This window comes from Carettochelys insculpta, chromosome 3, assembly GCF_033958435.1.
Source record: "Carettochelys insculpta isolate YL-2023 chromosome 3, ASM3395843v1, whole genome shotgun sequence".
Taxonomy (NCBI): domain Eukaryota; kingdom Metazoa; phylum Chordata; order Testudines; family Carettochelyidae; genus Carettochelys; species Carettochelys insculpta.
The window spans coordinates 8,220,639-8,291,987 of record NC_134139.1 but is presented as its reverse complement, the minus strand read 5'-3'; the positions used below and the strand labels follow the sequence as shown (position 1 = coordinate 8,291,987).

The following is a 71,349-nucleotide window of genomic DNA, read 5'->3' as shown; positions in this document are numbered from 1 at the left end:
TGTTCATATGGCTGCAATACCCACTGCAGTGGAAATTCTGTTGCAAACTAGTTTTAAGACAGCATACTCATAACTTGTGGAAAGTTGTCTTTTGAGCTCGTTTCAGGCTGCGTCTAAACTACGGTGATCTTTTGAAAGATGATCTTCTGGAAGCTTTGCCTTCAAAAGAGCGCCTCCACACACCAAAAAGAGGATCAAAAGAAAGATCTGCTCTTTTGAAAGAGAGCATCCACACAGCCCCTGTTCTTTAGAAAGAATGGGTCAGGGACCGAAAAATGTGGCACCATGAAGACTGCTCTTTCAAAAAAGGGGTCCTGGAGCATCTACACATGTTTTTTCCCAAAAGAATCTTCTGGCAAAAGGCACTCTTCCTCATTTTGAAGAGGAAGAGGCCCTCCAGAAAAAGTGCCGTGTTCTTTCAAAAGGGATTTAAAAGAGCACATTTTCTGTGTGGACGCTCTGCTTGTTCTTTCAGAGGAGGGTCTGATTTTCTGAAAGGACTTGCTACTTGCGTCCTTAGTGACTTGATGGTGATGGTCAGCAAAGGTGTGATCTAAATCCCAGTGAGGGCAATAGATGTCTTATTATTGACTTCTGGGAACACTGGATCAGCCTCCAAGCATCTAGGAATTCAAGATCTAACATAGATTTGCTGCTTAGCAACAGTTGTTAACGTCAATTGAACTGCAACTTCACTTAAAAATAGCACTAACCTAACGAATTACTTGCAAAGGCATACAATTGGTTACCCAGATCAATGTAATTTACACTGGTCTTCTCCCTCTGTCCAAGCCTGGATAGGAGAATTTCCAACGGCACAGATGTGACCAGATTTCAGGACAAAAAGGCAGCAGAGTGATATCCAGAATTGGTCCCTGCAGCTTTAACACTGTTTGGGGTTGAACAGAAATATTTTGACCCAAACTATTTTTTTTCAGTTCTTCAATTAGTTTTTTGTTAAAATTTTGGGTTATTTTTTCACTCTGCAAAATATCTTTTTTTAACAAATGTAGCAAAATTCCTAAAGATCCATTGTTTACAATGGAAAGGTGAAACATTTCATTTCCGAAAATGTCTAGTCAAACTGCTTCGACATTCTTTATAAATTCATCTGAAACTAGTCACTGAGTACAACCTGCATTAGTGAATAGTTCTTTTCAACCAAAATTGCCTTCCTCGGTGAATAAAGTTTTTGCCAAAAAAAAAAAAAAAGAGAGAGAGAGAGAAGAAGAAAATTCACCCAGATAAAGGTCTTATTTCTTTCCATCAGTGACAGGTTTGATCAGGTTAAAAAAAAGTAACAATTTTTATGATCTAACTCTATAAAGCTAACTCAAGCAGACATTTTGAATTCACCTGACAGTCCTTCCACTACAAAATAATTCACTTAAAATATTCACAGCAGAAGATTAAATTTAAAAAGAGACTGACTTGAGCTAATGTAATTGAAGTCAAGACTATATTGACAGATTGCTCTAGCTTTCTTCCAACTTAGAAGTAATTGGACTGCTTCTTAAAGGGCATCATGACATCAATCTTCCAAAGGAGATTGTTTAAAGGCCCAATTCTCAGTTCTTCATAAAGGAAGATTGCAGAACGGACGTAGTTCCCTGCTGCTATCTGCTCTTCTTGGAAAGGAATGTAGGGTTAGGCCCATGGAAAGGAACACACCATGACGTGCAAGTCATTGGCAAGCCAGACTTGAGGAGCCAGAACCTAACATAGCTCCTTTGCAGTCTTTGTGTGTTTAAGTCATCCTAGCGGTGGTGAGAGGTACCACAGAGAGAGAGCCGAGAACAAGGAAACTTGTATTGACCTGTCACAAATCATGGGTAGTTAGCATGAGCGAGCAGTGTGAATAGCTGGCAGTGTGAATTGACAGGAAGTGGCCTGAAAAAAGGCCATCCTGAGCCAGTGCCCCAGTGGATTATGGATTTGCTCATCACTTAGGGTCTAAGACAGTGCCCTGGTGAATTATGGATTTGCTTGTCACTTAGGGTCTAAGCCAATGCCCCAGTGGATTATGGATTTGCTTGTCACTTAGGGTCTAAGCCAGTGCCCCGGTGGATTATGGACTTGTTTACCACTTTGAGAACGAAATTGTGTGTGCCAAGAAAAGCAAAACTTGTGCAAAAGAAGGCTAGTTCTCAGATAAAAAACTTAACAAGGAAGAAACAAACACCAAGGAGACACGTTGCTCATTGCTTGTGGCTGAGGCAAGGAGAATTGGGGTGATGCAAGCAAGAGGTTCCACACTGGCCATGGGCAAGCACCCCACCTGGACTGAAGGGTCTGACCAATGAACTGAACAGCACTCCACCCACAAGACAAATATTACATCAATCTGCCACACAAGTGGGAGTCCATCAGTTCGGCAGAATGGGGTGACGTGCATGTCGGGGTCCCGCCTCCATCAACTAACCAACATTACCTGGGGTCTCGCCAGCTGCAGGGGGTGACTGAGTGTATGTGTGTGAATGGGTTATTACAATGTATGTACTTAATTGGGTTAAGAATTAGGCTGTTAAATTGGGGTAAAAATTAGACCATTAACCATTCAAGTTACTCATTCCTTTTGAATTGCTTTTGAAATGTTAACTTTTCACGTTAAACACCGTTTTTAAACTCCGATTTTAAATGCACGCAATAGAAGTAATTTTTGCTGCAGAAATTACTCATTCTCTGAGTTCTTATCTGGGACCTGCAGCCGGCCTGAACAACTGTGCGGCAGCACCCGTTTTGTGACGGAGCCACAGGGCCTGCTGAGCATGGACAGGAGCTGTGCAAGCCAGGGCTCTTGCCCATGAACCTGCTTTGGAGCAAGCAGCTGAAACTTGCGTGTTACAGCAGAGAGGAGAGGAAGGTCTCAGGGCAAATTCCAGCCTCTGGGATTTGTTTGCTCAGCCTTGGCCCAGGCCTATCGTAGTGAGTCTTCAGGGGTTAGGGTCTAGAGGCAAAGAGAGAATTTGGATCAGGAAATCTATCAGGGAGGTCTACAAAAGCCCTAGGGAACGGCTTACAAAGACACAGCAGTCCTGCCAATCCAGTGACAGACCTCAGGGACTTCTCTGCAGCCCCAGGCAGAAAGGACAGAGGCGTAAGTGACTGCTCAACAAGAAGGAACAGAGCCCAGTTCACTCTCCTGGCTGAACCCACAGAACCCATTACCACAGGCATGGGAAGTAGGGTTGCCTGGGGTGCTGGTCCTGTACCCTTGTAGCCCGGGGGTTCTACTCCTGTCCCTCATGTATCACTCAACCCTGCTGCTAGATCTCCAGCCCCCAGCCCCTCACTCGGCCCTGTTGCCAGTTCCCTGTGCCTCGCTAGGCTGCCAGTCCCCAATGTCCTGCACAGCCTTGGGGTCCCAGCTGGCTGCTGGTCCCATGCCTGGTTGTCCCATGTCTGGACGCCCAATGCAGGGTCCTGGCTGCTGGCCCCAGCTCTAGGGGGCAGTGAGGGGCACAGACAGACAAACAGACAGAAGTAAGGAGTGTGTACAGCCCAGCTCAGCACCCCTTCCCCAAAATCTGTTCTAGCGCCCCTGCCAATTCCCCTTCTCCTGGCTGCCTGCTGCAGGTGCAGATCACAAGGAAGGATCACCCAAGGCTAGGGAGCTAGCCAGAGCAGGTGGATTTCTTTGTTCTACCAGAGACTTCATCGGCGAACTCAAGCAAAGCCTTCAGGTGCCATTTTCTTCATAGTGCTTGAGTGTCTCTCTCCCATCAAAACAAGAAGGAGTTGGGGCCCGTTGTAAACTTTGTTTTCAGCAACTGGAGGTGAAGAAAAGGTTGGTTTGATAGGTTTGGGTTCTTTTTCTACTTTTTTCTCCCTTTAGGATTGAAACCCCAAAACTAAACAGCCAACAATTTCTAACGGTTGGGAGAACTTCAGCCAAATGAAAGTAACGTTAAATGAAAATGTTCATGATTGGTTAATAAGCCATTTCCCTTTGTATTCAAAAAGGTGATGACCTTTTCCAATTGTGAGAAGTATCAGAGAGGGAGCCGTGTTAGTTTGTAGCTTCAAGAACAGCAAGAAGTCTTGGGGCACCTTATAGACTAACAGATATTTTGGAGCATAAGCTTTCGTGGGCAAAGACCCGCTTCATCAGATGCATGAGTGGGGGGCTATGAAGCGGGTCTTTGCCCACGAAAGCTTATGCTCCAAAATATCTGTTAGTCTACAAGGTGCCGCAAGCCTTCTTGTTGTTTTCCAACTGTGGCCCGTATATTGTCAATAGGTTTCTTTTGAACACCCTCCACTGGTCACCTCTCCCCTCACCCTCCTCTTTTTTTTCCAACATGATTTCCCTCTGCTTTTAGCCTGCTGGAGTCCACTTTTGTTTTCCTTGCGTAATATGGTCTCATAGGAGAACAGTTAGTAGAATCCTTTGTAATGAACATTTTCCATCACATTGATAAATTACTCAGCTCTTAGGAGGCCTGCAATGAAAAAGAAGGCTTTATTTTGAAAGTGGTCTTTGTGTCACATCATGTTGTGAAGACTGATTACTTGACACGACTGGATGATCCCTCCATCCCACACGTACCATATTGCAAGCAATGGCGAAAACAAGAAAATAGGATGGCTTTTCTCTATGGGATAAAAAGGCGCCAAAGAACTATCTGAAACAGCAGGAAGTTCTGCTCGCCAGAGATCTGGATTGTGTTCCAGGTTGTTTGGTACATCGCTGCTATAATGGCAGCATGCTGTTTTTGTAACTCATCGGAGAATACTTCATTGTTGCTCTTTCCCTGGACGTGTGTGGCGTGCTGTTATTCTTTGCCCTTAAGTCCACTTCCCTCCCACCTCTTTTTCTGCTTGAGCAGCATGGGTTGTTGCATTATATTTCTCTTGAGATGCATATTAATCATTTCTGCCTAAAACCAGACTTCGCTTAGTTTACAAACCTGGTCCCAGGCCTGTGGCAATCAGCGGGGGAATATGCCCCTTCACTCTGATGGGCTTTAGATGAGTTCACAAATGAAGTGTGTAACCCCCTCGTCAATGTGTGCCAGCATCTGATCCCAATGCAGAGCGGACCTGAGGGTCTCACGTTGAGAGGTTGTTTCTTTATCTGAGGCTGGGTACCCACTTTAGCTCTCAGAATATTAGCCAAAAAGGCAGTCCTCTTGGTAGCAGACACGGTTATCCGGTATTGCTGTGTTCAGTTTTTTTCCATCACTCTTAGTTTTTGCCCCTCCATTTTCACACCATCACTTCTGCACTAAGGATTAACGCTTTGGGCTGGAGTCCCCAGTGCCTTACACCAGTTTGGTACCGATGCAACTTCCCTGAGCTCCACTGAAACTCATCTGCTCCCTAGATACCCCCATTGAGTAGGCCTGTGGGTAAAAATGTAGGGCCCTGGTGCATCAGACCCCCCAGGGCATAGAACCAATCCACGGCTCTTTCTGATTGTGTATACATGATCAAGTACTCCACCAATGAGTATTCTTGACGCAAGTACAGTCCTCTGTGTGCTACAATTTTAGTGGCTGGCATGAAAATTAACTGGAGAGGATTGCTGCTGATTAGCTGAATTGTCTCTCAAGCCAGTGACTCTAGACCTAAGTGCGGACTCAGCTATTCCTAACCAGAACCGAGATTTTAGATATAGCAATTATCAACAACGTCCAGTTACACTCATTTCTTCATCTGTCTCCTATGCATTCATTTCAAATAACTATTTTACTACAAGGAATGTTTGCAGCGTTAATAACAGTCTGTTTCCTACCTTTAAAAAAAAAAAAGGACAGAATGGCAAATTTTCTCCAAGGGTCCCAATTTTATTTAATTAGTTCATTAGTTTATTTAATTAGTTTATTTAATTATTTCAAAATTAACATGTTTCCTTGTAAATTCTCAGAAAATTTAGTCTGTGCTATTAAGACTGAAGTTCTGTAAATCTGGGGAGGATGCACTGTATTATGTCTCTATATATTTTAGAGAGTTTGTGCACCTGTCTGTCTGTCTGTGAGTCCATCCACCTGGGGAGTACACCTATTTGAGAACTCCTCCTAAAGGGTAAGAGCGAAAGGCGGTATGCAGCCTCCACTTAACTTAGAGCAAGTTCAGGGTTCTGATGCTCCAGGAGAAAGGGATGGGCCTGGAATGTGATTATTTTTCATAATGTGGAAAGGGAAAGGTCTGGCAGGAGGGGCAGTTATAATGCAGCGTGACCACTAGTGGGCAGCTGGACTAGGATGAGCATGGCCAACTGGTGCCAGGACTTTCTGTACTGCCAACCACTGGCCCTCCTGCCCCCAAGTCCCTCCCTCACAGCCCTTGGCCACAACACCGGACAAGGAGGGAGGAGCCCCACCAGGCAGCCTAGCCCCCGCCCACCCCATCTGAGGCAGCCCAGCTCAGCCACACATGAGGAGCGGCGGTGCGGGGGCAGGGCAGTGCTGGCTCCACCCCCTATGTGAGGAGGCGCTCGTGGGGAGGCCTGGCGGCCCAGCCCTGCCTGCTTCAGAGGTATTGCCGCAGTCCCCCTGGAGGAGCTGCCATTGGAGCAGTGCCACCCTCACTGCCACGGGTGGCCCTGGTAAGTCCCACCCCCCAGACCTCCCAGTCCCCTGCACTGAGCCTCCCTGTCCTGAGTCCTGCACCCCCTGTCCTGAGCCTCCTGCCGCCTTCCCCGACTCCTATACCCCTACCTCTTGCTCTCAGCCCCCTCAACCTTCCAGCCTCTTGCCCTGACGCCTGCACCCCGCAGCCCCCTGCCCTGAGGGACCAACCAACACCAGGTAAATCTTCTACTTCGTATATAAAGAGGTTTAGTCCCTGCTTTAAATCCCAAACTCAGCTCAAGCTTAACTCTGGACCTGCCACCTGCACTTCCAATAAAGGTGTAAATTTCTTTCGGGTGATTCTCACTGTTCTTCCAGATGGCTACTAAACCTGCTTCCTCTACGCACAGGGATCCCGCGACTGTCCTATCTGGTCAGATCCCACCACCGATCAAACTGGCTCCCAGCTAGACACCTCTCCCCAAGGGAACATGTTGCTGTTTACCCTTAACTTTGCCATCTTTCAGTTGGGTGCGCATACCGAATCTCGTTTCAATTGGAGGTGCCTCAGGCCACCTGCGAAACGGTTGTAAATGCCTTGGAACAATCCAGATACCACAGCTAGGGCCTTCCTTCCCAGAGACCTCGGAAGAGGATCAGCCTGAAAACCTAAAAGGAGGGGGGCGGGTGAAAACGGAAGCAATAGGAAAGAGGCTGCCTCGAGAGCCAAGTGCTCAAGGTCCAATACGGTCGCCACTCGTGGTGACCTGGACGCCACAGTGTGGTGACATGAGGCTCCTCAGAGCCACATCTATGGAGTGTTCTCGCCCACTACGCACACACGCCCCACTTGGTAGGACAAACGTGTGGTAACAGTGGCAGCTCCTCCTACGCCTCTTGCTCCAGCGTGCGTCCTGGGGAGCCGGCGCAGCTTGCCTCACCCAGCCCCAAGTGGTGGCGGCAGCAGCTCTGGTGAGTCGCCAGCAGTTTGCACGGTGGGATGCCTGGCACTGAGTTAGAGCAGGAGGAGGCTGAGGGGGAAGCTGGGGGTCCTTGGCTCTGGGGATTTATTTTGAGGGTGGGGAGAGGCTGTGGCAACTGTGGAAGGCCGAAAACCACAAGTGTGGCGATCCTTGAATTTCTGGTGGACACCACTACTCTAGGAGAATTCAGAGCAGCGAGTGGAGGCAAGTCTGAGGAAAACGAGCAACTCAGGGGATAGCTGAGCACGTCGGTCCTTCTGGAAAATATTCAGGATACACATTCTCTAGAAGTGTTCTGTGTATGTTGGACCCGCTCCACAGCTGGCGTGAATCATCAGAGCTGCCTTGAAGTCAGTAGAGATCTAGGGCTGTGCTGATTTGTACCTGAAGTGTTAGTTGAAACTGTGAGACTTTAGAAATTAATGTCAATTTTATTTAAGGCTCATATAACTGAGACCAAGAGAACCTAAATAAAAGTGTGTTGACTAGTCTGAAAGTTTATTCTCATACAGTGTAGTACTCGTAGGTAAGACCCATCCATTAGCTCGCGTTTATCCCTGGGAGCTCCCACCCAGGACACACGCTAAGTGTTGTCTGCTCCCAATTTACCTGTGAAGGAAAGGAGGGTCATAGCAGTGACCTCAGACATTGCAAGCAGAACTGAGGCTGTCGTTTCTAACTGCCAGCTCTGCTCCTGCTCATCATCCTGGGCTCTGGAGATGAGTTTTTGGCTCACATCATTGGGAGTTGTACCAAAGAATTAAATGCGGCCAAGATTGCACCTTGAGTCAGACACTTCCTTCCACCACATGCACCAAATTAGTTCTTGTGATACCCACTTGCCATCCTATGCTCTTCTGGTCATGGCCTTTATGTCTCTGCTACTCCATCCCCCAATATTAAAGGGCTCATTCCAGGTGTACCTACCTGGAGTTCAGTCGCTAATTATTATTAAGGCTGCCCACAATCAAACGGGATTTGCGTATCTCTCTCCTGCACATCAGGGCTAACAGGAGTGGAAAGCCATAAAACGATCTCGTAGTCACTGAATCATCAGATATGACTCTGGGTACGTGTATATAAGAAAATATTTTTGCGGGCAGTCAGCATGAAAGCATGCTTACTTTGAGTAAATACAAGGCTACTGAGTCCTCTGAGAGCAAGTAATTGTCTGCAGCGCTAGAATAGAAAGGGCAGCTGAGGATGAGTTGAGCTGGAGTCAGGCCCACAATGAGCCGCTCTAACTCCCAGGGATCGACGTTGCTGTAACTGGAGCTTGCTAACCGGGAAGGTGGTTAGCCCATTAGACCTCTTCCTTCCTCTTCCCCCTTCAGGTCTCTTCATGACCCTTCCACCGCGGAGCCCTGTCTCTAGCACACACAGGGGTGGTTACGCCCATGTCCTTCACTGCAGGCCAGCCTCACTGGTCACTAACCCCTTAGAAAAGTTTGGCTGTCCATCGTGATTGCCTGAAGTGATATTCTGCAAAGAGGGCAACTGCGCTGGGGCCTGGACTTTCAAAGGGGCCCCGAGCTTCATCCGCCACCACAACTTCAGCAGCGGTGGCGGCCAGAGCTCCAGGCCTCTCTGAACTCCCTCTGCAGTGTGCTGTGAGGGAAGGTGGAACAGAGCCCCAGCCAGAGCCGTGCTACATGCTAGGTCCCGTCACTTCTGCCCTTGGCTCTGCCCCTTCCAAGGCGTGGAGCCAGGTCCCTTTCACCTCGCCCTTGGGCCTGCGGTGGGTGTCAGCCCTTCTGGCTGGAATTCTGAAACACCTGCTTGCTAGCTGTGCTCTGTTTCATGTAAAACCCCAAAGCAGCATCACACGTCCTGAAATGAAATCCTGCAGCTAGCAAGTTCTTTTCCTGGCAACTTGCTGCCCGCTTTCCAGAGGGAGCCTTCCAGAAGTAAGAAACCTGGCTGTGAAAGCCTGCATCTCACCCAGAGAGTTCCCCCATTGCTGCCGTCACGCAGCACTTCAGGGATGTTCCCAGGATATAACTAAAGCAAAGGCACCAGTTCAGAGAGTGGCGAAAGGGTCGCAAAAAGCTCTCTGGGCTACAGCCCCAAAGGGTGTTTGGTGCTTCACTTCCATTTTAGATGCGTCAGTAAAAGGAGTGACAACAGTTTGGATGATGTCAAAGTTCATCAGGTGATCTCACCCTTGCCATGCACCTAGCTATAAAAACAGGCCATAGTCCTCATGTGCAGTGCTAACCTGATTAAAATCCTATACCAGCAGCCACTAAGTGCTACATCAAAGACCCAGTCCTCTGCAGGAGTAAATGAACATAAAATCAACAGCATGAAACGGCTATGAAAAGAGTACTGTGGAACATTCCAACCCGAGCTACAGAACAGAATGGAGGCACTGCTGGAGGTAGAAGAAGGCAAAACATAGATCATTCCTGAAGAAAAATGGACAGTGTTCCAAGACAATGTGATTTTGCTGTGGTGGTCTGAGCAAGAATTGAATAAACCAAAAGACCTGGCATCAGATTTAGGAAAGAAAAGTACTGAAAGCAGAATTTCTGGCTGCTGAAGACCAAAGAAATAGTGGAATAAACGAAGGAGATGTGCAAGCACATAGACATAGCAGTGAAAAGTTATGCAATGAAAGATCAATGAAGTTATGTTGAAGACCTAGCAGCTGGGAAACTACAGCGTCATTTACCAGATGAATAAACCCATGAATGGAAATTTCAAAACGGGAAATGGACCAATAAAAAGCAAAGATTGAAAAAGTGCTGATGAAGTGGAACAGAACTGGAGATGGGCAGAGAACTTCAAAGATATACTCAGTTGGCTCAGCCCTATGTCAGGACCAGATGTCGATGAAACATATGTGGGCCTGATCAGCTTGACACATCAGCAGTACAGGCTGCAGTCAAGACGCTGAAAATAACATGTTGGGAGGTGATCAGATGTTGTCTCTTTACACAGTCCACCCAGAATCTTGTGTAACCCTCATCACCATAATGTCGGAGTACGCCATAGTTATGCACGGACCATCACAAAATCCCCGTGAGGTGGGGAAATATTATTCCCAGATGAGGGACTAAGTCAAAGGGTAGCCTGTGGCCCAGTTTCTCGAAGCACTGGGGTGCTCAACTCTCGTTGACTTCAGTAGGTGTTAGGGTTTCATCAAGGATCTGGCCCTGAGTAATTTGTCTGTGGACCTTTGGAAGTCTTGTTCCTGAAGCCTTTCAGAGGCCTTATAGAAATAACACCTTTAAACTGAGATAGGATGTTCATACTAGGGACTTGCTCTAATTTTAACTAATTGAAAGCGATTAACTAAATCGGTGCCACATAAACAAGCCTTAATTACTTTTTCTTCCTCAGCAACCTGAGGTGTGAAGTATCAGATAGGTAGCCCAGTTAGTAGAAAACAACAAGAAGTCCTGTGGCACCTCATAGACTAACAGATATTTTGGAGCATAAGCTTTCGTGGGCAAAGACCTGCTTTGGTTAACTGGCCCATGTAGTGGTACCTAGACCACGTCACACAGAAAGAATCAGTATCAAAACAAAAAGTAGTCAAGTAGCACTTTAAAGACTAGCAAAATAGTTTATTAGGTGAGCTTTTGTGGGACAGACCCACTTCTTCAGACCACAGCCAGACCAGAACAGACTCAATATTTAAGACACAGAGAACCAAAAACAGTAAGCAAGGAGGACAAATCCTATAGTGACTCAGAAAGTTCCCATCACGATTTAAACCATGTGTTAATGTGCTGAATTTGAATACAAAAGCCAGCTCGGCTGCTTCTCTTTCCAGAACGGTGCGATAATTCTTCTTCAGTAACACACATACCTTTAGGTCATTTACAGAATGCCCCATTCCATTAAAATGTTGACTAACTGGTTTGCGGATCTGGAGTGTTTTGATGTCTGTTTTGTGCCCATTGACCCTTTGTCGAAGGGAGTCAGAAGTCTGTCCAATATACAAAGCATCTGGGCATTGTTGGCACATGATGGCAGATATGATGTTAGTAGAGGAGCATGAGAAAGTGCGCGTGATTCTGTGAGTAACCTAGTTAGGTTCAGTGATGGTATTTCCAGAGAAGGTATGTGGACAAAGCTGGCAGCGGGCTTTGTTGCAGGGGCTTGTCTGCATACTTGGCTCAATCTAATTCTTGACCTTCCCCCCAACCCCTCCACTCTCTGATTTGCTCACCTTGATTATCTTTTTCTGATTTGTCCTCCTTGCTTACTCTTTAGTCTTTAAAGTGCTACTTGACTGCTTTTTGTTTTGATAGCGTATAGACTAGCACAGCTTCCTCTCTGTTACTATTCAACAAGAAAGAATCAGTGTCTTCTACAGCCTAAGCTGAGAGACAGCTGGCCTTCAGCTCACGCTCTAGAGGCACCTGCCCAGAGGTTCCCGTTTGCCTGTGGGCAGTGACACAAGCCCTGTGTGAACAGCGTTAGACTGTCAAAGCAAAGCAGCAGAAATAAGTTTGATTCCATATTTTAAAATATTTTAAATATTTGCAAATTTGACTCCATTAGCCAAGGATTAAACAGAGACTGGGAGTGGCTCACCCCTTACAAAAGCAGCTTCTCGGCCCTGGGTGTTAATATCTCCCCATTAGACTCTAACAATGGGTCATATCCCCCTGTCTGATCTGACTTGTTTTTTCCCTGTTTGATATGTTCTGTTGATACTGGGCCATTTCCACCTTGCTGAATAGACCTTGTCAGCTCTGGCCCTCCCTCTTACTGGGACCCCACTCTTTAAACACCCCTCTGAAACCACCACCCCTCCCACTCATGCACCTGATGAAGCGGGTCTTTGCCCATGAAAGCTTATGCTCCAAAATACCTGTTAGTCTAAAAGGTGCCACAGGACTTCTTGTTCTCAAAGCTACAGACTAACACAGCTACCTCTCCCATACTACTCAGTGTTAGACTGTGGTGCTCTGCTGCCCCCTACTGTGCTGTTACATGCAGTTAAAAGGCAGCCAGAAATCCAAGGGCCTTGCACCTTACCGTCAATGACACCTGGCTGAAGTAAGTGCTAAAGAGCCTAAATCACAATCTAGCCCTTTTGGTGAAGCGGAGGACACTTCATGGTGGTTCTGCTCCCCCAAGCTACTTATCCGTAGCCATGCTGGCCCTAGGATATAGACAGGCGAGTTAGATGGGGTAAAACCTTCTATTGGACTGACTCCTATTGGTGAGAGAGAGACAAGCTTTTCAGCCACATGGCGTTCTTGGGTCTAGGGAAGGAAATCAGTGACTCTGCGCTAAATACCAGTAGGGAAAGATTTGTTACCCCTCCTGCTTAACAATCTGTCCCAGCTTGTTTTTGGCTCAAACGCTCAGATTTCCTTCCCCAGACGTGAAGACGGACTCTGAGTTATTCGAAAGCTTGTATTTTCCACCTATAAGAAATTACATCACCTTTCTTGTCTTTCACCTATTTACTCAGTCAAACATCAACAGGAGGGTAACAGGCACTTGACTTCAGTACATAGGTTTTACTGTAAACTCTTTCATATCTGGCAGTCCTGGGACTGAGAGGTTGCCAGATAGTCACATATTCTGGATAACAGAGACAGAGAAGGAGCCGTGCGAGTCTATATACTATCAAAACAAAAAAGCACTCAAGTAGCACTTTAACAAAATAATTCATTAGGTGAGCTTTCGTGGGACAGAAGAAGTGGGTCTGTCCCATGAAAGCTCACGTAATACATTAGTTTGTTAGTTTTTAAAGTGCTACTTGACTGCTTTTTTGTTTTGATTGGACAACAGAGGTATACCTAGCAATGAATAGCACTACAGAAAAACAAGACTAAATATTAAGAAACAAACAAAAATGGAGGGAGAGTACCTTATTTACCAGCAACAGTAGCACGGTACACCGTAAACTTATACTGCACTTGCTGTATTTATTTCTATTTACTTTCAGTATATTGTAGTTATGGAAAAGGGAATTAAAATTTACTTATGGTTAAAATGCTGGTTATTTGAGAGTTCTGGATAATATGAAAGAGTTGACTGTAATTGATGTTTTAGGTAAAATACTACCTCGGGCTGGTTGGAATTTTTGATGTGGAAAATTGAGTTTTTTCAACACCATGGACATTTTCACTAAATTCTGTTTTCATACTGAAATTTTGCATTTTTAATCAAATGGATTTTTGTCAAAAACCAGAATTTTTTTCTGACATATTGCTTGGAGGGAGAAAGCATTTGCTGAACAGTTCTCATGCTTACACTGCTGTTTATTGACTGTCAGGTTCAAAACTGTCTTCCAAATTTATTTTAGAGGGCTGCGGACCGTGTTCCCTATAAGCTGAGAGCTTGGGCATCTGCCGAGCAAATTCAGATGCCACCCAGATGATTAGCAGAGGCCCCACAGCTCTCCCAGCCAGCAGCCTGTGTTTCTACCAGTGGTGCACATTCACACATGCCTCGGTGCACATAACAAAATTTATTCCACCCATGGATAGAAAAAGATAGAGAGACCACTGGTGGTGGAGGTGTCAGAGTGGCCTGGATAGAATGAGAAGGGAAGGGAAAATGTGTTGCAAATGATACAATATATACTGTTCTGCTGTACACTACAGCTTTGAGTGGGCGGGTGGAGGGGGGCACAGCTGGCGTAGACCCCTCAGTGGCATATGGGAAATCAATGAACACAAGGTGCCTTGGGCTATGTCTACACTAGAGAGTTTCATCAACAAAACTGCCCTTTTGGCAACAAAACTCGTGGCGCATCCACCCACAAAATGTATTTTGTAAGCAGAACGTCAATAGAACTCAGCACTTTCGTTGACAGCTTTCTTCCTCTGCACCATGAGGCAGAACACTTTTGCCGACAAAAAATAAGTGTGGACGCTCCGGAGGGGTCTTTTGTCAACAGAAGGGTCCTCCATGGTGCCAGCTGCTCTGGCTAGGGGAACACCCTGTCCACAGCAATCACAACTCTATGCTCTCTGGCTCCGGCGGCTCTTAAAGTCGCAGGGAGCCCCAGAAGCCCTGTGGCAGGAAGCTGAGAGCATGCGAGCAGCAGCGTGCTCATTGGCTGTCTCGCAAGCCTCAGACCGACACACAAGGACCCATGGCTGAAAGTCAGGCACCCCAAGACCCCACAGGGCCCTTGAGGGCACAGCCTGAGGGGTCCCAGGACCCACCTTGGGGCAGCAAATGCCGAGCCCCATCCTGACCTGGCCTGGGGCTGCACGACCTGCTGAGTCTGTGAGCCGAGGAGGCCATCCTTCTGGACCCCAGTGCCAACAGGAGCAATGCCCACGGGTGCGCCCACTTTGCTGCAGCCTGGGCCAGCAGTGGACCCTCACATGGGCAAAGGTCAAGGAGCTGCGGCAGGGGGACGTGTAGACCTGGGATGCATGCCCAGATTGGGGACAGGGACAGCCATCTGCCCATTCTACCCCAAAGTGCACCAGCTCCTGGGGGGCGAGGACAGCGCCTCCAGCTGTCGACACAGCTGAGGAGGCCCCCCCACCACAGCCAGAGCCAGAGCAGCTGGAAACCCCACCAGAGCCCCACATGGAGCCAGCATCAGACCCCAAATCCAGGCAGAGGACCCTGGTCATCGCCCTGGACTTGGGCCCCTCGAGCAAGGTGACATCCAGGGAGTCTCCCGGGGACCATGTGGTGAGTACCCCATGGATCACACACCCTGAGGCGTGGGGTGGGGGGCACACAGGGCGTGCTGCAGGCCCTGCCAGGACAGCTCAGACAGGACCCCACGTTGCGGGCCCAGCACATGGAACCATGTGCATGGCGGCGTGTCCCAGCTGGACCCACCATGCAGCCCCTGGGCTCAAGCACCAGCCCTCTGCCAGCCCCACAGGGAGCCACACGGGCCTCAGGGCACTGGGTGGGAGGTCTGCCCCTGCCACAGCTGGGAGTGTGCCAGCCAGGTGGGTGACAGCCCAACTCCGGACACGCCACCATGGAGTGCGCCCCAGCATGCAGGCGCGCCCACAGGCAACAGTCAGCCCCTGCTTGCTGTGGACAGCACTGTGGGCCACAGGCATTTGTGGGGGGAGGCCTGGGGAGGGCCAGGCTGCACCCAGCTCACCTGCCATCCATGTGGGGGTTTCTTTGTGGCCAGACACCCCCTGTGGGCTGCTGACCCGTCAGGCAGGGAGATGAGGGGGGAGGACGCAGCGGTCAGCCTGGTCCCCGATGCCCCACAGGGTCCACAAGGCAGGGGGCACAGACATGTGCACCCAGACATCCACGTGCGGGGGGGGCTGCCGCTCGTGGGGGGTGGGCTGCAGGGCCACGGGGACTGTGTTGCAGGAAGGACTCACCATCTCTCCCTCCCTTTTTACAGCTGCACTGTCCAAGGGCCAGGCCAGCCCCACCACAGCCAGCCAGCCAGCCCCAGCCCGGGTCTGGAGCCAGCCAGCCCTGGAGCAGCAACAACAGGCCGGCACACCACCACCACCACCGCCAGGACAGGCCTGCGGCTGGGGGCCCGTCACCAAGCAGACGACGGTGCCCTGCAGGTGTATACATCCACAGTCCTCCAGCAGACAGGCCTCTGGGGTGGCAGCTGTGGGAGGGCGGGGCGTGGGCGTGTGTTCTAGGACACATCTTAACTTCTCTCCTGTGGCAGATGCTGCAGATTCTCTGAGATGTTTGCGTTCTGGACTTGGCAATGTTCAACTCCTGGGGAAGACTGTCGGGCTGTTGGATTAAATTTTCCTGCTATCTGCTCAATGAAATGGCCAAAAAGGACAAAACAATTTTATTCTAAAATAGCAACAGCAGCACAGCTTTTCACAGCAGTGCTCTGTGGAGTATGACATCAAGAGCAATACATATAATATTCCAGATTCCTTTGCATGCTGGAAACACTGTCTCAAAATTCTTCCTTTCCAGTGTTATCTGGTGTTCTGAAGCCAGAGGGCTGATCCGGAGAGCGCGAATGCGTGTGTTTTATTTTACATGACTGGCCTTTCAAACAGTGAGATGGAAGGTCACCCAAATGCTGTTTCGAAGGGTTCTAGAAGGTGCTAAACGCTTCAGAAAAACAGGCCCCAAAATGACAATTTGTTGTTACAAATGTGTTCCAAACATTGTTGCATAGGGACCCAAGCGAGTCATATTTGTAACACAGCACATTTGACTGGATTTAGATTTTTGGTGTTTTAAATGTATGTTTTTCAAAACCGTCAACTTTGCAGAACACAACGTAGCCACTCTTTCGCCGTTAGGGCCCTAGAGGGTCTCCGGGGGAGAAGGGCAGCTGTGGTTGACTCAGGCCATTGGGCCATGCTGCCCTGAAGGGAAGGACCACTGTGACTGACTAGCAATGAAGGGTCCTGTGGCACCTTATAGACTAACAGAAAAGTTTTGAGCATGAGCTTTCGTGAGCGCAGACTCACTTCATCAGATGCTGGTCTTGGAAATCTGCAGGGCCAGGTATAAATAAGCCAGAGCAAGGGTGGGGATTACATGGTTAGCTCAGTCAGCAAGGGTGAGGCTTACTACCAGCAGTTGATCTGGAGGTGTGAACACCAAGGGAGGGGAAGCTGCTTCTGTATTTAGCCAGCCATTCGCAGTCTTTGTTTAAGCCTGAGCTGAGGGCATCGAATTTGCAGATTGTGATTGTGATTGACTCTGGCCACTAAGCCTCATTTCCCTGAAGGCAAGGGTCGCTGTTACTAACTCTCACCACTAGGTCACGCTGTCCTAAAGGTAGACTGCAGAAACTGTTTAGGCCGTGGTGTCCTGGATATAAGAGCATAAATATCCACACCCCACTCCAAATGGGGACCAGGTGCATCAGCCCTGTGACAAGGAATCTATGAGATTGGAACACAAGTCTCCCACAACCGCTGGACTGAGATGCTTCAGAGCAAAGTGCAAGAAACCTGCAGCCGACAGCTCTGGCAATTCTTCCTAGCCCCAGGCTGTCAGCAGTCAGTTTATGCAATGCTCGCACGTGTTAATTTTTATCCCAACTAAAACTCTTGGCTTTTAAAAATATTCCTCTTTTGGGAAAAGGAATAAATAATTCAACTTTGGGTGTTTGCATCGTTGTTATCTTTGAGGAGAATATGATCTCATCTTTCTCATAACAAAAAATAATATTTACCATCCTCACTAAGCCAAACACTTAGAAGACAACAAGATCCATCCTTTAGAAGCGAGAGAAACTCTACAAAGGAACAAGAACTTCTCTTTCTCCGAGCACGTGTATTCTTAGAAACACTTCGGAACCTGGGAAAATTTTTAAAAACAAATTTCTCCAGACATAACTCATTAGTTTTTCATGACTGGCTGGCGATACCAAAAGCAACAATTAACATGCGTGGAGAAGGTCTTGCTGTTACTAATGAGGAAAAACTCTGATGAGGGACTGCAGGAAGTGTAAAGAGATTAAAATGTCCTTTTGAGTTACAGAAATGTGCTGTGTCCTGTTATCAAATAGTTTCCAACCTGAATGATCCTCCAGGAAATCACACACCCGTCTGTTCTGGAACTAGGTGGCATTTCCTATTATTTCTATTGGCTGGAAAACCCTAAATTCTCTTTAATATGCACCAAACAAGACTCATAACACTTGCCTTCTTTGATGTCTAAATCAATTGAATATTTTCATTAAACTTATGCTCCAGTAAACTCTAAGTCAGCCTGCCCAGCCCTGGACACAAACTGACTTCTTCTCAGGACACTTGGGTGGGTGGATGGACTAGCTTAGTGATTAGAATATTGCTCTGCTAAACCCACAGTTGTGAGTTCAAGCCTCAAGGAGCCCTCTTAGGGAGCAGGGCAAATAGATATCAGGGATGGTGCTTTGTCCTGCCAGGAGGGAGTGGAGGACTGGACTAAATGACCTCCTCCCAAGGTCCTGTCCCAGCCCTAGGAGATGTGTGAGAAAAACAGACTTGAAAGCCCCCTAATGGGTATCAAATGTGACATTAACTACTTCAGGAGAAATGGAAGAGCAGCAGGCAGGCAATAGGTTGCCTTGTAGCATAACAGCCTCCTGAGCAGGCAAAGATTGACATGACTGGAACTAGAAGACAAGAGGGAGCATCTCCTACACTTTTTCTGCTCCACTCAGTGCTTCTGCTGAAGTAAAGTGACCTAAGATTGCTTCCTCCTTACCTCTGTGTTCAGTATCCACAAGACCGAGTTCTGTTCCATTCCATTTCAGTCAGGTTTCTCACCAAGGGCTGCAGGATCAGGCCCAACGTACACAGCACGGTGTTCCTATCCATTTCACATCTGAGATATGACAAAGTTGATGACATGCCCAAATTCTGCTGCACCTCAGTGGAATAGCCAAGAATAAAGCCAGCCACTTGTGATTTTTCCTTCTAGCAATTATCCTTGGCATCAAAGATTCTGGCATGTTGAACGGTGACAGGGAGGTAGCCAGGGTAAATCTGTGTTCGAACAAAAGTCATGCAGCACTTTAAAAACTAACAAAAGGATTTATTAGGTGATGAGTTTTCATGGGGCAGTTTCTGCCCCACGAAAGCTCATCACCTAATGAATAATTGTCTTAGTCTTAATTTAAAATGCTGCGTGACGGCTGGTTTGTTCAGTCAAAGCTTCTCACAGCCATCAGCAAAAGCAGGCCGAGCAAGAGAACACCAAGCACAGCTGCCACTGGCCACCAGGGAGATGATGGAATGGGAGAATCTAGCATGTGGGGAGAGAGTGAAATGAACAGGAGATGAGCAGAGAGAGAGAGAGAGAGAGAGGCCTGACAAATAGAGGTTATGTTAAGTTTATTTGGGTGGCAAGCCGTGTTCCCTGTAATTTTTACATCCATGTGAGGAATAAATTTTTGTGCACCACAACATGTACAGATGTGCACCAATAATAATAATAATGCATACTGCGGGAGGAAGTGGATGCTCTTCTAATCGGCTGGGCGGCATTTGAATCTCTCCTGGGCAGCCACTGAAATGCTCAGCTTATTTTAAATAATTGGAGATGCACAACTCATAGAGCTGGGAAGGGACCTTGGGAGGTTATTGACTCCAGTGCCCTGCCAGCTTGGTAGGACCAAGGACGGTCCCTGACATCTGTTGGCCCCTGTCCCTAAGTGGCCTCCTCAAGGATTGAGCTCACAATCCTTGGTTTAGTAGGCAAATACTCAAACTACTGAGCTATCCCTCCCCCTGATTTATTTGCCCTAGATCCCTAAACAGCCCCCTGAAGGATTGAACTCACAACCCTGGGTTTAGCAGCCCCCTACTCAAACCCTGAGCTATCTCTTTCCCTAAAACACAGGCTTCTCTGTGAGCAGGATTCAAACCTACATGGGGAAACCCTAGGGGAATTTTATGTCCAATGCCTTAACCACTCATCCCCCACAGCTGGGAAGCACTGGTGGGAGACATCACAACTCTAAGGCTATGTCTACACAAGAGCAGTCTGTCAACAGACGTTACAGCCGGAAGAGCTCTTCTGCCAACACTTCTGTCGACACATTGCGGCCAGACTGCAAAGCAGATGGAAAAAAGTGATCGCTCTGTCGACAGAGCGCGGCTGGACTGCCTGGCTGCTCTCTGGACAAAATGGCCAATTGGAAGCACAGCAGACAGGGCTGCCTGGTGCCCGGGAAGCCCTGCCTGTCGACCGAGGGTCCCCCGTAACGTCAAAACCGGCTTTGTCGACCGAGGCGTTGTGCCTCATGGGGGGGAGGGGACGGCAGAATGCTGTCAACAAAAGTGCTGAGTTCTGTCCATTTACTGTCGACCCAACACCTTGGGAATCTGGACGCTCTGTGGGTTTTGGCAGTAAAACTCTCTAGTGTAGACATCGCCTGACTGAAAGAGCCCAGCACCTACTCAGCAGGAAAAAAATGCTCAATGATTGGAAGTTTGACAGGCCCGTTCCTCAGCTGGTGAAAGTGGAGGGCAACTTGGTTATGGCTCCATTTACTCCGGTGGAGCTCTGCCTCCTTGCACGTGCTAGGTCCTAGGGGCACTAAGGAAGATCAAGGCCTGAGCTGAGCTAGGGACTGCAGAGACTTTGCCAAAGGGCTTCGGGCACTGTGGCAGACAAAGGAGGGACAGGAGAGCAAAGGTAAAGTGACTCCGGCTAATGCAATTGAGCAAATCAGGCAAAGCCAAGACTAGAGTCCAGATCTATTGACTCTCAGACCAGTGCCCTACGGACTAGATAAACTCTGCTGCCTTTTGCAGCATCGGCGTTGTTCCCTTCTCGACACAGACTTGATACAGACTTTGGACATGACCGTACCTACTGTTTTGCTTTGCTTTTTTCTCGCTGTCAGGAACAAAGGCACAGGCACTCTGCCGTTGTACAGTTCCCGAAACATAGCCCTGCCTCCTTCCCATGACACACGTGCTGAGTGAAACCCTGGCCTCACTGAAAGCAGAGGGCAATCTCCCAATGGCTTCATTCAGCTGAGCCAGGCTTCACCCACTGAGTTTATTTTTACTGCTGGACTCTAATAGTCTGCTGATCACGCAAACATAGCGATGACCCAGAGATGGCTTCAACAGCGCGAGGTAAGTGTCTCTTTTCTTCCCTGTATGAACCAAATTCTTTTTCTGAATACGTTTGGTAATAATAATTAACAATAACTTCACTAGTATTATAATTTACACTGCAGCGTGTTTTTCATTATTGCAGGACATTATAATTATTAGCCCAAAAATTCCCACAGTGCTAGGAGGCAGATTATGCTCCCATTTTACAGATGGAGAAAATGAGGTACAAATCATCTTACAGCCATAAAGGAAATATAATGGGTAGATGGATTGGAGCTCAAGATTTTCCAGCCCACTTTCCACCACTTATACCACTAAGCTGGGCCTCTCTCGTTCTAATCCACTGAATATATTAACCTCTACCAACATAAGATAATAATCACATATTGGTACCCCTAATTAAATGCATAACAGGCCCAATTCCTAATAGCTCTGATATGTAATTATGGATGTTGTGCACAAGCAGGGGGTATATTACATAACCAGAATAGCCATTCACATAAAACACATGCAAATATCCAGCACACATTCATGCAACAACAGTAAGTGAGCATGTTAATCTTCCCAATGCATCTGAAGGAGTACAAGCGTTCGCATTAGGAAATTAAGTCTTTTGTCTTGCTGTTGTCTGACTAAAGGCTGACTGATTTCATGTGGAATCTTTTTCTTTCTTTTTTTTTAATTTTTATTTTTACCTACGTGGGGATTAATGAGACCTTGGATTTTTTAAAATTGTTTTCAATATGAGACCACATGAACCAGTGGGAATGATCTTTATTATGATTATCAAATGGTGAATACTGCAGCAGAGGAAATTTTGTTTAAATAGTGCAATGAGTACTGTATTTGGCCCTGGTTCTACAAGATCTAAGTGTAGGGAATGTGGCAGAAGGAATGCAGTGCTGCTGAAGGCTGGGAGGAATGAGTCTCCCAGAGGTCATCTACATGACAATGCAAAAGGTGTGCATGTGTGATACCTTTTCAGGCAAAGCCTAACGGGTAGCAAGTAAGCCATGAGATTTGGTCTATTGTAAATATGTAGTTGTAAAATCACAATTTAAGCTGACACTTAAAGCGGGAGTTGTGAGATCTCACCAATGCTCTGGGTTGTTGTGGGGGACAGGGCAGTCGCCTTAGCTGTGTAAGACATTGATTACACAGGGCTCCCTGGTTTAAAGCATTGTGAGGGAGAAGGGGAGGGGTACTGGTTGAGCCAGCTTGCTAAGTGCCATGGCCCTGTCTATGCCTTGGCCATATAGTTATAAGCTTGGCTTGACTAACCCTCTGCACCTGTTGAAAGATAGAGCTGGATACTAGGGTGTTTGTGAAACCCCCCACTAGAGATACTAAGAGCTGAAATCACAGAGTGGCAGCTGAGGCTACACAGAGCTGAAATCCCTGGGTTCTGCCTTAGGGCGGTCCCAAGCAGTGGGGTTAGGACTGGCGAACAACAGCAGGACCAGCGGGTGGCTGGTAGGAGCGGCGGCGGTGGTAGACGACAGTGACTGGCGGGTGGCTGGTAGGAGCGGTGACTGGCAGACGGCGGGTGACAGCAAGGGGAGGCTACAGACAAGTGGACAGCTAGTATTGACCTGAGCTGTGTCTACACGTGCACGCTACTTCGAAGTAGCGGCACTAACTTCGAAATAGCGCCTGTCGCGGCTACACGTGTCGGGCGCTATTTCGAAGTTAACTTCGACGTTAGGCGGCGAGACGTCAAAGTCGCTAACCTCATGAGGGGATCGGAATAGCGCCCTACTTCGACGTTCAACGTCGAAGTAGGGACTGTGTAGACGATCCGCGTCCCGCAATGTCGAAATTGTGGGGTCCTCCATGGCAGCCATCAGCTGGGGGGTTGAGAGACGCTGTCTCTCCAGCCCGTGCGGGGCTCTATGGTCACCGTGTGCAGCAGCCCTTAGCCCAGGGCTTCTGGCTGCTGCTGCTGCAGCGGGGGATTCATGCTGCATGCACAGGGTCTGCAACTCGTTGTCGGCTCTGTGGATCTTGTGCTGTTTAGTGCAAGTGTGTCTGGGAGGGGCCCTTTAAGAGAGCGGCTGGCTGTTGAGTCCGCCCTGTGACCCTGTCTGCAGCTGTGCCTGGCACCCTTATTTCAATGTGTGCTACTGTGGCGTGTAGACGTTCCCTCGCTGCGCCTATTTCGATGTGGTGCTGCGCAACGTCGATGTTGAACATCGACGTTGCCAGCCCTGGAGGACGTGTAGACAATATGCATCGAAATAGGCTACTTCGATGTAGGCTTCACGTGTAGACGTAGCCCTGGTGATGTATCTGTGGGCTTTGAGTTTGGGACTGCACCGCAGAGGGTACACCCTGTAACTGTGTGTGTATGGAAAAGGGCCAAGAGCCCCAGCAAGAGACTGGGTTCTGCTGCATATGGGGATGGTATCTGGGTAAAAGGGGTTTTGTCTCTTCTGTGCTGAGATATACTGCATCTGTCCTGAGCCCAGTCTTATGGACCGCTGCTGCTAGCTGTTCACCACTCCCTGGTGGCCGGGCTGAACCTACAGCACCCCTCAGTTCGTCCACCTGCACCATCAGGTCTTGCACTCTTTGGGCAAGCTCCTCTCCACCGTTCACCATCAATGTTTTGGGGTGTTGCGAGGGGGCCGTGCTGCCATGTTTGGATGGTTGAGTGTCCCCGCTCTCACTGGTGGCCTGCCTTTCTTCCTCTTCTCGGATCTCTTTAATCAATCGCGAAAACTGGGTGGGGCCGCCAGTCGTTCCCTTAACCGAAGGTGGAATAGGATTGGGTGCTGGTATTGCGCTCCCCTCACAATTTGGGACACTCGAGTTCGATCCATTTGCTCCGCTGTGATGGCTCCATGCAAGACAACTCTCAGCAGTAGTTTCTCCAACCTCTGAACATAGGTTGATAACTTTTCGCCTCTCTGTTGTCTGGTGCTCAAGAATTTGCAATAAACTTCCTCCGAATCGTCAGTCCTCCCAAAGGCATGATTGAGAGCTTCTAAGCAGTCATTTGCACTAGCCTCCGGATTACCCAGCTTCAACGTGTGAATGACATCCAGCGCGGGACCCCGGAGACTCTCTGTCAGTCGCCTTCTCTTGTCAGCTTCAGGTACTGCCCACTCTCGGAGCATTTCAGTAGTATGTTCTAACCAGGGTTCAAACACTTCTTCCCCGGGTATTGGGACCACACCACCCGAAAATAAGCGTAACTTACGGTATGAACTAGATTCATGATGAGGTTGCAGGACCTTCTCCAATGCTTGTCCCAAAGCTTTGGCCCATACATCCATAGAAGGGCCAGGGGCCGATGGTTCAGCACTCAGTAGACTTGACACGTCAGCCATAGTCTTTCCTTCCTGTGCCAAAACGGCTGTCATCTTCTCCTCAAATACAGCATGTGAAGCGGGGCCTGTTGCAAAGGCCTTGGCGAGCACAACTTTCAAAGAGCCAGTGGGAATCTTTATCTCACTTGGGATCTGCAAAGAGTCCACAGCTACTGGCAATTCACATAGTACCACAAATGCTTTGTCATCTACTTGAGGTCTACGCCCCCGTATGCGACACCTCGTTAGAGAATCAATGGCTTTTGTTAGAAGGGCCTCAATTGGGCCATCTTCCATACCCTCAGGTATCCCTAAAACTAATAGACAATTTCTAGGGTCAATACCCAACTCCTCACACCACTCTTCTAGCATACGGCCAGCCATGGTATAAACTCTAACTTATCCCGCAACAACAACTGCCTCTTACAATGTTATATATATATATGTGTGCTTGCAAGGGGTACTACCCAGCAAAAGAGATCCCAGACGAGCCCCCACTTATGCAACCCTTCTGTTAACGCCAGATGCCTGCCAGAAGGGCCGGGTTCAACTCTTGTGGGGTTTTCCTATCAAGGATACAACCAACTGGCTCGAGCCCCCACCCAGTGGCCTGGGACAATTTCACCCCCATGCTGGGTGCCTGTAAGGCGGTTCTCCCCCGCCCTCGCAAGCACAGAGTCTGAGATAGAAATGGCTTGTTTAATGACCGTAACCTACCCCAAGGTTACAGTGACAGATGCAGTATATCGCAGCACAGAAGAGACAAAACCCCTTTTACCCAGATACCATCCCCATATGCAGTAGAACCCAGTCTTTTGCTGGGGCTCTTGGCCCTTTTCCACACACACACACAGTTACAGGGTGTACCCTCTGCAGTGCAGTCCCAAACTCAAAGCCCACAGATACATCACCAGGGCAATACTAGCTGTCCACTTGTCTGTAGCCTCTCCTTGCTGTCACCAGCCGTCTGCCAGTCACCATCATCCACCATCATCCACCGCCACCAGTGCTCCTACCAGCCACCCGCTGGTCCTGCTGTTGTCCGCCAGTCCTAACCCCACTGCTTGGGACTGCCCTAAGGCAGAACCCAGTGATTTCAGCTCTGTGTGGCCTCAGCTGCCACTCTGTGATTTCAACTCTTGGTAGCTCTAGTGTGGGGTTTCACAAACACCCTAGTATCCAGCTCTATCTTTCAACAGGTGCAGAGGGTTAGTCAAGCCAGGCTTATAGCTATATGGCCAAGGCATAGGCAGAGCCATAGCACTTAGCCATAGCTACTTCGGAGTAGCCGGCACAACGGCGAAATAGCACGCGTCGCATCTACACACGCCGTGTGCTATTTCGACGTTGAAATCGACATTAGGCGGTGAGACGTCAAAATCGTTATTCCCATCCGAAGATGGGCATAGCGCCCTACTTCAACGTTCAACGTCGAAGTAGGGCGTGTGTAGACGATCCGCGTCCCGCTACTTCGAAACAGCGGGGTCCTCCATGGCGGCCACCAGCTGAGGGGTTGAGAGACGCTCTGTCCAGCCCCTGCGGGGCTCTATGGTCACCGCATGCAGCAGCCCTTAACCCAGGGCTTCTGGCTGCTGCTGCTGCAGCTGGGGGTCCATGCTGCATCCACAGGGTCTGCAACCAGTTGTCGGCTCTGTGAATCTTGTGCTGTGCAGGGCTGTAGCCAGACAGCCAGCCCCCTCTCAGACCAGCATTGCTGGGAACACAAGGGAGCCAAAACAACAGGGCACTTAACATAAATTCCAGCACAGCCTTTGAAGCTGTGAGAAGCACAGGTGTGCTGCTACAATGTGCCTCTGGGAACATATACAACGATTAGGCTCACAGCAGACAGAGAAGCTGTGACAGACATGGCTCTTAGCCCCTACTAAATAACGTGATGCACACACACCCACATCCTAGGTGGGAAAATATTTACCCTAATAAAAGAATGTCCAGTAGTCGAAACTTATTGTTTCTCTCCCTTGCAAGTGTAAACTACTCTTGCGAGAGCTGGCATCGCCCAGACAGACCAGCCCTAATTTGGCATAAGAAAGGAGAAAGAGAATAAAGGAGTCCAGAGGTATAAGTATGGGACCTACAGCACCATGATTTTGAGTGCTTTTCACTATCTATCTGCTAGTCAGATAAGTGACAGCCTCCCAAGGCTTCTGCAGCTAAGAGGGTCCCTGAGCCTTGTCCCTTATTCGTCTTTCCGCGGAATTGAGTGACCGATCCTGGCTTGGCACCGCTGGAATCGAGAGATGCAAGGAGGGTAAGAAGTACCCACACCTGATCTCCTATCTTTAGTGTACACATATTTTGAAATAGAGCTCTATACTTTGTTTTCTTTCTTTGGGATTGTGGCTTCAGTTTTGTAACTTGTTTGTGTGTGTAACATCTATACATTTAAATAAGTAGGCACTAGCAACTTTGTAACCACATGATTAGAATCTAGTTTAATAAATTTTGGTAACCATTTGTGCATAAGCCTGACTTGTTTCCCTGGTTTACTGTAAAGCAGCCAACACAATTAAAGAACCTCAGCCGTTTTGGCTATAAAGCCTGGCCATTAGGTGAGAGTACTAAGAGCCTAGCGTTGAGTTGTGCCGCCTCCATGGGGCAAACTCTTGGGGCGCCTGTCAGTCAATCCTGACTGCCCACTGCGAAGGAGCTCTGAGCTCTAGCAGTTAAAGTCACGGGTGTGGAAAGGCTCTTAGTGCTGCCACTGGGGCACCTGTCAGTCAATGTTGACTGCCCACTGCGAAGGAGCTCTGAGCTCTAGCAGTTAAAGTCACGGGTGGTTAGGACCTTGGGGCATCCGTCAGCCTAGCCCGGGCTGCCCGCCACGAAGGGACAGTGCGTCCTAGCGGTTAAAGTCACGGATGGTATAAAACGGGCATAGCTGGCACCTCACCAAACATCCTTGGCCGTCGGCTAACAGATTTGGCGTAGTCGAGCAGGGTTGTGATATAGGCTGCACTACAGTAACACAATGAAACCAGTCATGATAAACACCACAGAATTCCCTGAGCTAGAGAAAAGTTTGACCCAAGAGGGATGGGGAAATCCTCTGTGGAGCAAAGAACTGCTGGAGAAATATTGGGGAAAACCAGCAGAGATCTGGCAGCATTTCTGTAACTGGAGAACTGCCTGCAAGATGAAGAAAGGGAAAGGAAAAGGTACTTGTATATGGCTGCTTACTAACATTTGGCAAGCTGCCTGTAAGGATTATCATAGTCTGGTAATAGAATTTAATAGGCTACAACAGGAAAGGGACACACTGCGCAAGGAATGCCAGAATTTAGATACCAGAGTAAGAACACTGAATAGGGATATGGAGCATCTTCAGAAGAGATTACTTCCCTTAATTGAGAAAGAAGGGATAGAACGAAGGGAAAAGCTGGAGACTAAAACACGCAAAATCAACCAGGCTAAAGTTGAGACTGCTCTCTGGCTAGACCCCGAGGAATGGGACGGAGACATTTGGGACTCAGCAGATGAGTCCCCCTCCTCTGAGAAGGAAGGTCCCTCTGTAAAATTAATACCAGCTATCACACATCACAAATCAGAAGAACATGAGGGAAATTTGAGTGGGGCAGAGCTGGATGAAGAAGGGGATGACAATGATCCATCCACCTCTTCAAAAATGAAGAAGGGAGGTAAAAAGGGAAAAGGGAGTAAAGCTCCAACACACTTTACCAAAATTACCACCCGCCAATATACTCCGATGGAGTTAAAAACAATCCAGGGGGACTTTGCTAAAAAGCCTGAGGAAGGTATAATAGAGTGGCTGGTCCGCCTCTGGGACACTGGGGGTGGATATATACGCCTGACAGCCCAAGAAACTGAGCGCCTTAACTTAGGTGCAGGAATATTCCTGGAACATTCAGAGGGGAACACTCCTAAAACACTTTGGTCTCTGGCTTGTCAATGGGCAAGAGGAATTTACCCAGCAGACCGAGATGAACCCACAGTAATGCACTGGACCAACATAGATGAGGTAAAAACAGCTCTATTAACTGTGGCTGTCATTAGCATGCTTGGCCAAAACCCTCAAGATTTAGCCTATGAAAGTCCATGGGAGGGTCAGGTATATGTAGATAATCTCAGACCCCTGCTTAAGGGAGCTCCGAGTAACCATAGGGCTATGGCACTGTCCCTCAGATCAGATGCTGCAGCACATAACACAACCTTTCGGACACTGCTAAACTGTCTGGTGTCATACTTTAGAGAATTCGGAGACATCAGAGCACTGACAGGCAAAGCTAAGATGCGTTCCCTTCAGGGAAACAAGGGGGCACCATCTAAAGGACATAAAAACAAGCGAGAGCCAACCCAGGAGGAAAAGGAGCTTAGAGCCAAGTTGTGGAGACAATGTCTGGCTTTAGGTTATCCCAGAGATGTGATAAATGGACTGCCCACAGAGCGGCTAAAGTTATTAACCACCTTTAAAAGAGGTGACTGGGAGAAAACTAATGCTACTCCCAGTGCACCTCCGCAGCTCTCACCTCCTCCCCCACCTGCAGACACCCTGTATACACCATTGCGGCAGCAACTGCAAGAGTTACCAGAGCAGGGAAACTAGCTTGCGGGGGTCAATCTCCTCTCCTAATAAACCAGCTTAAATCCAAAGAGGAGAAAACAACAGCAAAAGACCCCCGGATACATGTAACTGTAAATGACAAACACATTATTCCTTTTTTAATGGATACAGGGGCTCAAATGTCCATGATTAAGCAAGAAAGTTTTCAGGGCCCGCCACCTACTGGCCGAAAGCAGGTACTTGTTACAGGAGTAAATGGCAGTACCATGATTTACCCATTAGTTAAAATAAAACTGGATATCCCATTGCAACCCCACCATCAGCCCCGAAAATATGAGGTGATTTTGGGCAATGCCAACATACTGGGCATGGACGTTTAAGAGGAAAGGAGAGAAGGATTAATGGGGAAAGGTGGGCTTTTGGAGTCAGTTCTGTTCCTCATGCCACCCACCTGGAAGAGGAAAGCCCTCCCCACTATTCTGTAAACTTACTTAGCAGCACGCCTGCTCTCCCGCCCTCAACAGTAACAAACATAAAGCAGTATAATGTCCCAGCTGAGGCCATAAGCCCTGTTACTGACCTGATCAAAGATTTGGAACAGCGAGGAATTTTAATTCATACCCACTCTCGCTTTAATTCTCCTGTGTGGCCCGTCAAGAAACCAAATGGCAAATGGAGACTCACTATAGACTATAGGAAGCTAAACAGTAACACTGGACCATTAACTGCAGCAGTCCCTAGCATAACAGATATTGTAAACACCATACAAACCTGGGATAAACCCTGGCTAGCAGTATTAGATTTAAAGGACATGTTCTTCATGGTCCCTTTGCAACCAGCTGACCAGGAAAGATTTGCTTTTACTTGGAGAGGTGTACAATACACTTTTACCCGAATGCCACAAGGGTTTAAGCACTCACCCACTATTTGCCATGGGGCACTGGCAAAGGTCCTAGATGACCTTATACTGCCACCCAATGTACAAACTGTGCAATACATTGATGACATCTTAATAGGTGGGAAAACCTCAGAAGAGGTACAGGAGGCTATGAATCAAATCAAAGGAGCACTAGAAGCCCTTAATTTAGAGTTACCAGCTGAGAAATGCCAAGGTCCCTCCCAAGAGATAAAATTCTTAGGTACTGTATGGATGGGAGGTAGGAGGTCTGTGCCTAATGACACGGTGCAAGAGCTAAATCAGGCACCCTCCCCTGAAAGTAAAGATCAATTGAGACAGATTTTGGGAACCCTGGGATTTTGGAGAAAACATGTACGTGGCTTTGCCATTGTAGCCAGACCATTGTACAATTTGTTAAAGAAAAGTGCTGCCTGGGAATGGGCTCCTGCCCATGAGGAAGCCCTCAGGCAACTGATAGGGGAGATACACACCTATCAGGCTCTGGGTCCCATACATCCTGAAGCCCCATTCCATTTGTACCTAACTGTGGGAGCCACTGGAATGTCTTATGCTCTCTGGCAAGAAAGTGATACTGCTCCCAGACGACCAATTCAGTTTGGTTCCAAGTCATGGCAAGGGTCACAAGCTAACTACACTCTTTATGAGAAGGTGCTTCCGGCAGCTTACACAGCCTTGAGAGAAACTGAGGAATTAACTCAGGATAAGGACATCACAATTCACACCCCTCTTCCAATCATTAAACCTATATTGGAAGGGAAAGAGTTACCACCTGGTGTAGCACAGAAAATGACTATCCAAAGATGGGCACTTTACATACACCACAGGGTAGGTGGTGCAGACACTGCACAAAACCCCACTATGATTCAGGAATCCCTATGGAAAGTAGGAATGCCTGATGAATACCGCCTACCTCCACAGCAGTCTCCCATTAAGGATGCTGCCCCATTTGATCCTTCTCAGCCTGAGGGAGTATGGTTCACTGATGGCAGTGCCAGGCTGGTTAAAGGAAAATGGAAGGGGAAAGCTGCAGCAGTGCCTGCAGACGCCTCTGCAGCACCCCTAACTGCTGAAATTGATGGGTCAGCACAACTTGCAGAATTGGCTGCAATTAAACTGGCCTGTGAAGCAGGAGCCATCGCAGTATATACGGACTCCTATGCGGTGTGGGCAGGTGCCACTCAGTGGATCACTAACTGGAAAAATAACCACTGGGAAGTAGGAGGTAAACCAGTATGGGGATTGGAATACTGGAAGTGGTTATATCAGCATGCCCTGCAACAACCCCTGTCTATAGGACATGTCTCAGCTCATCAGAGGAACAATACCCCAGCTGCACAGTTAAACAATTTAGCCAATGCAGCTGCCCAGCTCTTTACCACACAAGTAGAATGGGAACGCTTATATTCATGGTTACATGATAATTTAGGACACACAGGAAGTGATGAGTTAGTGCGGCAAGCACATATCAGGGGGTGGCCTATCACCCACAGACAGGCTAGAGACCTGGTGCAAGCCTGCGCTATTTGTGCTGAGACTAGAAAACATATAGCAGAAGGACAAAGGTTTGCCAGGCTAAGAGATGGAAAAACACTATGGGCAACCTGGCAGGTCGACTATGTCGGACCACTGCCCACTACAAGGCAGAGGTGGAAATACATCTTGACTGGGGTAGAAATTGTTTCAGGGATTGGTTTTGCATATCCAACCCGATTGGCAACAGGGTTGTCCACAGTTATGGGACTAAACCGCTTAACAGCAATTGTCCCAGTGCCTCAAGAAATCCAATCAGATAATGGTTCGCATTTTAAGAATAAACTTGTAAGGGAATGGACCCTTAACCATGGAGTCCAATGGACCTTCCACCTTCCATATCAACCTCAATCTAATGGCATGGTCGAGCGCTGGAATGGGTTGCTAAAGAATCACTTGAAGCCTACTGATGGCACATGGGGAGACAGACTGGATGAAGTGGTGCAGAGATTAAACAACAGGCAGACTCCTACAGGAAGTCCAATCAGCAGGGGATTCTTCCCTACAGGGAAAGCTATCTCCCCTGCCAGAACACCACTGCACAGTTCCAAGTATGCTCCTGGAGACACTGTTGTGATTAAACACCCAGCCCTGGGAACCTTTACCTGTGTTTTGCACGCCTATAAAGAGAAAGGCATATGGAGTGCCTTAAATGCTGATAAAAGGCTAATAACCATTACAGAGGCTTGGATCGCATCCAAGACCGGCTGACCATGTGATTTATTGCAGGAATGGTCCCATGGTTCCGAGCAACCAGCCAGCTAACCTGTCAGCAAAATGGACCGTGCAGCAGACCTGTTTGATCACTAAAGACTACTATGAACTGTTAATATATTTGCCATTGCTTATAATAGCAAGTATAATTATTGCTTTTGGTTTTAAAATAAGTTTTTTAGCTAGAACCCAACCCACCAGAGATATGTTCCTGCAAGCCCTCATGATCCTTCTGTTGGCTCCAGTCACCTTGGCAATACCAGAACATCCTCTTCGGGGAGCAATCCAAACCATCGCCTCAGCTGCTGGTGCTACAAATTGCTGGATGTGCACCTTGCTAAATTCAACCAATGGACTGGGAATTGAATTTGTACCACTCAGCCTAAATGATTGGTGGAACAAAAGCGACATCTTTCGGTGGGGACCAGCATGGTACACCAACAACCCTCGCATTGACTCGGGGGGCCGTGGGACAATGGCATCGCACTGTTTGGGGACGTTCTGTGGAATATGTAACGGGATCATCTAAAGAAGTATACCCTATTTGTTTTGAAACTCAGGGTGACATACAAATGGGTAGTCTAGATAAGCAGCAATGTGCCCATACAATTGTATTTGATAAAAGAAGAGGGGAATGGACAAACCTCATGGATGCAATGGTTAGCTCAACACTTGGGATTTTCCCTCTCCCCGTTTTTACATTCGGTTGTAAATACTGTTTTAACCATTTTAATTATTGTAATTGTTTTTTGTGTAACTTTATGTATTATGAAGCGTTTGATTCAAACTGCTCTTTCCTCCACACAAATCAGATACCTAGAGCTAAAAAGGGATCCTAACCAATTCCGCGAACCCTCATCCTCTAATTTGTTTGTTGGGTATTTCTAGATTTCCCCAAGGAGGGCAAGAGGTGCTGGCATCACCGCCACCTTGCAATCTGGGATGTAGTGTGGTGCATCAGGGGGTGGAATGTAGCCAGACAGCCAGCCCCCTCTCAGACCAGCATTGCTGGGAACACAAGGGAGCCAAAACAACAGGGCACTTAACATAAATTCCAGCACAGCCTTTGAAGCTGTGAGAAGCACAGGTGTGCTGCTACAATGTGCCTCTGGGAACATATACAACGATTAGGCTCACAGCAGACAGAGAAGCTGTGACAGACATGGCTCTTAGCCCCTACTAAATAACGTGATGCACACACACCCACATCCTAGGTGGGAAAATATTTACCCTAATAAAAGAATGTCCAGTAGTCGAAACTTATTGTTTCTCTCCCTCGCAAGTGTAAACTACTCTTGCGAGAGCTGGCGTCGCCCAGACAGACCAGCCCTAATTTGGCATAAGAAAGGAGAAAGAGAATAAAGGAGTACAGAGGTATAAGTATGGGACCTACAGCACCATGATTTTTGAGTGCTTTTCACTATCTATCTGCTGGTCAGATAAGTGACAGCCTCCCAAGGCTTCTGCAGCTAAGAGGGTCCCTGAGCCTTGTCCCTTATTCGTCTTTCCGCGGAATTGAGTGACCGATCCTGGCTTGGCACCGCTGGAATCGAGAGATGCAAGGAGGGTAAGAAACACCCACACCTGATCTCCTATCTTTAGTGTACACATATTTTGAAATAGAGCTCTATACTTTGTTTTCTTTCTTTGGGATTGTGGCTTCAGTTTTGTAACTTGTTTGTGTGTGTAACATCTATACATTTAAATAAGTAGGCACTAGCAACTTTGTAACCACATGATTAGAATCTAGTTTAATAAATTTTGGTAACCATTTGTGCATAAGCCTGACTTGTTTCCCTGGTTTACTGTAAAGCAGCCAACACAATTAAAGAACCTCAGCCGTTTTGGCTATAAATCCTGGCCATTAGGTGAGAGTACTAAGAGCCTAGCGTTGAGTTGTGCCGCCTCCACGGGGCAAACTCTTGGGGCGCCTGTCAGTCAATCCTGACTGCCCACTGCGAAGGAGCTCTGAGCTCTAGCAGTTAAAGTCACGGGTGGTTAGGACCTTGGGGCATCCGTCAGCCTAGCCCGGGCTGCCCGCCGCGAAGGGACAGTGCGTCCTAGCGGTTAAAGTCACGGATGGTATAAAACGGGCATAGCTGGCACCTCACCAAACATCCTTGGCCGTCGGCTAACAAGGGCAAGTGTTCCTGGGAGGGGCCCTTTAAGGGAGCAGCTTGGGGCTTTGCTGGCCCCTTATTTCGACGGGGAGCACTTGAGTGTGTGGATGCTCCGCATTTCCTTCTGGGGCGGCTCCTTTCGATGTTCCCCGTTGCTACTTCGACATGGAATCTCGATGGCACCAGCCCTGGAGGACGTGTAGATGATACGCGTTGAAGTAGCCTATTTCGATGTCCTTACTTCGAAATAGGCTACTTCGACGTAGTGTGCTAGTGTAGACGTAGCCCAAGTGTCAGAGCGGGGCAGTTATTAGTGTCAGCCAGAGCAAAACTTTAGTGTAGACACTCGCATAGTTAGGTCAACGTTAGCTGCCTCGGAAACATTTATTAGGCCCATCGGTGGCCATTACGCCAGATGATACAGGAAACAGCCCCATGCTCTGGGTGTCCCTAAACCTCTGACTGCCCCAGGCTGGGTCTGGATGATGGGATGGATCACTTGCCAGTTGCCCTCTCCTGTCCAGTCCCTGTGAAGCAGCTGGCATTGGCCTCTGTAGGCAGTGGTTCAGGAAGGGCCTAGGGAGACCCTGGTAACTGCGGAAGGGACTGGGGAGAGCCAGTGGTGAAGGGGGAAGTGGCCCAAGGTAAATTGCCAGAGGAGTAAAGGAGCTGACCTCGCTGTTCAGTGCAGGCCTTTGGGCCAGATCCCAGAGTCAAGGGTGGGCCTGGTTTGCCCTACAGGCCCCAACCTGAGGACCCCTTCACATCAGCTGCGGAGCTTAGTGGGGGGCAGCAGGCTGATGCGAGGAATCCCCCCTTGCATGTTTTGAGGACGTCTCTACATTCAAAAACAAGAAGAAGCCCCGAGAGCTAACCTGTGCTGGGAATGAACCATCTGTCAGGGACACACCGCGGCCTCCCCGGCTGGCTTAAGGCCACCCCTCCCTGGACAGAGGTTGTCACGGTGACTCTCAGCCAGTGAGTGACACCATTTTGTTGGGTAGCCCCTTGGCCTGGCGAAGGGCGTTGGTGAAGATGAGCCAGTGACGAGGCCGGGGCATGCGTTAACACTCGTAAGGGGCACGGCGGGCAAGGAACCCACCAGCGAGATTGGAGCTGACCCCGTATGAACGGTGGCAGGATGTCCGCAGGCCACATCTCCAGCAGGTCGTGGCAGATTGCAGACCTGACCTGTTAGCAACAGCTAGGATAACAGGCTGCACCCCAGGCAAAGCAGGAGGCTGCCGGCACAGCGGGATGCTGCTCCACAGGATCAGAGGCAACTGTGCAGCCCAGGACGACTGCTTGTCTGGCAGCAGGAGCCAAGGAAGGTTTCCAGAGGTAGGGAGCAGCCCAAGAAAGCAGCAAAAGGCCTAAATAAACAGCCACTCACCAGCCCCTGAGAATAGTCTGAGGGCCCCTCCTGCCCGAAGTCACAGCCCAAACCCCTACCCCAGGTCACAACTGCCTCCTTCCCACAAACTCCCTCCCTCCCTCTTGCGTGTTACTGAAGAGAAATTTTCACAGCACCCTTCAAAGAGAGGCTGCTGAACTCTCTTTCATATTCAAATTCGACACATTAATATGTGGTTTGAACTGAGATTGGAATTATCTGGGTCTCTATATGGGCTCGTTGCATACTTGGCTTAAGCTAAATCTTGACTCCCCCCCTTCTGCCCCTCTACTCTCTGATTTGCTCAACTTGATAATTTTTTTCCTGATTTGTCCTCCTTGCTTACTGTTTTTGGTTCTCTGTGCCTTAAATATTGAGTCTGTTCTGGTCTGGCTATGGTCTGAAGAAGTGGGTCTGTCCCACGAAAGCTCACCTAATAAACTATTTTGTTAGTTTTAAAGTGCTACTTGACTGCTTTTTGTTTTGACTGTTGCCTTGGTTAGCCCTTGACAGTGTGATACCTTCCCACCCATGACAGCTAGTTACTTTTTAGGCTATTGTCTGGCTGCCCAGAACTTTCACTTTAAATCAGGCATTCCCAGCCTATGGGTTGGGACCCAAACATGGGTCACGATTAGATTTGTTAAGGGTCGCCAGCAGCTCAGAGCTGCATGTCGCTCTTAAAGAAGCCGTTTGCAGCTCCTTAGCACTGCCACATGCAGTGGCTATCGCTATCAATAGCGAAGCAATTATGCATTACAAGGACAGCTTCTCCACCTTTGCTATTCATAGCCATCCCAGGCAAATCACTTAACAGACTCTTGCAGTAAGTAATTCCGCCCCCCAGCTCCATCCTTTTGTCCCCCACCTTCCGTTCTATGCAGCTGATTTGTCAGTTTTCATTTATTTTACATCTCCCCCCAGCCCAAGTGTAATGCTCCCAGCTCCAAATGTGAGCACCAGCCCTGAGTTACTCCCCTACCCACAATCCCCTGATGTGACCCACTGAGCCCGAGTGCGACTACCCCAGCCCTCCAAGTCCCTTAGTGTGACTCCCCCTCAGCACCTCCAGCCTGTGAGTGTGGGGTTTAAGCTGGAGGAGCGGTCTGGGGATAAGGGTCTTTCCCCCTCCACAGCTCAGATCAATTATAAATACTAAAATAATAATTAACTACAATAAATGTAGTGTTATTTTATTATTATTAATGTATTTCCCCTTATCTATGAAAATACAACCATGAGGGGCACAATTTTATATTCTCGCGTCAGGCGCAAAATTAGCTAATTACAGCTCTGCCTTCCCCTTCCCTCCAGTTTGAATTGCGCTGGGTCCACCAGTCTTCCTGACTTGTCAGAATGGGTCCCCGGCTGGAAAAGGCTGGGAACCGCTGCTTTAAATTAAGAGGGACCTGTTCATTGTACCGCTATAATCAAGCCTGGATTTCACAGGACTTCCAAACAACCCCACAACTGGTGCGGCAGAACTCAGGCCAGACAGCATGAGCACTGTTAGTCAGGACCACGCTATACAGGCAGAGCTGTGTAAAGAACTTGCAAAGTAGCTTGCATTATGCTATCGCCTCCCATTAACAGGCACTACACGTGTTCGCTGGCTTATACCACGCACCACAAAAAGACGATGTGCTAAAGCATTGAGCAATTTGTTTTAATGCTGAAAGTCACTGGAAGAGGGACACACACATTTCTCAAAGCCTTCAGTGTTGACAAGTGAGGTTTGTGTTTTTATTTGAAAGGAAAGACTGAAGGAACAAAGTACTTATTGGTAAGAAACCAAACAGACCCTACTGTGCTTCAAGGAAGCTTACAGCTGTACTTGCATAGCCCAGGAATACATAAGCATTTGAGTTAACAGCAGTGGACAGAAGCCCATCTCACGAGGTATTCCAATTATTGCTTTAAAAAAAACCACTAGCAAGCCTACAAGGACTGGTTGCCAACGTCTGCAGGAACAAACAGGTGCTTATTGGCATTTGTTTTCCTCCAGGCTAATGTGGTTTAGCCAAGGAATCGTGTACACTACAAAGTTGCAAGTGACACGCTGGGGAGAAAGGGGAAAGAGAACAAGTTAGTTTGCAAATATAAAATGCAGGCGTCATTGAACTTGCAATGAAGGTTTGCTAGCTGGGGAAGTCTGTGGTGTACTGCAGAGCAGAGAAGGTAGCTCTTTAAATGATCCAGACTGGGGAATATTCTGGGACAACAATTTCATCAATGGGAGACCAGCAAAAGTGTCACACGCAAAACCGCTGCATGAAGGCAGCAGAAAAGGCTCAGGGCTCAGCACTTTCGGATATCAGCTTAGTGCCTCTCAAGGAGCACCCACACTTGGTCCCTATTGGCCGGCTCAGGCTTGGGCTAAGGGGCAGCGTAACTACAGTATAGACATTTGTGTTTCGACTTGAGCCCTGGCTCTGAGATGGCGTCTAAAATGCAGTTAAACAATCCCTTAGCCCAAGCTGGGAGAGCACAAGTCACCTGATGCAGGCCAGCCACGGGTGTCTGCCTGCAGTGTTGGCACACCCTAGAAGCCTAACTTTGGCCCAGACTCTCAACGGGGAGGCTGACGTCCCAAAGGAGCTTTTCAGAAGAGGGCCAGCCCACGCGTATGGTTTAAAAAGCTGCCCTGACGTGTCCGAACTCACTTGTGCGGGTAGCACCGCACCACACGGCACTCTGGTAACTGCACGCACAAGTTACCTTCTAGCTGTGCAACCAGCGGTAACTGTGCATGCACAGTTTCATGCACGTTTAAAACAAGCATGCGTGCAGGCACATATCCGATAATCTGGGCCAACAGTTAGAAGACAACAGTGATGAAGCTGGCCTCCCACTGAACTGCATGCCGATTAGATGCACTCTGGGGCTCAGGCTAGTCATGAAGGAGTCAATCTGAAACCAGGCAGCCCTGCCCACTGCATTACATTGGCATGCAGAGGACGGGAACTCTTGGCAAACCTGCCACCGCTATCCAATCTCAAATCCTGCAGCCACTAACTCCTGGCCCCATTAGCTTATCTGTAGACCTCCGTGACAAAATAAACCCCTAAGAAGTTTGGTACCAAAACATCGCCTCGACGTGCCACTGAACAATGTGACACAGGAGCAGGATCTGGACTGACAGTGGTGGGATATGGGTCATGGTCCCAGCTCTGCCAGATCATTGTGACCTTGAGTAAAGTCATTTTCTACAGCACAGCCAACAGCTACTGCAGGCCCAGGCTAGGTGGGAGGGGGGGTCTGGCTCCACACCCCTGGGAGGGGCAGGGCCAAGGGCAGAAGGGGTGGGGCCTAGGGCAGTCAATCAGCAGGCAGCCCCTCCCCAGAGAGGGTGGAGCATTGCTGCCCCCATGTTTCAGAAGGGTCCAGTGCAACTGCCCCACTTCCCCCTCCTATTGGTGGGCCTCTCTGTGCATCCTTCTCCCATCCTATGCCTTGTCCATTTAACATTGCAAGTGCTGCAGAGACTGTCTCCCTAGGTGTCCCGCTACCACAATGGGGCCCTAGATGAGATCTGGGGCATCCAGGTCAGACCTTAGTACAAGTTACCTAGACACTCTACCCCTCTGTGGTTAAGCTCCTTCTATGCCATACCTGAGCCAGCTCTGGTGCTTCATGAAAGGCACAGTCCTGAACTTCCTTTGCTGACTTTGTGCAAGTTGTCCGGCCAATCTTAGCATCCAGGTAGTACTTGATTCCAGCCACGATCTATAAAAAGAGGGGGAAGGTTTGATTACAGAGCAGACAGGTTGTCTGGACAGCACAACCAGCCATTATCTGCTGAGGGGTCAGAGTGAGATCACACTCAAAGGAAGGGTCCTTTTGTAGTCACGTTCCTAGTCTAAGCCAGAGTTCTTTGTGGCAGGCACTCGCATCTAAGTGTGCGTACAGCACCAAGCACAACTGCATCGCAGGGGAGGCCTCTGGGGTGGTACTGCCACAAGTGCTAAAGAAAAGCGTCGTGAACAAGTGAAGGTCCAAGGAATAAGTGAGTGACTCTGGAAGAAGCACATAGACCCAGCAGCCAATCATGCTGTGCCCCCCTTACAAAATTTCACACACACCGCATGAGGCCCGCCCCCCACTGTGTGCAGCCCTGGTCTCAAGTCATGAGTTATAAAGATTGACATTTAAAAAAAAGATTTGCCCTCTGGGGTCGCATTGCCAAGATTTCGCAGCAATTTTTACTTCCCCAAAATTGAAAAGTGAAATTCTCGTGTAATTCCTAGGGCTGTCGACTGGAAAGAATGCCCGCGCTTAATTGTTCGTTGCTGTAAGATGCATTAGAAAACAGCAATTTGCTAAAGTCCTCCAATTTTGAAGTCTCACATAAGCTCCATTTCCCCTCTGCCTCTGCCATTTGAGGTAGCAATGCCCTGCACCTCAGTTTCCCTTTCTATAAAACGGGGATACTGCTAATTTCTTTGCAGACTCACCTTTTCAACAAAAAAGCACTATGCAAGAGCGCCGTTTGGTTATTTAAGTAACTCTGTGGCTGCGTCTACACTAGAGAGTTTTGTAGACTAAACTGGAGTTTTGTAGATAAAACTCGTGGCACATCTACACACCAAACGTGCTTTGTTGACACAAACGGTCAACAAAAAAGCTGCGTCGACACGCCGGGGGGCCCTTTTGTCAATGGAGCGGATCAAAAGGTCAATCCACTTTTACGTGTGGTTAGATCTGTCAGCAGAGGTTTTGTTGGAACATCTCTTCCTACAGTAACCTCTGTAGACAGATGCTTCTAGTGTCGCCTTTAAAGCCCTGATCCAGTTGTGGCAAGGCCCCTAAGAATCATTTCAACCTCCAAAGATCCTGCAAAAGAGGACAGGGAGGAGCGAAGGGTTTGTGGCATTTGATCTTTACAATGCAGAGACAAGTCCTAAAAGGTTTCCCTTCTGCTCCCTTATTTCCCCATCTCCTGCTTGTTTCCCAACAGCAATTATTTTCTTTTTCCCCTGAAACCTCTTATGCATGACTGGACATCTGGGGCACAAGGGTGGGTGGTTATGACAATACCACAGAGCATAGAAACAAATTCCAAAACCTTGCAAAAGCAAATGATTTTCACGCAAACGGTTTAAAACTCTGGGGTTTTTTTTTAACGTCTAAGAACCGTTTTGTTAAAACAGCATCAATCCCTTTAAAGGACATACACAGCTGGCCTGGGGATAGCAGAGTTATTCACATTCCTCATATTTCTAAGAGATAACAGGCAAACTTCCCCTCCCCTCTCCTCTAAACTTTCAAGAGGAACCAAGTCATTTTCAGTTCCCCTCCCCACCCCCACTCTTTTTCCGGGGCAGCAAAGACAAGAGTTTGGTTTCTTTCTGCTGGCCTCTTCGCTCTCTAGTAGTGCATTAAGGGATGGGCAAACGTAATTCATTCTTTTTCATCTTCTCACCAGAGGGAGACTTGTTGTGTGCAGGCGATATTTACAGGGGAGAAAAAGCAGGCACTATGTGATGCAGCAACCACAGAGATTCAACGTGCTTGAACGAAGCCGAGACACCTGCTACTTTCTGCTGATTATTGTTTGCCTTTCAAAGAAGGCCGGCTCCTCTTTTTTCAAAAGCGTTGGCTTAGTGGTTTGTTTTCCTGCAGCAGGCCTGGCCCACACTACAGGATTAGATCAGGGTAAGCTGCCTTACGTCAGTGCAGCTATGCTAATGTCTACTCTACAAGGGTCCTCCTGCCAATATAAGTCACCCGCTACATTGGCTAATAACTCTATCTGTGTGAGGGGTGTTATGCATAGGCTGATGTATTTAAGAGGAGAGCATCTGGGTAGACATTAGGTTACTTGCACTGCCTATTGGCTGATGGCCTCCTTGCTGGCATCTCCCAGTGGGGGATTGAGAGACAGGGGCCACTCACACAAGGGCTCCCTTTCCCACCATCTCCCCCCAACCCACTCCCTCACGGGGATAAGCCAGGGTCATGCTCTGCTCCCTACCCCACCCCCAGAGGCGGAAGTGTAGGAGACTGTCAGCCGGAGCTGTGAGCTCAGGTACCTAGACTCAATTTAACAGCAAGGACCCTACCAGCCATGAAACGGACACTGTTAGTTTCACTACTGATACTACTTCACAATTGGTCTCCTGCTAGCATGGCTGCGAGCCCCTGGGCAGCTGTGAACCCTACACAAGGCTTACAGCTCAGGCAGTCTGACCCAGGAAAGGGGGCTCCAGCTATCAACCCTGCATAGGGCTGCCAACCTCGGCCAAAAATGTGAAATAATAGCCGCTGTGGAACTGATTGTCCTGAATGTCATTTTCACTGTTCACAGGCTCCCATCTGTGAAATTAAGCCCTGCCCCTTGCTCACAGCTGGGACTGTCAACCGGGGCTCCAGCTGTGAGCCCTGCATGGCTATCAGTGCCCATCCCTTCACCTTGTAATACCCCACAGTGTCCCACATCAGTGGGTGCATATGTTCCCAGTGTGGACACACACCACCAGCATAAGAGGGTAGTTTGAATGGGACACCAACAACTAATTTAATTACTACAGGAGCTGTAGCATGCTTAAGTCACCCTAACTTTGTAGTGTAGACAAGCCCTTAGTTCTCATGTGCTTCACTGCCTGAATATGTCGTTCTATAAAACAATCTGTGCATTAATTTTAAAGTCTCCATACAAAATGCTGCGTCGGTAAGAGAATGGGTGCCCAGAAAGGCACAGCTGAGGGGGAAAAACCTCCAAGCGACAATGGAATGAAGATTGAATCAAGCAAACAAGCCCCAGAAGAATGTTTACGTGCAGTATTTTGATTACAAGCTGAGGCCTATTGGTGTCACACTCTCCAACTGCATTTGCTCAGCTCTAGCTTAGAGGGGGAACTCGATCGTGGAAAATCAGCCACCACCCACTGGCTCTGCTTGAGTCTGGGATCTCTTGTTTCTCTGTCTGCCCCTTGGAAAAACCCAACTTTCAGGGCCTCCTTGAAGCTGGGGTGAAAACAAGAGTAACTCCAGCGGAGTAGGAGAACCTGTCCCCTACAGGTCCATGGTCTTACCAGTTCCTTCCCACTTCTGCAAAGGCACCGCCCAGGATGGGGTTAACAGGCAGATCTCCCCTCCCCGACCCTGGCTAGCCTTAGTGGTGGGCACCTGGGCACACCCCCAGGGTGCCCAGCAGCAGCACAGAGATGCATACCACCAAGGTAGAGTCAGAAACTTCTCCCAGCTGGCAGGCAGTGCAGCCGGGCAGAGTCCCTCCTGCGGGGGGTGGGGGGAAGGACAACAGTAAGGGCAGACAGTGCTCAGGAACACACACCCCATGTTCCTCCCACCCCTGGGGGATGCTGAGGAGCCAGCCGAACACTGCTGTAGCCAGGTCACTTTCCCTCCCAGGGCAGTGATAGGAGCTGCAGCTCTCTGCCCGCCCCTTGCACAGCCCACGTGGGGAAAGGGACCAGGACGCAGGGAACCCTGACGTTGCTCCTCCCCTCACCCCACCCCACACAGTCCCCGGGGGGGGCGCTCAGAGGAGCAGCAATGCATTGTGCTCCCTGCATCCAGGTCAGCCGCCCCAGCGGGGGTGCGGGACGGGGTCACAGGGCACGGTTGGGGCTGCAGCAGGCGAGGACAGCCTGCAGAGCCCACAGTGCGCCTGGGCAAAGGGAGGCCACTCGTGGGCCCCATAAGCTGAGCACTTGGAGGGCTGCCCAGGAGCCAGTCCCATGCTGCTCAGCTGATCAGCAGCGCCCCCAGCCCCAGCCCGCGCCCAGTGCTGGTGCACTCCCGCACCTACCTGGAGCACCGCAAAATGTATTCTGCCCCGCATGGAAAAAATTAGGGGGCGCCACCCACCACCCCAGGACGAGGTTACCCTACGCCGGGCCCAGCAGAGCTCTGCCACGCCGCGGGGCGCCCCCGGGACCCCCGGCTGCAGCAGGCGGGGGGCGCGGTACCTGCTTGCGGGCCCGGACAAGCTCGACCACGCGGCTGCGGTACTTGTCGTTGCTGGCTTTGTTGTATTCGCTCATGGCGAAGCTCAGCGCCCGCTGCACCCCCGCGTCGTTCTCCTCGGCCTCCTGCAGCCCCCCCAGCAGCCGCGGGGGCCGATCCTTGGCCAGCGCCGCGCCGGAGGCCAGGGCCAGAGCCAGGGCGGCCAGCAAGAGCCAGGGGGCGCCCATCGTGCAGGTCAGCTGCGGCGGTGCCCGGGGCCGGCCGGGCGCGGGGCTATATGCGCCTCTCCGGGGGCAGGCTCCGGCCAAGGCCCGCCCCTGCGCGCGGGGGGCGCCCGGGCAGCGCCCCGCCCCGCCGCGCCGCACGGATCGCCCTGCGGGAGCCGAACGCGTCCCCCTGCTCCGCACCCCGGGCCGGGCTCCGGTTACACCCACTGCTGAGCTGCTCCCCCGGGAGGCGGCTGCTGCTGGATCCTGGCCAGCGGCCGCTGCGTTCCCCTTTATTTCTCTGTCTTGCCACCGAAGTTCAGTCTGGGGGGGGGGGGGTGACACCTAATTAAAGCGGCCATCGGCTTCAGGCCCCCTCCCACCCCGGCCAAACACGAGCCCGCAGGGCGGCCCCTCCCAATCAAGATTGCCGTCTTAAAATGTAGCTGGAAGGTGCCAGGGGATGCAGGGACCAGGGAGGGTGAAATAAATGCTCTTGCTCCTTTGGGCCTCATTGCATGGGGGCAGAAATTGACGTCTGGTATTTCTTTGGTGCAGGCCGATTTACTTGCAAGGAATGTCTCCCTGGACACAGTAGGAATAAGGAGCTAGCAGTTTGCCTGCTCGCAGCTTTAAACCTGCCTTTCCAGCCCAAAGTAAGGTCTTTGTCTTGGTCACAAGGTTACAAACAGGCATGCTGGGAAACACCAATATCAGCCAACATAAAAACATTGAGCAATCCCCATCATTCGCCGTCCAAAACAGGCACAGAAGTTCTGGGTGTTGCCAACTCTCACAATTTCATCTCAGGTCTTGCAGGGACAATGGATCAGCATTCAGAATAGACTCCCCATAATTAACCAACTGCAGCTTGTCTGTGGCCTGGAAAAAGGGATGATCCAACTAGCAGAATGTATACACCAAATAAGTCCAGGACCTTGTAATATTTGGTGTTCTTTCTTAAATTCCCAGCTCCTGGAGTTATGAGATTATGTGAGAACATAAGTTTCCAACCTTCACAAGGTGTGGAGGGGAACTTGAAAATGTAAGACTTAAGTGCTCAAAACATAGCAAATGTATCCTGGCTTTGAAGCTAATCTCATCATTTTTTCATGCTTGGGGTTGGCAGTTTTGTAATATATTGACTTATATTTAATAGTATAACAACAAGCACTCCTGTGTGTATTCAGCAGCATGTTGTATGGAAGTGAGGCATGGGTGATAATGAAAGATTTGAAGACAAGAATGTTGGCCTTTGAGAGGAGTTGTTTTAGAAAGATCCTGAGAATAGGATGGCTGCAAAAGATCATAAATGAGGAGTTATATGAGAAGACACAGCGGAAAGAGAGCCAGAAGGTTATACAATGGAAGTTACAGCTACTCGGGCATATCTGTAGAATCAACAATGAACGAAAAATGAAAACCCTGGTATTTGGCATAATGGTGGGGTTCATCTAGAAGAGGCAGACCTCACAGAGAATGAGTAGATGATATAGTAGATTGGTGCAGAGCTAGTCTGCAGAAACTAAGCCACTCTGCACTGGACAGGGAAAGATGGAAAGAAATAGCGAGAGGCATGAGACACCAATGGGCGCTGAGCCCATGGCTGATGATGAGGACGATGATGACTCCTGTGTTATTCCGAAATAACTATCCTTGTGTCTACATGACGCAATTCCTATTCTGAAATAATTTCAAAAGAGCAGTTGAGTTATTTTGAAATTGGTAACCCTCATTTTACGAGGAGTAGCTTATTTCGAAACATGGTTGCTGTGCAGACATACCCTGACAAATTTATTAGCTTTCATGGGTAAAACCTACTTCATCAGATGAGTTGGAATCATCTTTGATGTTTGCATTTCTGCATCACATGCTATGAGTAAGACACATCCAGCCTTCATATGCTTCGTTACCAGCTGGTCTTACAACTGACAGGTAACTTCTTTTGTATTCTGCTGCTATATAAATATCCTAGATTCTGTAATTTCCACTCCAGCTCATCTGAGGAAATGGGCTTTACCCATGAAAGCTCGCCACCTAATAAATATGTTAGTCTCTAAGGTGCCACAGGACTGCTTGTTCTTTTTAACATTACAGACTAACATGGCTACTACTCTGAGGCTTTTCACTATACAAGATATTGAGTAGTATATTACTCCACAAGTTTCTTCAATCATTTCTATGAACCTATTTGCAGTGTGAGGCTTGGTCTGTGCTTAAAAGTTTTCTGGAATAATTCTGTTGGTTTGGGGGTGTGATTTTTTCCCTCCAGCGCACATACACACCTGACTGACACAGCTATGCTGGCAAATGTGTAGTGTAAATGCCTTTATGCAGGTCTAACCTCTCTCATCTGGCACCCTCAGGACCTGACCGGTGCCAGACGAGAGAATTTGCTGGATGATGGGAGGTCAGTATTTTCTAGCACATTACTAACATTTCCACTGCTTACTGGGCTCTTAGAAGACATTTAGGTGTGAATTAAAGCTAAATGACAGCACAGAACACTGAGAGCCAGGACTGGGGGCTAGAAATAAACTTTATGGGACCACGGGAAACTTGGCCAGACCCATCATAAGTTGTTTGTCCAGCTAACTAAAATCATGCTGGGTTATGGAGTTTGCCAGACAAAAGTTCCAGATTAGAGAGGTTGAACCTGGAGCAGCAAAAATAGCAAAGACCTGTTGCTGTTATAACTTATTTTGGTTGGAGAATTGGCATAAATATTCCGGCAAAAACATCCTTTTGCTTTTGTAAGCCGCACCTCCACATTCTGGTGAGGACTAGACCTAAGACTCTGTGTGAGTGAGAAATCTTGCCTTGAATTAAATGAGGTCCTATGGAAGAAATAGTAGGTGATTATGAAATTAAGAGCTGTATGTTAATGCCTATGCACCAAGGACCAGAACAAAGGCTGTGCCAGAGCCTTCAGCTTGGCCCTGCTTGACTACTGAGTGCTTTGCAGACCTACACTTCAGTCCTGCACATGCTGATTGCAAAGCTGTGTGTGTAACGCCACATCGGCTGATACAACTCCTCCATGTCACTTTCTTACACAACTCAAATTTCCTAGGGAAAACTATAGTACACGCTGGCTTTAATGCTGCAGATGGACCCACCAGAGGCCCTCTGATTAGAGCTGATCAGAAGGCAACATTTCCATTTCGCAATAACGTTTGAGGCTTTGAAATTTGTTCAGCCTTGGAATGAAGCCAAGACCTTTTGCAAGTGTTCACAGACCGGCTGTTTTCAGATTGGAAGCTCAAGGCTTCAATTTGGGTCTCTCTGATCAGAAGCGACCAGCAAACCCTTGACCTCACCACCCCTCTCTATAAAAACCCGCTGGAAACCAGGACATCACTGCCAAGCTTTTCGGCTTTGGTGAATCAGCTGTTTCCAGGAAATTTCATTTAATTGACGCTGTCCCACACAGCTCCACTTCAGACAGTTGCAATCACTGAGATTCCGTTTCAGCCGACTGATCCTCTTGACAGCTTTTCTGAGGGGGGGAAGTTTGGGAGCCCCTCAAGGTGCCCACCATCTCCCTGCCCCCTTTGCCCCTTTTGCCCCTGCACTGAGGCATGATTAAGTCACCAACTGGCAGTAAAATACAACTATTCAGCTGTTTATAGTATTTTATACCCACTTTACATTGGTGCAAGGCAGGGGAGAAACACATCCCTAAAGAACAAACTACCAAGTAATTGACGCTGACTTTTGTACACAGTCCAAAGAATACAAATGAAAGAGAAATTTCAGAACTGCAATTCGTTTGCAAATTTGACTCCATCAGCCAAGGATTGAACAGAGACAGGGAGTGGTTGGCCCATTGCAAAAGCAGTTTCTTGCTCTTGATGTTCACACCTCCACATTAGCAACTGACAATGGGCCACATCCCCCCAACTGCACTGACTTAATTTCTCCTCTCTTGAGGTTCACAACTCCACATCAGCTGCCGATAATGGGCCGTTTTCACCCTGACTGAATAGACCACATCAGCTCTGGCCCTCCCCTTTACTGAGACTCCCTCTTTAAATCCTCCTTTGAAACACCCCCACTCATGCATCTGATGAAGCGGGTCTTTGCCCACGAAAGCTTATGCTCCAAAATATCTGCTAGTCTAGAAGATGCCACGGGACATCCTGTTGTTTCTGAAGATACGGACTAACACGGCTACCTCTCTGATACTTTGTGCGCAGTGGTGATGCAGCCATATCAGTCCTTGGGTCTTAGATATTAGAGAGACAAGGTTGGTGAGGTAACTGTTTTTATTGGACTAGCTCCTGCTGATGAGAGAGACAAACTTTTAAAGCTACTCTTCAGGGCTGGGAAACTGACTCGAAGTGTTATTACTAAATACAAGATTAATCTGCTCACGATTATTTAACAGATGGTCATTTCTACGTTACCACCCAAATGGGCACTGCTGCAACCGATGCCGTGGTGTCCATTGAGTGAGTCTGGTGAAGACATGCCAAGCTGATGGGAGAACATCTCCCAGTTACCTAGCGTGGTGTAGACACCCACTATTAGTTGACTATTCATTAAAATAAGTCGACTTCAGTCTCACTAGGTCAGTGTAACTGAAGCAACTTTCAAAACAAAAAAGCAATGAAGCAGCACTTTGAAGACTAACAAAATAGTTTATTAGGTGAGCTTCCATGGGACAGATCCACTTCTTCAGACCATAGCCAGACCAGAACAGACTCAATATTTAAGGCACAGAGAACCAAAAAATAGTAATCAAGGTGGACAAATCAGAAAAAAATAATCAAGGTGAGCCAATCAGAGAGGAGAGGGGCGGGGGGGTGGGGAGTCAACAATTACATTAAGCCAAGTATGCAAAAGAGCCCCTATAGTGACCCAGATAATTCGCATCCTGGTTCAAACCACATGTTAATGTGCCGAATTTGAATATAAAAGAGTTCATCAGCCTCTCTTTCCAAAGTAGTGTGAAAATTCCTCTTCAGTAAGACACAAACTCTTAAGTCATTAACAGAATGGTCCACTCCATTAAAATGCCGGCTGACCGGTTTGTGAATCAGGAGTGTTTTTATGTCTGTTTTGTGCCCATTAACTCTTTGTCTAAGAGAGTTTCAAGTCCGTTCAATATATAAAGCATCTGGGCATTGTTGGCACATGATGGCATATATGATGTTAGTTGAGGAACATGAGAATGTGCTCGTGATTCTGTGAATAACCTGGTTAGGTCCAGTGATGGTATCCCCAGAATAGATATGTGGACAAAGCTGGCAGCAGGCTTTGTTGCAAGGAAGAGTCCCAGGACTGGTGTTTCTGCGGTATAGACTGTGGCTATTGGTTAGAATCCTCATAAGGTTGGGAGGTTGTCTGTAGGACAGAACAGGGCTGTCACCTAGGGCCTTCTGGAGTGTGGCGTCTTGATTAAGGATAGGTTGTAGGTCTTTAATAATGCGTTGCAGTGGTTTGAGTAGGGGGCTGTAGGTAATGACCAGTGAAGTAACTTTGATCGACTTATTGTATTAGTATAGACCAGCCCATGTATTTCAAGGGACCATTCAAGGTGACGTGGCCCGTTAATGCCCCTCCAGTCGAGGGAGGAAAGGAAGGATGGACTGAAAAAAAATCACTGGATTTACGGTGTCTTATAACAATCTATAACCCACTAAGAACCCCCACAGCCACAGGCGACGTGTGGGAGGTGCACGAGGGGTCACACGCACTTGTACACACCCTTCATTCACCATCAGTGCCACAATGGGAAAAATGCCGCAAGGGAGCCCCAGCCCATGCTACTCTCCAGCCGTGCCGTGCCGTGCCGTGCCGTGCCGTGCCGTGCCGCGCCACTTCTGGTGAGTGCGGGGGCGGTTCTGCCTTCCTCCAGAGAAGCACAGCCCGAGAGCAGAACAAGCTTGCTCTAGTTCGTGCTGCTGTAGGGCTGCGCTGCTCTGGGGAAGGGGTGGGACTGCCCCACGCTCACCAGAAGTAGTGGGCAGGTGCACGGGCGGAGAAGGATGGGGCTTGGGGCAGAGAGGTTTTCTTCTGGCCTTTTCCCGGGCTGGGGGGCTGTTAAGTCTGGAGTGGCCCCTTGCAGTATGTGCAGTCCTAGTCTGTTCACATCTGGGTGTGGCTTAGCTATTGAGCAGGGCTGGTGATGTCGCGGAGGAGGATGTCGCTTTATTCTGCTCTCCGCCCAAGCATGGGAGAAACACAAGGTGCTTGTTTGAGCATCTAAGAGGAGGGGATGGAGGTGGGCGTGAAGGGCCAGTTGGAGGCTTATTTTCTGTGGGCAGGATTGTCACCTGCTCTTCTGATACAGCTACCTACATAACTGCTTATCACATCTGGGCAACAAAAGCCATTGTCGGGCTCCCCTGACACACAGAAGATGGGCAGAGAGCTACGGCTCTGCCACGCACAGTGTGAGCCAGGAGAGCTAAACTGATGCAGAGGGGAGAGGCAGTGTTCCCGCGAAACTTTTCCATCCACGTGCAGAATAAATTTTATGTGCACTGAGGCATGTGTGAATGTGCCCCACCAGTACAAACACAAAACCTAGCTCTGTTGGCTAGCTGGGCAGCATCTGGCTCTCTCCAGAGTGGGCACACAAGCAGCCAGTTTACAGAGAACATTGGAGAGGACTCAGGTGTGGATGGAAAGCAGAGTAGGGCACTGGCCCCTAGTAAGGAAGGAGGTGGGTCAATGGGGCAGGCTCCTTTTGGTGTGATTCCGGGGGCTATAAAGTGCGTGAGGCCATGCCCTGGAACTTCTCACATGCTGGTATTGTGGAGACACCGAAAACTCTGGGAGAGATGCCACCAAAGTCCCACCACCAGAGAATCATAGACTCTTAGAACACTAGAACTGGAAGGGACCTTGAGAGGTCATCAAGTCCAGTCCCCTGCCCTCACAGCAGGGCCAAGAACCAGCTAGGCCATCCCTGTTAGATATTTACCTCATCTGTTCTTCAATCTGTCCAGTGGTGGAGATTCCACAACCACCCTGGGCAATTTATTCCAGTGTTTAACCACCCTGACTGGCAGTTTTTCCTGATGTCCAACCTAAACCTCCCTTGCTGCAAATTAAGCCCATTGCTCCTTGTCTCATCATCAGAGACCAAGGAGAACAATTTTTCTCCCTCCTCCTTGTAATACCATTTTAGGCAATTGAAAGCTGCTATCACGTCCCCTCTCAGCTTTCTCTTTTCCAAGCTAAACACACCCAGTTCTTGCCGCCTTCTTTCATAGGTCATATTTGCTAAACCTTTAATCATTTTCATTGCTCTTCTCTGGACCCTCTACCATTTCTTCACGTCTTTCCTAAAATATGGGGCTCAGAACTGACACGGGACTCCAGAGGGACAGTAATGGTTTAGGTGAGCATTGGGAGTGGAGGTGGTGTGAGGAGATTTGGGTATTGCTGTGGATTTTAAAGGCACGTTATTTCTCCTACCTCAGCCATGATCTGCTGCCCAGGTGCAGGTCAGTGTCTCTTTCGCTTCACTGGCAAGTCGGCAGCTGAGGGAGTTTGGGTGAAATATACCGATTTCTGTCTCTGTGTTGTGTTTCCCCCTAAGGACCCAGAAGCGAGCATCTGCCTGGCCAGAGACATCTAAGCCGGTTGCATTCATTCCCTGCCTCCCTTTTGGCAGTGGGACCCATCCCCTGGGGCCCTATGGCAGGATGTGTGCTAGCCAGAAGAGACGGCAAGGGTGGGGCTGAAAAAATGACTGGGGCTGGAGGTGGCTTATCCTATGGGTACGTCTCCAATACAGCTGTTCCTGCTTGTTTTGTGTTTGTTGCATCCGGTGCTGGGGGCAGCTCACAGACACACACGTGCCATTGGAAGTGGGTAGATGAGCTACTCAGGCGGCCTCTTAAAATTCTAGAGAGCCAAAGCTGTATTCCCTGGGAGCCGGCACCATGCCCGGAAGGTGCACCAGGCCCTGGGCAAGATGGAGGGGGCTCAGCTCCAGACCCCTCCAGAAGGGTGGGGCCTCTGGCAGAAGGAATAGGGCTGGTGACTAGCCTCCCCCACTCAGCCCTTCAGCACCAACTGGACCTTACTGTGTGGGGCTCCAAGAGTGATTTAAAGGGCTAGGGCCTCCATCTGCTGCTGCCCTGGGTCTTTTTAAATCACCGGGCTCAGGAGCAGCTGTCTCTTTGCCTCCCCTTTGCCTTGAGGAATAGCTGAAAACCAGAGCACTGTGCCGACTCGGTCATGGCAAATGCTCTGTGGGCGATAAATGGGTTACGCAGCTGTCCCGGGCACAAGCGTGCAGGGAGAACAGCGTTTGTGAGTTCACTGCCCGTGGTGCTGGGAAGTCAGGGCGGTGGGACACGGCCTGTCACTATTCACAATGCAGATAAGGTTTGGCACGGGTCTGTTTTTTAAGGCTTTAATTAAAACGTCATTTCTAAGCATTGTACTCCGGGGAGACAAACTGAGGGTTGTGATTATTAGTAGGGGGCAGTGTGCTGGCTAAACCTCCCCCCATCTATCAATCACACGGATGCACACTTCTTGGCTTAGCAGTCTCAGCGGGGTGGCTGTGTTAGTCTGTAGCCTCACAAAAAACAAGCAGTCCTGTAGCACCTGAAAGACAAACAGTTTTGTTTATTAGGTAATGAGCTTTTGTGGGTGAGACCCACTTCTGGCTGACTCCAGTGTTCTAACAGTCAAAGCAAGAGACGGGCCAAGTTTTCTGCCTAAGCACTTCAACTTGGGGTAACATCTTCAAAAGCTCTTATAGGCGAGAGCCTGGGCTGTGTCTTCTAAGACCTGTAGCTCGTACAGCTCACACCCTGGCAGGGTGAAGCTAAGAAGGCTTGTGCAATCCCAGTCCCCCTGGCCCCTTCTGGGGATACCAACGTAATGTCTGCAGCACCAGAGACCTGTCTACATTAAGACTGGCATATGTTGCACAGCCCGGAATCTTTGCAGCATGCCTGACCTCATGTGTGCCTCTTGCCCAAACCCCAGCCCCCGGCACATTCCCTAGGTCCAGGCTTGGGATGGCTGCCAGCAGCTGGCTGCTCTGTGAGTCAGGATACTGGGCTGTAGGGACGTCTGATCGGATAGCTGTTGTAGAGCAAAGCAGCATGAGGATGGAGGGAGAGAAAGACAGTGTGTGTGTTTTAACCATTGTTTTGACTCAATTATTTCACTTTTAGTTGGAACTGTCCATTGTTTTGAGCATGGATTAGTACAGGTCGGACATCCCTAGTCCAGCACCCTCAGGGCCTGACCAGTCCTAAATGAAGGAGTTTGCTGGTCAGTTTTGGCCTCTCAGCTGATGGACTCCAGGCTCTCCTGGGGTCTGGTCGCAGAGTCGGCTGGGCGTCACCCTGGGCTCCAGGCCCCTGGCCCTCAGGTGGTCTGGCTTGCCTCCTGGCTGCAGGCCGGACTCTGCTGCCCTCCCAGCCTACCAGCCCCAGAACGGAAGCAGTGTCTCACCAGCTTGCTAGAATATGAAAGGGGAATGGACAGTATCTGCTCCGTGTTTCAAACCCGGGGATTAAATTTAGAGAAGTGAATCTCTAAATTTCCAGTCTCATGGAAGAAATGGAAACTTGGCTGATATCGTGAAAGTCAGCTCCAGAGGAGGCAACGTCAGCGTAGCCAGGAGCAGAAAAACAACCCTGGAGCAATGCCTCAGCTCAGTCATCACCACCTGACTACTAGTTATGGATGTTTCTTTTGGTTTGGTTTGGTGTCAAGGCACCTGGGAGATGGTGCCTGATGCTCTGAGCTAGACTGGAGAGGGCAACCACTGGCTTTGCAGCGTAGAATCATACAATCATAGAATACGCGGACTGGAAGGGACCTCGAGAGGTCATCGAGTCTAACCCCCTGCCCTCATGGCAGGACCAAGTACCATCGTGGCAGGACCCCTGAAAAACATTTATCTAACCTGTTCTTAAATATCCCCAGAGATGGAGATTCCACAACCTCCCTGGGCAATTTATTCCAGTGTTTGATCACCCTGACAGTTAGGAACTTTTTCCTAGTGTCCAACCTAAACCTCCCTTGCTGCAGTTTAAGCCCATTGCCTCTTGTTCTATCCTCAGAGGCCAAGAAGAACAAGTTTTCTCTCTTCTCCTGTGACACCCTTTTAGATACCTGAAAACGACTATCATGTCCCCCCTCAATCTTCTTTCTTCCAAACTAAACAAGCCCAATTCTTTCAGCCTTTCTTCACAGGTCATGTTCTCTAGACCTTTGATCATTCTTGTTGGCCTTTTCTGGACCCTTTCCAATTTCTCCACATCTTTCTTGAACTGCAGTGCCCAGAACTGGACACAGTACTCCAACTGAGGCCTAACCAGCGCAGAGTAGAGTGGAAGAATGACTTCTCTTGTCTTGTCCACAACACACCTGTTAATGCATCCCAAAATCATGTTTGCTTTTTTTGCAACAGCATCACACTGTTGACTCATATTTAGCTTGTGGTCCACTATAACCCCTAGATCCCTTTCTGCCATACTCCTTCCTAGACAGTCGCTTCCCATTCCGTATGTGTGAAACTGGTTGTTCCTTCCTAAGTGGAGCACTTTGCATTTGTCTTTATTAAACTTCACCCTGTTTACCTCAGACTATTTCAGCATGTTCCCCTCTCCCCAGCCCAGCAGGTCCAGTGTGCTGAGGGCTGGGTGTGGCAGGCGGAGGAACCACATTGTGCAGCACGGTCCACTCTGGACCTGAAGGATTTCAAATTAGAAAGGTACCGGTGGGGCTAATGCCCCTTCCAGATACTGAGAGGGGCTGGCTGAGGCCTTAGGAAGCTTCAGCTGGAATTGGGAGCTTGGAAAACCAGGCCATAGAGGTATTTTTCATGCACTTCTCCCGGTCGTACTGAGACATCAGCCCAGAGACTGAGCACCCATTGCCGCCTGGTCCCAGGCTTTCTCCTCAGTCAGGTTGCGGTGCTCTGCCCCTTTGGCTGGAGGGCAGGTCTTATGGGTTGGGCTGATGCCTCCATTATGGGGAGGGGATGAGGATGCATGTTTCCGCTCTGCTCTAAACCCAGAGTGTTCCTGCTTCAATTAACGCCCCTCCTGCTCCTCAAAGGAGGGGTAGAACCTGGCTTGCAAGGACAAGAAGATCCGGTGGCTCCTTCAGGAGCTCCACAGCCTGTGGGACAGCAGAGCCCAGCACAGAGGGCTCTGGCAGTTGCTATGGGGATGAGGCCTGCTCCCCCCCCGGTGCATGCTGGAGCTTGGTGGCATTTCCAGGTTCTGCCCCCTTTCCACCACAGGAGTTTGTTAGCAGGTGTTGTCCTCTCCTGTGGAGGAAATAATGCCACAAAGGATTTTTTGAAAACCTCTATAGGTGTTCAGATGACTCCCACCACCAACGCAGGTGAATGAATTCTCCACCGAGTGGCTGTGCAGAGCCCTGGTTCATGGGGGCAGGGCACTGCAAGCACCAAGCAATGAAGCCAAGGTCACACAGGGCATCTGTGGCAGATACAGGCACAGAAACCTAAGCACTTCAACTCTGGGTAACGTTTTCAAAAGGTGCTACAGGTGAGAGCCTGGGCTGTGTCTTCTAAGAGCTGTAGCTCATACAACTTACACCCTGGCAGGGTGAAACTGGGAAGGCTTATGCCATCCCCGTCCCGCTGGCCCACTTTGGGGATACCAGCATAATGTCTGCAGTGCCGGAGACCTGTCTACATTAAGACTGGTGTATGTGGCACGGCATGTCCAGGTTCACCCCAGTCCCAGACTGTTGGCTTAACCAGGTATCAGAACGTGCCAGGACATGGGGAAGAGGAGCAGCTAATGGAGTATTGTGGCCATAAAAAGAGAGGGCAGGATGACGGTGTCCAAGGTCAGGCTAAGGAATGGGCATTTATTAATGGAGCCTCAGAGTCATCTCATCGATTGTTTTATCCAAAGCAATGGGTGGAGTTCTCTGCTGGAGTTTTGCTGGCTTACCTAAAATACGCTCCTCCACGCCTCGAGTGACTGTGACCTCGAGGCTGGGATGAAATGTATCCAGGTGAACTCTCTCTCGAGTCGTACCAATGGTTCAAGTCGGGAATTTCCCCCTGGGTTGGCAGTTTTAAGCCAATTTACCGAAACGGAAATTTGCCACAGACCAAGTTGATTTTATTGAATTTTTGGGTGAGAATTTCTCAGGTCCAGGGGGCAGTTTGTGGTAAGAGGGGACCCTTCCCACCCCCAAAATAGCCAGTCGCATGTGGGTGGCCACTCGCAGGGATGCGGGAGACCAGGGAAGGGTGATAAAAGTCGCTCTGTTTGCTCTGGGCCTTGGCGACAACAGTTCAAAACCTCTCAGTTGTGTCACAGTTTAACTATACAGCCCTGGAGGCAATGCTGGAGACAGGACGCTACCCCAGAACACCCGGCTTGCATTTCACCAGCGCACACTGCCATGCAGGCCTGGTTTATACGGATGTAGCTCCATTTGATGTGATTTCCACTGGTGCAAAGCGTGCTACACCAGCATTAGTTGTCCGGATGGGGATTGCACGGGGGCAGCTGCACCAGTATAGCTACCCCCGGGCTTAAAAATGCAGTGCAGACAGACAACAGCCTGGACGTAAGCCCTGAGGTAAACTAACAAAACAAACCAGCAGTCCTGTAGCACTTTAAAGACTAACAAAATAATTGATTAGGCGATGAGCTTTCGTGGGACGGACCCACTTCTTCAGTGAAGAGTTAAGTTAGACCCAATTGAATTAATTTAATATCTTTGGGGCCCAGCATATTAAAAATGCAGGAGCGTCACTTTCTAAGGTCTTGCCCACCTCCATGTATTTGCTGTAAGCAAACAAAGCTTCCCTACCCTACTGGGCCATCCAACGCAGACTTGCTAAATTCAGGAGAATTTCCTCGTTGCCTCTCCTCAGAAGCTTCATGGAAAACCAGCGCCCTTCAAAGAGACCTCTTTAAACCAGGCGGCTTGGCAGGTGTCTCTTCATCCCAAATCTGTTTCATCCGCAGGCTGACCTGACCCCTCCCTGACGCTCTCAGAAAGCAATTACTGCAGTAGATTGTGGCAGGGACAATGGAACAAGCATGGTCAAAAACGAAACAAAACCAACAGCTGTTTTAAATGAATCTTAACCTCCCGAAAATGCACAGAGGAGACAGCTCCACCACAGAGAGGGGGAACCAAGCACCAGGCCTGGAGCTGGGGTAAATCAGTGCGGTGCCACGGTGGCTGGTTCACACCAGCCGAGGCTCTGGCCTTTGGGGGCCTTCCTCCCCCGTGGAGAACCAACATGCTGCATTTTGGGGAAGTGCAGCGCGGGAAGGGCGGGCGGAGGTCCTGTGCTGCAGAGCTGCAAGCCGTCAGCCGTTCGTCAGTCATGAGGGGAGTGATTCGTATGTGAAGAGACGTGTGGCCCTCTTGGGTTCGGCCCTGTGCTTAAGGCCCTACATTTTTGGTAGTTGCCAATTTTCTCCAAGACGTTCCTGGGTTCTGAAAAAGCCGCGATTGCATTTTACCTGCTTTTTAAACCTGAATTTTGGCCTCCTGATCCAAGCCTTTGTGCAAGGCTCTGTCCACTTCCCCTGCACATGCTGTGGGTGTGATTTGTACCCAGTGCCACCAGGGCTTGTCTACGCCAGGATTCATCATTCACCAGCCGCTGCAGGTCCCCAGCTCGGCAACAGAAATGAGACGTGCACCCCAAGGGCCGTGTAGTTAAACTGAGACATAACTGAGAGTTTTTGAACTTTTGTTGCCAAGAGAAGGGGGCAGGGAGAGCTCAGTGCCTTGAGCATTGGCCGGCTAAGCCCAGGGTTGTGAGCTCAGTCCTTCAGAGGCCCATTTGGGGCAAATGGGTCAAAAAAAACATATCTGCCAGGGATGGTAAAAGGCCTTGCTGCAAGGTCAGGGGAGAGGACTCAGTGACCTCTGAAGGTCCCTTCCAGCTTTATCAGGCAGGTATGTCTCCTGCACAGATGAGGAATGACACCTATTTCAATAGTCCTTTGTCAGAGGTGGTGCTTGGGCCTGCCAAGAGGGCAGGGGACTGGACTAGATGACCTCCCAAGGTCTCTACCAGCTCTAGGAGATGTGTATCTCCAATTATAATTTTTGGCAGGCAGAGAGATCGCTCAGTGGTTTGCACATTGGCCCACTAAACCCAGGATTGTGAGCTCAGTCCTTGAGGAAGCCAGTTAGGGACTGAGGCAAATAGATGTCTGCCTACTCTGTCTGTCTCTCAATTCCTCCACCCCAGCCTGGCAAGCTCAGAGCACACCCCATCTTTGACATTGACTAGCACCCCCTAAGGGTCATCAGTGTCCTCCTTAACCCTCCAACCAGCCCTGTGAAATGCACCAGATACCTTCCTCAGAATGGCTTTCACTGAGGCCCAAGTCCTCAAAAGAGTTGAGCACCCAAGGTGCTGAGCCTTCTCAAAAGGCAGCCCACTGAAAAAAGAAAAGTCATTATGAAAAGTCATTCATAATAATAAACTAAAGCCCCACTCTTAGCTGGAGCTTGTCATCAGCTGATCAGAAAGCGCTTTACACAGCAGGTCACATAGGAAAACTCAGAAAGAGAAGTGACTTGCCCAGCAGAGCGAGGAATCAAACTCCAGCCTTCTGAGTGGTAGCCCAATGCACTAGCAGCCAAAAGCCATACCTAGTAATTAAGTACCAGGCAACAGACTTAGCACTGATTTAAGACATCACTTATTCATCAACAAAGACAAGTAGGTAATGAGGTTCCAGAGGTCTGTGTACACTGGAAAGCTTATCTCTCTCCCCAACAGCTGCTGGGCCAGTAAAAGCAGGTACCACACCCACCTCGGGACTGACTCAGCTGCAAAGAACAGAAATTAAATAATTCTAAATCAGGATGGTCAACCAGTTAGGGACAAAGAGCCACAGGTAGAGTGCAAAGAGCCACATGGTAGCTAGATATATAGACAGATAATACATGGCTCAATGCCCTCCCCCTTCCCCAGAGCCAGGCACCCTCAGCCTTCCTGCTCTAACCCAGTCCCTACCTCCTTACCCAGAGTCAGGCACCCTCAGCCTTCCTGCTCTAATCCATTCCCTCTCCCCTCCTCCAGACCCAGGCACCCCCATCTCCCCACTATAACTCAATGCCTTCTCCCGCCCCCAGATCCAGGCACCCCCAGCCCTCCCCCTCTATGCCAGCAACTCACCAGAGCCACCACCACCTCCACGTGCTTCTCCCACCAAGCAGTGGCAGGCGTGCGCAGAGCAGTGGGCCGCACTCCCAGCACAGGGCTCTGAGGAGGAGCTACATGTCAAAGAGCCACATGCAGCTCGACAGCCATGAGTTGTCCACCCCTGTTCTAAATAATCAGCCAGGGGCATATGAAAATTAGGTGAGCTTTTACGCAGTGATTTCAGTGGGGAATTCTGCTTGAAAACTGATGGTATGTTTCAGCGATCAGCAAATAAGAATGACTAGGGAATTTTTTTTCTTTGCGTGATTTGAGTTCTATGATCAGAAATCCTGGCAGAGGAACAGAGGAGGTGCAGTCTTCCCCCGCCTTACAAGGGTAATTCGTTCCTGAAAAACCCCTCTTAGGGCGAATTCTTGAAAGTCGAAAATGTAATTACCATTAATTTCAATGGGAAAAAATTTGATGCGTTCCTGAGCCACCAGATTTACACCCATTTATGCTAAAATATCGTAATAAAATGGTGCGGCCTGGGGAGCAGAGCCTGGGGCCGGGGAGTGCTGTCCCAGGTGCAGAGACAGGGCTGCGAGGGGAATAGAAAGCGAAGAGCGCCTGGGACGGGGGCGCAAAGCTGGGTAGATGCCCACGGCTGCAGAAGCGGGGCTGGTGCAAGGGGGCGGGCAGGGCAGAGCAGGGCACGGGGAGGCAGCCCAGCCTGAGCGCAGCTTAGGTTAAGCAGGGAGGGGGCAGTGCCAGGGGCTGGCCACGCAGGAAGCTAGGCAGGCACAGGGGGCCCCCAGTTGGCGAGGGGCGATGCCTTGCTCGTGCGGGGCTGCACGGTGGAGAGGCCCTGCCGGTGGCGGCCGAGGTGGCAGCGGCAGGCGAGCCAGGCGCTAAATGGGATGGAACGCCGCAGGCGGCGAGCGACGCCCAAGCCACAGCTGCACAGGGCGGGCGGCGGCGGCCCGCTAGCTGACCCGGGGATGAGCAGCAGGGGCGGGGCCAGGATGGGCTGTGCACCTGGCATCCACGTCTTGCAGGAGTGCCTGGGCCGGGGCGCGCTGCTACTGTGGCAGAGACCCAGACCGGCCACAGCAGTGTCAAGGTAAAGGCCGGGCCGGGGGCTCCAGGAAACCGCTGCCAGACACTGCAGAGAGATGCGCTGGGCGGGTTGCGGCTGTGGGCAGCCGTTGCCTAGAGCCGCAGCCTTTCTCCCACTGCAGGGCAGCTGCGGCCCACTGAGGCACACAAGATCCAGACCGGTCCTCGTACATTCGAGGAAACGCCTCGTCAGCCGAAGTTGGGGTATGAAATGAAACTCCTTGTAAACAGATTCTCGTAACCCGAATGAGCGTATCTTGGGTTATGACTGTCTGTGCTCAAAATATTACCATAGGGTGTATGCAGTCTGCTTCTTAGGTGATCCTAAACAGTGTACTGCCCGAGCAGTAAGTTGCCTGTGGTCTCTCTCCTCCCCCTGCTCAGGCAGCAGCACAAATACCTTTGTCTTGTTTATAATTTTTTTGGCTTGTCAGTTTGCTCTCGTCCTGGAGTCTCCAAAGAAGTAGCTGGGACTAAGCTAAATCGAGGATATGAGTTTTGCGTCCAGTCCCTGATCTAGCAAATTGCGTAAGCGCATGCTTAACTTTAACCTAAGAGCAGTGCCGGTGCCTTCACTGGAACTCTTTTTGTGCTTAAAATTAAGCACGTGCTTAAATGCGTTGCTGGAACAGGGCCCTAGTGCTAGCAGTGGCTGGGTCCATGGTCCGTTCTTATCTCTTGCAGAATTGGATTCCAAAGTCTCATCCGAAGAGGTGGATGTTTCTGTAGAAATCTGATTTACAGGCAAACACAAAAGGGTCAGTGTCTAAAGATAAGAGGGATTCTCTGAGCTGGGTTTGAGCCATGTCCTTCTATCTGCTGCACCATGTGAACAGCAGCAAGCTCCATGGAGCAGAGAACCCTCCAGAGCAGAGGGAAGCTGGGCGTACATTGCTTGCCCTCTCATGTGCCTGCAGAAAACTCTTCAGGCATGAGGGTGACAGCTGGGACAGAGCTGGAGAGCAGTCCCTGGACTACAGCACACTCCATTCTGGGCCATGTGGAGTTCTCCTGCCTTCCTGGGCACCAGCAGGTGCTGCTGCCGAGAGGGGGCTTTGTGTAGGGACAGGCTGCAGCCAACGGCTCCAGTGGGGCAGCCCAGCTAAAGGGCAGGAAGCTCATTAACACTCCCGGAGGAAGGTCCTTCAGGTGGCAGGAAGTTCTGTGTGGACTTCCAAGAAGCTGCTGGCTTGTCTGCCAGGGGACCTTCCCCTCCTCATGAGCCCATCCTCCCCTATTAGGAACACCTGCCTATAAGCTGCTTGTGCTCACTTCAAGAGCTTTCAGGGAGCAGGGGCATTGCGGGGTTCTCTGCCATTGGGGAGGCGCAAGACTCACTAAACACACCACATTGCCCATTCAAAAAAGAATGACCAGTCTTGCGGGGAGGGAGAGGGAGCGATCAGTCATTCATTTCTGGCCTGACTGCGTTGTTTTGGGCGGCAGTCTTGGTGGCTTTGATTGGTCTGCTGCTGCTGCTGCTCTGGGCATTTCTTTTGAGGGATCCCACTTGTCTGCCCTCAGCCTCGGAGGAACAGTTGTCAGGGCCGTGGGAGGAAATCAGTCTGGGCCTATTCTTAGTCCAACTTGATTTATTCACAGCACACACGCCAGCCTCTGAACATTCTGCTAAGTCAGCATTTCTGTGCCACCCACTTGTCTCTTGGGAAGTGAAATCCTCTCTGTTTTGAAGCATTCCAGGGCAGGGAACAGCCTGTTCTCCTGGGGTGGGATTGGATGCCCAGCTGTTTCTCATTAGAAATGGCTTAGGTCCTTTGCTACATTGTGCACATGGGCGCTGCGAGCTCGATGTGTTTTCAAGGTCTCCGTTTGCAAAGCACGCAATCCCCAGCAATCACGGTCATTCGGAACAGACCCAAACAGGCCGATTCAACCCAGCGAGCGAGCTAGAACTTGGCAGTAGTTCTACCTGAAGGGAAGATTCATTTTACCTGGGGATGAGGGTATGAAGTTGTGGGTGTGCACACACACACACACACACACTGCTACTGAGCTACAATGGAGCTGCACACAAGTATAAGGGAAAATGCAGCCGATAGATCGCAAATCATGTGGAGGTCTTTTATAAAGCTCTGGACCAAGCTTCCAGGGGTGTTTAAACCTCTCCATCACTGGAGAGGTTTAAGAACAGGCGGGCTAAATACATGTCAGGGAGGGTCGAGGTTTCCTTGGTCCTGTCACAGAGGTGCTGAACTTAACGCCTTCTTGAGGTCCCTCCCGGTCCTACGTGTGTATGAGTCCATGATCACTACTCTCTGAAAAATAGACAACACTGTCGTGTAAGTAAATATCAATAGCACATGCCAATGCGATGATTATAAATAAATCATGGAATCACAGAATGCTAGAACTGGACGAAACCTCAGGAGGTCATCAAGTCCAGTTTAGAAAGCCTCTTGGTAAGGCTGATGTCAGGTGCTCTGTGTACATTGATAACTGAGCATTCCTTGGGGAACTGGGTTATGGCATAATTTCATGTTTGGGGCATGGCTGGCCATCCAACGGATCTTCTTGCTTCCCTAAGAAGGAGGGGACTCACACCTGAGCAAGAGTCTATGATAGTCATCACTTATTTCCTGGTTTTCTTCAGTCACAAAAGTTTCAGTCATCCAATCAAGGGAGTGGAAACAACCTGGCGTTACTGACCACACAGCACCGACGTAGCTCAGAGCCTGATCCTGCACCACCTAAGTTAAGGGGCGTTTTGCCGTTGACTTTAATTAGCACAGAGTTGAACCCTAACCAAGTCTGCTCTTCAGACTTCAGCTGAAACCCCACAGCGATGTTAATTTGATGACTTCATCCCAACACAAACTGGAGTTTTGGCCACTCCACGCCTCCCACCCCCACTCCACCCCTGGCCGAGACCTGGCACAGGGGCAGCTCTGTGTTCAGAAAATGCCCTCCGCTGGACTGATTAAAGTCAACATTAAGAGGTTTTGACATAACTTTGCTAGAAAAATGTACAATTAACTGCTATGTGCAATAGCTAAAGCTGGCTCTGCTAGGCTGCGGGCTTTATGAGCATTAATCCTTATGCAAACATTCAGTAATCAATCAGGCTAGGTTTTTAATTCATTTCCCACTTTTACAAGAGAGCTTTGTTTTCAAAATCTATTACATTATGTCTGTATTTGCTGGCCATATGAAAGTGGACGAAATTTAATGTGAATAAATGTAAAGGAATGTGCACTGGAAAAAATAACCCCAACTATGCATACAGTATGATGGGGACTAATTTAGCTACAACTCATCAGGAAAGAGATCTTGGAATCATCATGGATAGTTCTCTGAAAACAACCACACAGTGTACAGCAGCAGTCAAAAAAGCAAACAGGATGTTAGGAATCATTAAAAAAAGGATAGCAAACAAGGCAGAGAATATCTTATTGCCCTTATATAAAACCATGGTACGCCCACATCTTGAATACTGCATAAAGATGTGGTCTCTTCATCTCATAAAGATACACTGGCATTAGAAAAGGTTCAAAAAAGGGCAACTAAAATGACTAGGGGTTTGGAACGGGTCCCCTATAAAAAGAGATTAAAGAGACTGGGACTTTTCAGTTTAGAAAAGAGGAGACTAAGGGGGGATATGATAGATGTCTATAAAATTATGAGTGGTGTGGAGAAAGCAAACAAGGAAAAATTATTTATTTGTTCCCATAATATAAGAACTAGAGGACACTAAATGAAGTTAACGGGCAGCAGGTTTAAAACAAATAAAAGGAAATTCTTCTTCACACAGCACACAGTCAGCCTGTGGAACTCCTTGCCGAAGGAGGCTCTGCAGGCTAGGACTATAACAGGGTTTAAAAAAGAGCTAGATGAATTCATGGAGGTTAGGTCCATCAATGGCTATTCGCCAGGATGGGTAGGAATGGTATCCCTAGCCTCTGTTTGTCAGAAGCTGGAGATGGATGGCAGGAGAGCGATCGTTTGATCCTTACCTGTTTGGTCCACTCCCTCTGGGGCATCTGGTATTGGCCACTGTCGGCAGACAGCATACTGGGCTGGATGGGCCTTTTTGTCTTACCCAATATGGCCTTTCTTATGGTCTTCTATCATGATAGCAACGTCACAAGGTGATGCCATTAGATGTACTCTTCCGCGGTTTTATTTCCATGAGTGTGAGCCAATGTTTAGTCTTGGGAAGACATACTGTATCGTGGTCAGTTTTTGGTTTGCAAGGTTTGCCGAGAGGCAATGGCTGGTCCTTGGAGAGGGAGCTGTACATGTAGTGAGTCAAGTTGCCCTCATCCTTAGGCCCTCAGCCATCATTCCCTGCAAAGTGGGCTTTGCTTTTGCACAACTGGGAAGATGCCCTGCAAAGCCCTGGACATCTTCTATCATGACACAGTGGGACAACGTGTGTCTGACTGGGACACTAAGGCTGGGCAGTCCTGGACGGATACCACAACCCCTGCAGTAACTTTGGAGGTCATCATGTTACCCATATGATTGGTTGGTGGATGATTGTGTGCATTTCTGAGGGAGAGAGGCGCTGCAGCTCCTTTGGGAACTCCAAGCCAGGGGAGGGCCAAGGGCGATTCAGATTGTGAACGACTCCAGAGGGGCACTGCCCCCCTGTGTGGTGTGCATGCCCTGGTTCAAACTGGGTTTTCCAGGAACAAGGGAAACAAAGACAAGGGTTCCGGCATAAAAGGAGGAGCTTGAATAAACCCAGGTCTCCCTTTTGCGCCAGCAAATGGCCTTCAACTTTTGCTTGAACAGGCCCTGATGCTGCTGATGGCCAAGATGCTTTGGCAGGTAAGACACTGTATGGCTGATGGGTGACTCCCGGCAGGATTAGCCGGTGTTTAAATCTGTTGATTGGGGTTCCCTGTTAATGTGTGTCCCTGTAATGCTTTTCCCTATGAGTAAAGGTGCTTGTTTAGAAACAGCTGTTTAGATATGGGGAGCGAAGGGGGCAGTTGCCCCAGGGCCCGGTGATTTAAAAGGGCCCAGGGCCCCATGTGACACTGTCCAGGCGGCGCTAAAGGCTGGGTGCGGGAGGCACAGCGGGGTCCAGGAAGTGCCAAGAGCTGGCTGCACCTAGCCACGCCTTTTCCACCTGAGACCCTGCCCCTTCGGGGGCCCTGGAGCCAAGTTCCTGCCTCGGTGGCCCAGGGTCTGACAAAGCCCATCGCCAGCCCTTTTTGGCTTAGTGGGAGATCACTCCTGTCCTAGCCCTCAGAGAGAAAACAAAGCCCAGGCCCGGGCTGTGGCATAGACTGGTTTGTCTGGGCTCTCACATTCTCAAAATCCACTGCTTCCTGTCCAGACTCGAGTGATGCCCTGGAGCCCTGAGCCTTGACTGGACCCTCCCGGAGAGGACCAGAGGGGGAATACAGCAGCATTTTCCTCAGAAAGTGTGACAGGCCATATTATCAGCCCTGTGCATTCAAATCAGGAGTCAGGTACTCATAATTACTGTATTTTGGTTGCCTTTTATTTGCTTTCTGGTTTTTGAACCTTAAGGGCACACTTGAGTCCCACTGCCAAACTCTTCACTGCCTTCATGAGGACTGGACCTGTTTTGTTTCTTTACTTTTAAAAGAAAGCTGTGTGTCTCAGAACCACATGACTCCAGAAGCTGGGAACTTAAGAAAGGCACCAAATATTGTGAGATTCCTCATAAAATCCTGAGCATTGGAATTATTTTGGAGAACTCCTCTGGCCTGTGTTTTCCAGAAGCCCAGACTAGATGATCCAAGTGGTCCCTTGTGGCTTTGGAATTTATGGATGCTGAGACAATGATGAGTAATTCTGACAATATTCCAGCAGAATTCTAATGCAAAACATTTATTGGAGCTCAAACTCCATCCTCCTTTCCCTGAAAAAAGAACTTACACACACACAAAAAAGACACCAAATAAGCAAGAAAGGCCCATGAGAAGAAACATGGCCACTTACATGGAAAAATCTGTTTGCAGTCCTATATGCTCACAGGATCTAAGCTCTTACTACAAAGCAGAGATTAGTGTAAAAAGAAATACAAGTATCATTTTGAGGTTACACAGACACTACGATTTCCACCCTTCCTCTTTTCTAAAATAGGTTGTTTATGGAAGAAATAAAGAGAAGTTTCATGTCAGGATGCGGAAGCAGATCAGTCACATTAACTCTTTGATATTTTCTTTCCACTTCTTTTAGGTCTTCTTGGACCAAAGGGAAAACAGAGAGCAGAAATTCCACCCACGTGCATTGCTTTGTGTTAATATTCCATCACACACTCAGCTGGTCTCTGATAAAATTCAAGAAACAAAGTGACCGTAGTTAATTTTATCTATCAGAAAATCCGTCTCCAACTCTAAGACCATATCTATCAACATGGCACTTACTTAGTTGCAAAGAATAGAAAGTCATTTATATTACAGCACTTAGAAATTCTCAGCATTTTTCATCAGTAGATTGCAAAGAGCTTTACTGAGGAGGCTTATATATTGCATCAAAAATCTCCAGCCAACTCTGTCCAAAATCACCAATCGCTTTTGAAAATTCAGATCTCCATTTGATTCAGGTGCAGCATGTGATGTGACCAATATCAAAGGACATTAACTCAAGACATTCAAAGGAGAGCATATCTCTTTAAATGCTTCCCTGGTATAGTAAATAAAAAACAGGCGGCTAATTACTAAATTGGGGAAGTGGATCTCATGTGCTTGACATAATTTGAAATTGTTCACGACTGATCTCTGCACCAAGAGCATCTGTGCTAGCATCCATTGTGCCAAGTGGTTTTGAAGTCACCCTGGGGAAACAAAGATGAATGTTACAATAAGAAGTCATTGGTGAAGCTCTTTATCCAGAGACACATTTTTAAAGATTTTGAACCAACCAGTTATCCTCTGATCACCCCAAAAGAGGAGCAACTGAGGTTGGCTGTCAACTAGAGGAGGTTGCAGTTGGGTAGCTTATCTTCAGAAAGCTTTGAATCAGGTCCTCAGACAAATCAGATTCAGAGGCAGAGATTCTGACTCGGGTTTACATCCTCTCACTTCCTTCTGTTTTTCTTTCTTTCTTACCTTAACATATTTCCCTTCATTTTTAGGTGAAAAAAAAATCCTTCCAGTGGGCCACTGTTAATAAAGACAAAGGAAAATTCAAGGCACTTTCTGACTGACTAGCACTAATATCCCATTCCTTAATCCCTTTCACTTGAGCTAATGCCTTTCTCTAATCCCACTTTATGGATAATTAACCATGTCCATTTTAATACTCTCAGGCAAAGGGCAAGAACCTTTGTTTTTTTTAAGGCTTTCAATAAGGCAAGAGTAAAACATTTTAAGGAGAATCCTACTGGGCTTAGCTCTCACATGGGATTAACCACCACTGCCCAAGAAACGTGAGCCACTCTAGCCTGATACCTGAACTGAGACAGAGATGGCCCCTCACTGCAGCTGGGTAAAGGCACTAGCACTGTAGGCCGGTGCTTAGGGCCCAGCTTCTGGAGTCATGTGATGATCTCACCTTTCCCATGGTGGGCCTGATTCTGTGCTGTGTCTCACAGTAATGTCATGCTTATAAGAAGCACATGGGATCTTTCTAAGGCAATACACTATGTTTATTGAGAGTACAGTAGAAAAGCAACTAGCATATGCTCACATACACAACGTCTTGCCAGTTGATGTCATAGTTGCCAGTCTGTTGCTCACTTTCAATTAATTGGCCAAGCTAATGAAGTACGAGTTCTACAAGGAGCAGTGTAGAGTCCTGCTCTTAGGACAGAAGAATCCCAAGTATTGTTATAGGCTGGGGACCGACTGACTAAGTAGCAGTACAGCGGAAAGGGCTCTAGGGGTTATGGTGGATGGAAGGCTGGATAAGAGTGAACAGTGCGCCCTTGTAGCCAAGAAGGCTAACAGAATATTGGGATGCATTAGGAAGAGCATTTTGCGCAGATCTAGAGAAGTAGTTGTTCCCCTCTATTCAGCAATAGTGAAGCCACATCTGGAATATTGTATCCAGTTTTGGGACCCCCACTACAAAAAGGATGTGGATGTGCTGGAGCAGGTTCAGAGGAGGGCAACAAAAATTATTAAGGGGCTGGAGCACATGACCTATGAGGAGAGGCTGAGGGATTTGGGCTTATTTAGTTTACAGAAGAGAAGTCTGAGGAGTGATTTAATAGCAGCCTTCAACTTCCTGAAAGGGAGCTTTAAAGAGGATGGTGAGAAACTGTTCTCAGTGATGTCAGATAGCAGAAGAAGGAGCAATGGTCTGAAGTTACAGAAGGGGAGGAGGAGGTTGGATATTTGGAAAAACTACTTCACCAGGAGGGTGGTGAAGCATTGGAATGCATTGCCTAGCATGGTGGTGGATTCTCCATCCCTGGAGGTTGAGTCCTGGCTTGACAAGGTCTGAGCTGGAATGACTTAGTTGGGGTTGATCCTGCTTGAAGCAAGGGGCTGGACTAGATGACTTCCTGAGGTCCCTTCCAGCCCTATGATTCTATGATACAAGGATAGATTGGGACCAGGTTCCTTTCAGCCTGAGCTGAGTTCCTAGTGAAAGTGGCAGATGAACCCAAAGTCTGTGGCAGAGCAGCCTCCTTCTGATAGTACTTTTCTTACCCTGCGATCAGTGGGTTTTGCATCTGTCTGAGAGTGCTGGTTTTCTCCAGTTTCTTTCTTGAGGTCCCTGCCAGCCTTAGAATTCTATGTTTCTATGAATGTTTCTCATCTATTGTTCTACCATGTTGGTTTTGATAACTGCTCTCCTGTTCCCATTGGTGACTGCCTGCTGCCAACTCCAGAGTCCATCCGTCTGCCCTCTTCTCACATTTTAACGAGGATATGCAGCCATCCCGGTTCCTGTCCTGGTCCCACCTTAGGACAGCTGATGATGGTCTCACACCCCTCATTCACATACCAGAGTGCTCTCGGTAGCATATAGGCAAAATGAGCATTCAGACAGAACATTGTTAGTTTTAATGAACACTCCTCATTCTCCTTTATAATATACACCTTAAGCCTGTGTTCAACATCAGATACAGGTAAACTAGTACAACAGAGCCCTAAACGAGATATACCTAAAATAGAATTTTGTATTCCATCCCCGGCAAAGAAGAGGCAGAATGGAGAAGATGGGGCAAAAAGAGGCTTCAAGACATTTATGTGCACTCCAAAGCCTTGGCTTTAGAGGAACCATTTGGGACCACAGTGTAAGTCACAGCAGCCTGTCCCCTCTGCATGCAGTGCAACCCAGAGTAGCTGCAGAAGAGGTATGAAACCATGTGAACTATGGCCCCACCTCCTTGACTTGCCCCATAAGTAGCTGCTTCTGGGGGCTACCTATGGTGATCTAACACAGTGCCTCAGTCGGGGGGAATTACCTGATCACAGGCCCTGTTGGCTATTGGGGTTATGTCCCTTCCTATGTTTCTAGTGCCTGGTATAATTCAGTTTAAATGCACCAGAATAGATAAAGCAGAATATTTATCTATCTATCTATATATTCTGCTATATCTATTCTGGTGCATTTAAACTGAAGTAGTGGGATAACTTGAAATAATATAATGGCATATTTTTCTTTTACATAAATAATGGACTTACTACAACTTGTGCTGTCCAAGAGAGGAGTAGGCCTAGCAGGACATAAATTTCTGGGGAGAACCACAGCCTGGGGATGTGTTGGGGTCACCCTGCAGTATAACCCAGGCTGGTGAGAGCTGGAGTAACCCCTGTGTGGCAAGCAGGGTGGAGTTACACACAGACCCTCTGGCTTGCAGGTTGGATGGTTGTTTGTGGGCAGTACAAGTGGGAGCTACTTCACCAAGGTGTTGTAAGGCACCCACAGGTGTAGGGAAGGGGTAACACAGCCCCGCACTGGTCTGTATTATAGCCAGGTTATGATTTCCTGTAAAATTCCTGGATCTGCAGATGACAAACAATATGGTGACCCCGTTGCAGCAAACTAGGGTAGACAGCGTGCCATGATGCATTCAGCAAAGGGTAGTTTTCATTGCCAGAAAAGCCCCACATTAAAGAGAAGAAATAATATGTGGGTGGAAATTAACTGGCATAAATAGTCAGAGTCCCATTGACTGCAATGGAACAGTGGCAGTCTACATGGTGGAGGGACAGCCTCAGGCTCTGGTTGGGAAGTTAATGAGTGCTTAAAGCTGTGATAGTTGGACCCAGGCCTAGTGACGGGGGCAGTTGCCCCAGGGCTTGGCATTTCTGTGGGCAGTGGTGGTGGCTGGAGCTCCAGACCCCTTTGAGATGCTGCAGCAGCACTGCTCTGCCAGGCCCTGTGGCTGTGAGGAGGACCCACAGATGCAGTTCAGGTGGCACTAAGGGCTGAGTGTCCTCAGACCTGCCCCTCCACCCTTGGCCACACTCCTTCCAGGGCCATGGAGCCCAGGCCCCTCCCTCCTTGCCTGCAGCGGCTGTCAGCCCTGCTGCTCAGACCTCAGTGGTTCAGGGCCCCAGTTATCAACCAACATTACCCCAAAGAGCCACGGCAGTGTGAATTCATGGTGTCGTTTTATATATAAATATATATGTATTGTCAGTGGGGGTGCATATGTGTGTATGTATATATATATATATATATATATGTATGTATACACACACATGTATTATATGTGAGGAAATAAATATACTTGGCAACGCATTTAGCTGTGAGAATATATGTATATATATGTATGTATGTATCTATGTATTTTAACCCATGTGACTCAGTCTCCAGAAGTGCAAATGACTCTTTAATGTGCCTCCTGCAGCCATTTGCTGCATGTGTTATTAAAATACTGAGTGATTCAATTATTAATCAAGCTAAGTAATTAACCAATTAGAACTTTAAAAATGTTATTAATCCATTATAGTTGAGGAAATAAATATACTTGGCCAGCCATTTTTACACTCTCTTTCTCTCTCTCTCTCTCTCTCTCTCTCTCTCTCTCTCTGTGTATATATATATATAGAGAGAGAGAGAGAGAGAGAGATCCTCACAGCAAAATGGCTGGCCAAGTATATTTATTTCCTCAACTATAGTGGGTTAATAACATTTTTGAAGTTCTAATTGGTTAATTATTTAGCTTGACTAATAATTGACTCACTCAGTATTTTAAAATCACATGCAGCAAATAGCTGCAGGAGGCACATTAGAGAGTCATTTACACCTCTGAAGCTTGAGTCAGATGGGTTTAAAGGCAAGGAGGACATCATGAAAACAGGAAAGTCGGGGTTCGTGGAGCGAGTTTCTCAGGTTCCTGCTCTCTCAACACTGGAGAAGGGAAAGGAAGGGAAGAGACCAATTCCCAGGGCAGTTACTGCTCCTCGGGCAAGCCCCGCTCTGACCCTTCATGGAACTCACATGGCTTTTGCAGTTGTTGCAGAGTTCGCACTGCGTGTCTAGTATGCTGCTGCTACCCAGCCTCTTGGGATGTCTAGGTACACTGTAAGCTCTACAGGAAGGGGACAGTCCTCTATGGTCAGTGTGTGGCGCAGAGAGAGCCCTGAGTTCAG

General features: G+C 48.8%; 1 protein-coding gene and 1 long non-coding RNA gene across 3 annotated transcripts; one reads left to right on the top strand and one right to left on the bottom strand.

Annotated features, from left to right (window-relative positions):
• Positions 1 to 37,149: 37,149 nt before the first annotated feature.
• On the bottom strand, positions 37,150 to 43,747 carry CST3 (cystatin C). The gene is made up of 3 exons (XM_074989321.1): positions 43,429 to 43,747; positions 39,110 to 39,223; positions 37,150 to 37,556 (listed from the first exon to the last, which is right to left on the bottom strand). The coding sequence occupies exons 1-3, from the start codon at positions 43,651 to 43,653 to the stop codon at positions 37,479 to 37,481; spliced, it is 417 nt and encodes a 138-aa protein (XP_074845422.1). The 5' UTR covers positions 43,654 to 43,747; the 3' UTR covers positions 37,150 to 37,478.
• Positions 42,976 to 66,226, top strand: LOC142010832 (uncharacterized). 2 transcript variants are annotated; one of them, XR_012644894.1, is made up of 5 exons: positions 42,976 to 43,036; positions 44,191 to 44,288; positions 64,504 to 64,645; positions 65,160 to 65,295; positions 66,032 to 66,226. It is a non-coding gene; the product is annotated as an uncharacterized LOC142010832 (long non-coding RNA). The 2 variants fall into 2 exon arrangements; XR_012644895.1 differs by lacking the exon at positions 64,504 to 64,645.
• Positions 66,227 to 71,349: the final 5,123 nt, after the last annotated feature.

Bases quoted from the DNA above. Each gene is read 5' to 3' on its own strand.
- CST3 (XM_074989321.1), bottom strand. From the start codon at position 43,653: ATGGGCGCCCCCTGGCTCTTGCTGGCCGCCCTGGCTCTGGCCCTGGCC. The intron at 39,224-43,428 runs GTACCGCGCCCC...CTCTTTTTATAG, and splicing joins TTGTCCGGGCCCGCAAGCAG to ATCGTGGCTGGAATCAAGTA. The intron at 37,557-39,109 runs GTATGGCATAGA...CTTTCTCCCCAG, and splicing joins AAGCACCAGAGCTGGCTCAG to CGTGTCACTTGCAACTTTGT.